Below are 70,335 nucleotides of genomic sequence, written 5' to 3'. Positions count from 1 at the left end.
TTTTGATTTATCTAAAACGAAAATTTTGTTAAAAAGCTTTGTTATTTGTTTAAATTTAATTATAAAACATTTCAATATAATTTAATTTATTGTAAACAATAAATTAAATTTTCGGATAAAAATGTTAGCAAACAATTAAAGTCCAAAATTAAAATACCCAAAGCAGGATAATTTGGTAAACTCAATTTTGTAGACACTACTCTCAATACACTACACCTACCATATCACTGGACCAATAAAGTACAATGCAGCCTTTACCTAACGCCAAAAGCTTAGCTAATAAATAAATACAACTAGTTAATAAACTTACTTTATAATAAAAAATTAATATTTAGTATTTTATTGAGGTTATTTTATACATTAATTAATTATAAAAATATTTTTACAAAATAAAATTAAATATTTATTATATATCTTATTTTCTCTGCAAATATAAAAATTTTAATCAAAACTCAAATATAGTTTATACTGATACGGTTGTGTGATATATATATAAAGGTTATTAAAATTTTAACCGTTTAAATTATATCATGTGTTTTATTTTTAAATATTTTTAATTTTTATTACATCCTAAAAATAGATGCCACCCTTAAATCATGCAAAATAAAAAAGAATTAAACGAATAATATATTAAATAAATTTTTGTAAAAATTTTAAATATGATTTAACTAGAAATTTTATTTATATATTTTTACCTGTAAACTCTTAATTCTTAAATTGGAGAGTTTTATATGAATTTAAACTCACATCTTCCACTTAAATGTTACAATAATAATAGACTAAAATTCAATTAGCTCAATTTCTTTAAAAATTATAAAATATATGAAAATATTTTATAATTACAGGTGAAATTTTAGGCTCTACATTAAAGGTTAGGATAGGGTGTTCAAACGGTTAATTGAACTGAATTAGTATTAATCTAATTAATCAAACCTTTTAACCCTTTAACCGTTAGCCGAACTGAATTTATTTTCAAAAAAAAAAATTACCTGAACTAAAATATTTCGATTAATCCAGCTAGTTAACCGAAATTCATATGTTTTTTTTTTGTTAAAACAAGTATAAAACATATAAAAAAATAAATTGATAATGTTCATTTAACTGAATGAAAACTACATATAATTCATATTTTTAATTATTAAATTCGGTCAATTTGATTAATTATCCGATTTCGAACCGAATTAACCAATAACTTAACTTCTAAAAAATCATTAACCGACCGATTAATCAAATTAGATCAATTCGATCGATTAATTCGCTTTTAACCAAAATTTGAACACCTCTATATTAGAGTGATGACAAATATCCAATAAGATATATTTAAATGATAAATGACAATTTTAAATTCCACGTTAAAATAAACATATTATTAATGTACCTAATATTAATCAATTTATAATTATACAAATTTAAATCAAAATTAAAAAACCTTAATTCAATTAACAAGCCTTCAAACTATATTTTTTGTAATAAGATACTTAAAACTTTATTTTGGTGAATTATTTACCTAAATTATAATTAGGCAATCATTAATGGCTCCCAATTTAGAAAAACCTTTTATTTTATTCAATCAAAAGTTGAATAAAAAAATTCTAAATTCAATATTAGATAATAAAAAATTTGGAAAGCGCAACACCAAGCTGGGTACCGAACTTCTAAGCTCCCCTACTCCACCAAACCCCGACTGCAAACAACCAAAAACAAAGAAAGCTAGTTAACTTATTTGCTTTCTTTCGCCTTTGTCTCCTCAAAATCCCAAAGCAAATGGCTCTCGAAAGCTTTCAGGTAATTCATTCTTCTTTCTGTTTTATTGTTGTCATTACAATGTTAAGGTTAAAAAGACCAAACAATGTTTTGTTTTGTTTTTTGGACTGATCTTTTGTCTTCGTTGATGATCATCTGTTTGGTTGTTGAGAAAAAAAGTCAAAACAATGAAGAGAACTGAAACAGAATAAGATTTTAAGTTCTGGGTTGTTCTTGTATATTGGTCTAATGTTTCAAAGCTTCTTGCTTTTTCTTTTTTCAGTTGACTTCAAAAGTTGTAATTTGTTTCCCATTTTTTTGGGGAATGAAGGAGAAGTACCCTTGATGCTTTGATTTGTGTTATAAATTGTTTTTTAATGTTTTCTTTTGATTGGTTTTGAGTGATTTGAAACTGCATTGGATTGAAGATATAAACTTTAACTACTTTTTATTTGCTGCTCATTGTTAGATCAGTGGATGCTAGTTTGATGAAAATAGCTTGATTGGCTTTAGTGTTTTTTTCCTTTTGATTTTGATATGCCTTTTGCTTGATTTCATTTTGGATTACTGGGTTTAGTTTCCTTAGATGCTAGATAAAGCATTTCATTCTTGTTTTTTTATTCATATTTCTTATTCCTAGACATATATATATATATATATGCAAGCTTCAAAATGATTTCTTTTTGTTCAGTTTCTAGTATTTGATCTGAGCTCGGTTAATTTGTACAAGAATCTAACTGATTCCATTGGCTATGGTGACCGCTTTTTGGTGTTCTTTTAGTTGCCAATCACAGATTTCCAAATCGGCAATGAAACTCGAAGGAATTCGATGTTAATTTGTGTGCCAATAATGGCAGAATCAGTTGATCAAATGCTGGTTCAGATGCAAAAGGCAAAGGACTTTGGTGGCGATCTTGTTGAGCTTCGGGTGGATTTCTTGAAGAACTTTGTTCCTAGACAAGATCTTGCTATCTTGATCAAACAAGCTCCATTGCCAACTCTTGTCACCTACAGGTAATGATTTATAACCTTTGGAGGAAATAAAAATGGTTGCATCTGTTATCTATGATATTCAGAGAAATTGCTCTGTATATGATCCGGTTGTTGGAGAAATATCTTCCCGTATTAACAACCCGTCTTATGGATAATACATTTTAGACCAAGATGGGAAGGTGGTCAATATGATGGTGATGAAAGCAAGCGGCGAGAAGCATTACGTCTGGCCATGGAATTGGGAGCCGATTACATTGATATAGAACTCAAGGTTGGTCACAATTGCTTTGAAATATATTTTTTTTTTTAGTTCCAGGAACATGTTAATAAAATTCCATTTTGACTCTTTGAAGGTTGCTCATGACTTCTTCAATTCACTTCCAGGGGAGAGGCCTGAAAAAGTCAGGATTATAGTTTCTTCACACAACTATGAAAGAACTCCATCGGTCGAGGAATTAAGTGACCTTGTTGCGAGGATACAGGCTACCGGAGCTGACATAGTGAAGATCGCAACAACTGCCGTAGACATCATAGACAATGCTAGAATATTTCAAGTACTTGTACACTCCCAAGTAAGTAATCTACCAGAGCTCCCGTTTGCAATTACTTTAATGATGCTTCCTGTTTTACGGAACAACCGGAACTGTTTCTCATTTTGAACATATCGTTTTTCATTATTACTCCTAAGAATTTGTGTTCTTACAATCTTTCCTACGTTGTGAATGACAATGTCAGCTGAATCTGTAGGTTCCAATGATAGGACTCGTTATGGGAGAGAGGGGTTTGATGTCGAGGATCCTTGCTGCTAAATTTGGGGGATTTCTCACTTTTGGTTCACTCGAGGCAGGACTAGCATCGGCCCCCGGGCAACCAACTGTGAAGGAATTATTAGATTTATACAATATGAGGCTTATAGGACCTGATACCAAAGTCTATGGTATTATCGGAAATCCTATCAGTCACAGCAAAAGTCCTCACCTCTACAATGCATCATTTAAATCCTCTAGTTTTAATGGAATATATCTACCTCTATTGGTTGACGATGTCTCAACTTTTATCACCACTTATTCAGCCCCCGATTTTGCTGGATACAGGTAAAGAAAAATCTGCTTAAGCGTCTACTGTAAGTATAGTATCATTTTTTTCTTAAAAAATAGTTTTTCCTTCCGAAATGCAGTTATACCATTCCTCACAAGGAGGCTGGACTTAAATGCTGTGATGAGGTTGATCCCATTGCCAAGGTACTTTGTCCTTGTTTGGATTCAGGTTGTTACGTATTATGTTCCTCGTGTCATCAAGTTTCATCTTAACATGTTGAGCAAGGTGTTGCATATTGTGTCAGAATAGTACATTTGACTATTTTTTTTTTATTCATCAAATTCCTTACAGGCAATAGGAGCGATTAGTTGTATGATCAAAAGATCAACTGAAGGAAAACTGATTGGTTATAACATCGACTACCTTGGTGGCATTGCAGCTATTGAAGAGGAACTAAGAGGTTAATGCATTTACAATATTCGGTTTCTTCCATCCTTTCCGAACACAATGATTTAACCCGCACTTCTTTTCCCCCTTCTTTGCAGTATCAAATGGTGCAACCCTTGCATCCGGTTCTCCATTTGCTGGTAAAACATTTGTCGTAATTGGAGCCGGTGGTGCTGGAAAAGCGCTGGCTTATGGAGCATATAAAAAAGGAGCTCGAATTGTTGTTGCGAATCGCACATATGGTAAGGGTCTCAAAATAGGTATATCATTCATTTCATGATATGATGGCTTTTTTATATGGTAAGAATCTTCAACACTGATATATCATTATGTTCTATGACATATTCTCAGATTCGGGTGTAAGTGTCATATGTGTATCTCAATCCGGTTTTGTCATTTTTAATTCAGTGGCATTAGTGATTTGTTTCTCATTGACTACTAAGGATGATCGTGTTTTCTTCTGAATTCCAGACAAAGCTAAAGAACTCGCTAGCAAAGTCCGAGGACAAGCACTTACTCTTGCTGAGTTAAATGATTTCTGTCCTGAAGAAGGGATGATCCTCGTTAACACGACACCTGTTGGAATGGAACCAAGAATTGAGGAGACACCAGTGTCCAAGGTTTGCCTCTTTAATTTTTGTTCCCAAACACAGTTCTTACAAATGCCTCACAAATGGATAAACTGGTTCACCGGGATTGAAGCATATCCATTACGTAGTAATAATGTCCTCCAATGTATAGATTAGGCTGAAACTGAAATGCACTGAATCAACAATACCATATTCAATTAATATGAGGTATTATTTGCCTATGATACTCAGACTTTGGTGCAAGTATCGGACACAGTCTAAGTTTTTCCATGTAGTCAGAGGATATAACTTGCATCAAAGCCATTTTAGTCTTTCGCGGTTCAGACTCTTCGGAATTCAGATCCATAAAAGCATATTTTCCGACATCTATGGTAAAAATAGCCAAGTTTGACAAAGTCACTTTTTTCCATGGCAGGAAGCTTTGAAACACTACTCATTGGTGTTCGATTCTGTTTACACACCAAAGTTAACCAGACTCCTAAGAGAAGCAAAGCAATCTGGTGCTACTATTGTGTTTGGAACAGAGATGTTTATCAACCAAGCATTTATACAATTTGAGATGTTCACCGGTTTGCCTGGTAAGACAATGCCCTATATTGACCCGATTCGAGAATTATCTGATATATACCCCCAATGCCCTATGATTGATCGGATTCGAGAATTCTCTATCCCTATTGTTTTTTAGTACTAATCTATGCATATCCTTTGTTCTTCTAACAATATTTTTCCATTAATCACAACTCAAGATGATCACTGGTTTGTCTGGTAAGATGAATCAGCTGATTGATCGGATTCATGAATTCACTATCCTACATACCATTTGCCTCTTCTAATGATTTTTTTTTTTTTTCAATTTATCTGTTGCAGCACCAAAGCAACTCATTAGGGATGTATTGGCAAGAACTACATAAAAAGAAGGAATATTTGCTGAGTGAAAGTCTTATTGCAGCTCAGCCGAAGTTTGTCAAGGGATTTTCATGTGATCAAGCTCAACCCCTTATTCTTTGACAATTTTTTTTTATTTAATAAATATATTTGGTCATTAATTTTGAGAGAAAATGTAAGCATTTTCTTCTTTTGTCTCAGTTTGTAATTGTATCATGAAAATTAACTTCCAAAGATATTACTTATGCATTTGTATTTAATCCATCTATTGAACCGATTGAATGTCTAATTTTAATCCCGTGTTAGGGAAAACAATTAGTAAATTTCGAGTTTAAGGCTAAGCTCATGTAATGTTTTATAATACTTTTGGTATCTTTTATGTCCGTTTTATGGTTCATGTTCGAAGTTCGTGGTTATCCTTTTCAATAATGTTATCTTCAATATTCGATTATGTGTCTCCCCTTGAAAAGTGAAATGTATCTTACCACTACAATCAAGTATTAAATTGTTTTCTTTTTTATGTTAAGTAAGGTAAAAGCTATTATATAACAATCAATCTAGGAAAAGATAAATCCCCTCATGCAGCACATTCAAAGCAAAATCAAGAGGTTGGGATCAAGAGTAAAAGTCAATAACCATTCTTTTTGCAGCCTTTGCCAAGTAAACATCTTATCACATTCTCGATGCACATGCCTAATACTAATATCTCAATCTCGACGCAACATCTCTCGAATGGCATGACATGAATTCAGTTGTTGTATCATTAGAGTATCCTAGACATGATGCAACGCTTCCAAATAGTCTGTTTCTAGTAACACACAACAACAATGGATTATCACGAAACATTATCAGGACATTCCACACTTTAAACCCACGATTGGTTATCTCATGCATAAACGTATCAACCCTCCTCATTGCATGCATGTTGAAGAAGAAGCAATAGAGTGGCTCACTTGATAGGCATGACCCACTAAGATGTTGTCATCCTCAATGATCACAGTTGTGTGATTCGATTTTGGTAAGGTAGTAGCATTAATATTAACCGGATTGAAATCAAGTGAGATCCAAGGCACACTTCCCTTACTTTCTCCTAAGTCCACCTCCTTGGACTGGTCTTTCTCAAAGGTAGAGTGGAGCTCTTTTCTATTAGCCTTCATGATTGGTCCACCATTAATTTTTCCTCCACATGAATCATTGACCAACCCCTCAAAATTTGATCAGTAACACCTCCTAACCCCAAACCGTTGCCGAAACAGGGTTACGGAGCATTACCGGACCTATCGAACAATTTTCAATTTAATTCAAAATAAATGACATACATATTTTGATTTAATTATAAAGTCCCTATAATGGACCCTCGAGGTCCAAATCACACGTTAGAATCGAATCGGGACTTGTTCGGGTACTCCAATTTTTTTTTTTTTGCGAACTCAATATAACCCCTTTATAAATATCTAACATTCCCTGCAAATTCAAATCGAGACCAATCAAAACAAATCAATTCATGAATTTATACATCTTTAATTATAAGAAACTAATAATAGAAAGTTCTAACATTTTTATGTTTATAACAATCTAACATAAAATGTCTAATTGATTCATTTAAATTATTATTCAACAAAATTGCCCAAAGCTATGACATAGACTATGTTTAAGACATGTAATTGTATGGAACAACCATTACCATCATTTATCATTAATATTTATGTATCAAAATAACAACAAATTACAACCTAGGTACATGCCATTTTCAAAAGAGAAAATACATTACCACGTATTTGAGTTCAGGATCGGCTTGGATGCTAAGTCGTTAATCACTTTTGTACCTAACCTGCGCACGAAAACAAACCGTACGCTGAGTATGCACTCTATGGTATTTCTATAAACCAACACTTAAATAATTATAAAATACATATATAACACTACTCAAATTCAATAACTATTCAAATATTCACCTTTCAATCCAAAGGCTCTATTTTATTTCAAACTCAAGATCAATCATTATTTTTCAATAACAATTATTTGTTTATTGTTATTCAATAATAATCGTTATTCAAGATCAAACAATCAATAACAATCAGTTATTCAGTCCAATAATACAGTCATTCAGTTATTTACTGCAATAGTTTACCTCTATTAACATAGCTCGGACTTAGACGGATACCCGAATCCAACCAATACACTAGTACGACACTTAGTACCTCATCCGCTTTGCCGAAGTAAACAGTAGTAGTAGAGTACTTAGTACCTTATCGGATTAAACCGAAGTAACAGTAACAGTACGACACATAAGGTGCCTCATCGACTCGAAGTCGAAGTAACAGTACAACACTTATAGTGCCTCATTGACTCAAGGTCGAAGTATCCTGAACACTTCCAATCCTATGGTATGCCAATTATATCCGACTCAGCCCGATACAGTTAATAGGGTATTCAATTCATTTCTCAATTCACAGTAATTAATTATTTTAATATCCATTTCACAATAATCACAAATTCACATACATTCAATTCAATATCAAAACACTAATACTTACCTTAATATCTTTGCATACACATCAAATAATAAAAACAACAATTTAAATGTTAAGTTCAGTTTATAAAAATACAAACCGTAATTTTCGGATTACTCTTCGTCAACCTTCTCTTTTCCTTTCTTTGTCGATGTCTCGGGTTCTTTGTTAGCTATGAAAATAAAAATAAAAATAATTTATACGATTAATACAACACTAATTTATATTGATTAATTTAATTTTTATTCAATTTCTACCTTACTTTCAGTTAGGTCCTTACTAATTCATTCACTTTACTAACTCAATTTATACTTCATTCTTATTCAAATTCCTTCCATATTCTACTTAACTATCTGATGTTCATAATAAAACTCTAATTTAAACTTCTTTCAATTTAATCCCTACAACACAAAACTTAGAGCCTATTTTACAATTTAATCCTTTAATCAATTCTAACTTAAAATTCATTCAATTAAACCCCTAAATTATTATTTTGTTCAACATGAACTATGTTCAAAAACCTAAAAACTTTCAAAACCTCAACTTAATTTCAACAAAACTTTGTTCTAAAACTTCTAAAATATCAAATTTAAGTAAAAAGGAGTTAATTGACTTACCAATTAAAGTTAAAGCTCCCAAATCTTAATTTCTCCTTTTATTTTCTTTTGTTCTTTTCTTTCCTCTGTTTCGAAATGCTTCTGCTGTTCTTTCTTTCTTTTGTTTTCTTTATTTATTTCATTTCTTTTATTCTTTTACTTTATTAACTTAATAATAATATTATAATAAATATCTTATTTATTAACAAATATATATATTACAATTGGACACACATATATTTTACAGTTACCTATTATCATCACCATCCAATTGCCCTTATTTTATTTATTTTATATAATTTAATATTTTAATATAATAAAATCTTTTTACTCTTTTTACTTAATTAAAAGTAATTAAATAAATATATTACAAATGTATAAATATATGCATTACACTTGTACAATTTAATCACCATACATATATCTTTATTTTAATTTATTTTTAATAATAATCATAATTTAATAATATAAATTATAATAATAATGAAATAATAAATATCTATTTAATAACAATATATGTATCACAAATGTAAACATATGTATTTTACATTTGTGCATTATCATCACCATCCACTTGTCATAATTTCAATTTATTTATCATATAAAAATCTTATAATATAATTATTTTAAGTTATATTATAAGATTTTGATATTGTCCCATATACTATCCTAATTGATGGGTTGTGCAAAGCTGTGCATATTGAAGTTCCCAAGAAATTATTTCGTCAACTCTCAAACAGTGGTTTAAAACTGAATGTTTACAAATATGGTGTAATAATTAATGGACTGTGTAAAGAGGGATTGCCAGATGAAGCATACAAGTTTTTTGGGAGCATGGGAGATAATGATTGCTCGCCTAATAGTTGTTATAATGTAATGATCCGAAGGTTACTTCGAAACAGCTATACCTCAAAGGCAATGCAACTTCTTATGAAAATGGTTGGTAAGGGCTTTTTTGCAGATGTATTCACTACCAACTTATTTATGGATCTCATTGTACATTCTAATAAATCAATCTTGCTTTAAAATGTTTCGCAAATTGTGTAAAGATCATCACTTGTACATGTGAATCAGTTTTTACATAACCATTATACAATTATAAAAGATTCTAAAAACTAGAATGAATTTTAGTGTCTATTTTTAATATTGTTGATTTTGTTCTGACTTGTGTAGTAAGTGAGAGTGGTAATGTTAAGAAATGAGGGGAAAACCAATATTGCTTGTGGCTTTTTTTTTTTTTTGCAGTAAAAAATTTTTATTGGCGGAAAACATACGGACCGTTGACATTGAAATCAGTAGGAGTATTGTCTCCGAAGTGCTAATTCAACAATTCAACAAAAGTTAGAAGTGACCATTCAGGAAAGTGCTCTAAAATTATAACCAACATTAGAACGTTTAACTGAGGATGAGCGCTATTGCGCATTGAACAAAATTCCAGATCATCCAATGCAAACGCAAATTTCAAATCATCTAAAATTATATCCAACATTAAATTATTTGTTTCACTAATGATATTTCAGCACATTAAATATGTATTACAGTTTAAAAATAATAAAATAGATTATATATTAATTTTATAGTATTATATATTATGATTTTTAATTCATATAATAATTATATTAAGAATTTTATTAAATTATATATTATTTTATTAAATTATATTTAATAATAATTATGTTAAAATCGTTAAACTATTTATTATTTTTATTAAATTATTTTAATAATAATCTTATTAAAATTTAATAACAATAACAATAATCATCTACCTAAAAAATTCTACTAAGGGAATTCGGTCATTTTAGTTTTTTCCTTATGCTATTACAAACTCTATTCAATTACAAATTCTATTCCATTACAAATGAACCAAACGTACCCTAAAGTTTTAAGTATACATTTGAATCACAATTAGAGTTTCATGTATATAATTATACCATATTAAAATTCATGTATACAATTATACATTAAATCAATGTTTAAGTATAATTTTAAGATTCATCCCTAATTTTATTTGCTATTATGATTCAGAATTTTTCTTTTTTCTTTGAAGTGTGATAAAGTGGCTTATTTATTACTATTAGAATACAGATAAGCAATTGACTAGTAATTTATTAAATTGTGTTGTGAAAGATAGAGAGTAAAAAGTTCATTTAATGTTTATTACTTATTTTTTTTGAATCTTTTAGATTTATATATTTAAACCAGTTAGGTTGGGATTGAAAGGAGAATTTGACTAATTCAATCATCGACCTAATTTTAAAATCATTAATTTTGATTGAGTATACCTCATAGAGAAAGAGGATTGATGGTAGATAATCAGTGTAGGTCTACAATAGAATGATTTTTTGAATTTCGCAACTTCAAATTCCTATCGGCTAGTATTCCACCAAACATTTTGGTCATCCGTCAATGATTCTAAGAAACAAGAGGAACGTCCTCGACATGATATGAAAACTGCATCAAAACCGAAACTTCACCCATTGAATAACCCCAGCGCATCCTCTGTCGGTAATGACCAGTACAAGCCTACAAGCAATAACCAAAATGGTTTTTCGAATTCCTATGAGCCGGCATGGCAGTGATTCTAAGAAATAAGAGAAAGTAAACGAGTTCTCAAACGTGAGAGGCGAAAAGAAAGGTAATGAAATGCTGAAGTCAGAGGTGAAAGACTTGCGAGAAGGCATTGAAATGCTTAAATCAGAAGTTAGAGACATCGAGAGAGGTGTCGAGATACTTAAGTCCTATGGATGGGGGATTCCGAAACACGCCGATAAGAAAAGAGGGAGGGAGTATGTGGGCAAGGTGCAGTTTTAGGCGTTAATGCTTGAACCTTTTGTCTGTTGTTTAAGAGCTTTCCTTTTGAGTTTGTTTTAGCACATATTTGAATATTTGCAGATATATAATTTGCCTTTTTACGAATTCAGATATTACAAATTCAGATCATATTTAAATTCAGATACGTAGAAATTAAAACAACCTCCAGACAACACTTGCAAGAAAGAACAGTCAAGTAAAGCTTACATTCCATTGATGTATAAAAGTGATGATGTTCCTCCAAAAAACAAAGTAATATACACAAAAAGGGGCAAAAATAAAAAAAGATGTTCTCAAATTTACATTCTAGTCAGTTTCCTCCATGAAAAAACACGAAAACCTGGGCTCGAACAAGGTCAACAGCTTTTAGTATATCAGGACTAGCAAAAGAAATTTTAACATAGAAGAGAGAGCAGATTACATATCCGAAAGCATTGTCATGGTTTGTAATACACTACCTGATTAGTATCTTCGTTTTCTACGATTGAGCTTAGTTCCGTAAAGCTCCGACCTAGGATGATGCTGAAGAGGATGATCTAGCTGAAGAAGATTCTCCCAAAGCGACGGATGCTAGCGAAGAAGCCCAAACACGGGCACTCTTCGCACCTTGCTGAAAATTCTGGGTCTTGCATAGCCTCAGTTTGGTCCAAACCCTCCGAACATCGACCATGTGAAGGGCTCGAGCAAACAATTGACTTGTCTCACCGAATATTTCCAAGTTAAATTGTGGAGCATATGAAACCCAAACAGCCTTGAGACGAGACAATACTTTCGGAAATACAAGTAAAATTCCTCTTAGACAAAGATACAACAAAGCAAATACTAAGTAGGGCTCCTGTTTTACTATCTCCATCGGAGACGATTCCTTCCACGACTTTATCATGTATTTATTGTGGTCACCAGATACATCAGGTTCCTTTTGAGTAACGAATTGAACAGGTTCAAATCCTGAAATCCAGGCACTAATGTTAAGAAAAATGTGATAATGTTCAACTCGCAAACTCAGGTTCCTTTTCGAGCTAAAACTCCATTATGCTTTTAAAAGGAAAAAGTGGAAGAGGTTAGACCTTTGGCATCGGAGAGTAAATACCTGTTGTTTTCTCATAAAATTGTACAATCGAGAGGAGATCTTTTGGTCCATTATATCGTACCCTTGATGTCCGGTTCACAATTAAAATTGAAGGCAAGCTATGGATTCCGTACCTTGATAATATACTGTGATGCAACACGAATCAAAGATATTAGTTAAGGAAGTTGTCATTAGATTTCTAGAGGTAGCAAAATAACAATTTATTGGAACAACTGTCTAGCATGTATAAATCACAAACCATATCTAACACTCACACCCGAGTCCGAGTAACATTGATTTGTAAACTGGTAATACAATTGAATATGTGCAGACACATAATTTTTAAGAGAAGCTTTCGAGTAAATTTGATCCTGGTGCACCAAACCAACACTGTAAAACTGACTTGATCTTAAGGATTCAAACATAAAAGAGACCAATTTGTAGCATGTTCAATGTTGTGTCAAACACAAAAAGCAGCACAATTCTAACACCTAATTTTTTGTTCTCCTTATAGCATTTATCCAAAAACATGCCCCCATTAACGTGAAAAAGTTATTTTAGTCGAGAACAAATAAATAAAAAAGGAAAAAACAATTCAATAATTCATGAACAAACAATAATGATGAAAGCCGGATAAAGTAGCCACACACCTTGGTGAAGTTGAAGACTGTTCAACTGCCAGATGCTCTATTTGAGGAAACATGGAACTGAGAATGTCGAATTTCGGATGCAAACCATGTGAAAACGGGCACCACGAAGCGTAAAAGAGCACAGAAGTATAACCATTTTGCTGTTTGGAGGTCAATTGTCTGTCAAGGAAGTCTCCATTAACCTGCAAACAGACATAAGATGTTATCAGAATGTTTGTCCATGAGATATTGCAAGTCATGCAAAATTCGTAATCCTCAAAGCATATCTTACAATCAGATGGAACAATTAGCTAAGCTAAATTATGGGAAAGATGGAAATTTTTTACTAACATAAATGTGATGATTAGAAGAGACTTGGCAAGGAAACCGCATGAACCCTAAACGGATAAGTAGAAAGTAAACAATGCCCTCGAAGAAAGAAAGTAATGGGTATGGAATGAAGAGGGAGATATATCCTATCCCTTGTTCAACTTTTGAGTTTCTAGCCACATCACAGTTGAGAACATCTTTGTCTCATAAAATCAGCCCCATTTGAAAATGCACAACTTATTTTTGCAAATCAATGGAAGTTTAGGGAGTAAATTACGGTTTTAAACAATACGAATTTTTGAAATAGCTAACTGGAAAGTTTTCCATACTTTCAATAGTGCAGAAAATTTAACTAACTATAGCATCACATGGTAGACAAGCTTATGACCAACAAGTGTAGGGTGAAATGGTAAGACACGCTATACTCTCAGGGAGAGAACTCAAGTTCCAATTCTGAAGAAGACATTGTTGGGAGGGCTAGCCACGAACTCCGAAAGGATTAGTCTCCATGGACTGTAAAACGGACATGGAGGATAATTTGGTTACACCAAAAGAAACATAATGCTACAAATTGGAGCATGCATTACTCAAATGGTTAAACACCGGTTGTATCACATACAAAGGTTTAGCATAAGGTTCTTGGATAAGATACATGCTTGCCGGGGCATTGTTCTCATGGATAATACATGCTCCTATACCATCCTAGAAAAGTACTCCTGAAAGAAGAAATGGTCGGAGAGAGGAAAAACGCGGATATATACAATATGAGCCTATGTAAATCTCCCTTTCAAACCAGTATTTGGAGAACAAAGAAGCCTAAGGATTCTTATGATTCTTACACCAACCGATATGAGAATCGCCTACGAACACATTCGATGTTTAATATCTCCAATCAAAGCTTTGCAATACAGACAAAAATACATTTCACTAATCCACCTCATACTGCTAACGAATTGCGTAAAGCTTAAATCCTAGAGCATAAGACTTAAGCAGTGTCTTAATCGTACAACATAGCCCAAAAAGCCTACGTTGCTATGACTCTTTGTTTTGCTTGAAGTACGCGTATTAGACACATATAGGTACATGGATATATGAAAATGATCTTTAAGGACCCTCCAAATAAATTTAAAAATATAGAAAATGAAAATGAATATACCCGTATCAGACACATAACTGAGTCCAACTAACTTGGCTAATAGCCATGAAATTACTAGGTACTATTGGTTTCAACTACATATATTCAATTCAAATCTTCTAGAAGATACTAAATATATTCAAAGTCTTCAAACAAGATTAGATTATATAATGAAATTTTCATAAAATTTGCAGCTTCCTTTCTATTTTCTCTGCTTTATTTGATTTTTACATATTAAATAATACCATTAAAACCCAATACCCTCCAACCATTTAAAAAGTCAACCATAAACCTTTCTTCTGATGCTTCAAATTTTTACAGCTATGAAAAATTCCAGAATGACACCCTAATAATTCAGGCTGAAAATTCAAGTTTTCATACAAATTTCTCTTCTTTTAGCAGAATTAGGCCAAATCATAAATAACTAGAATCAAATTTTTAAAATAAAGAAATAAAAACAATCATCCAATGAAAAATTAAAATTAATGGCAAGAACCCATTTTTCTAAACCAATTCACAAATCAATATATATATAAACAAAAAAAAAATCAACTAAATCAAGCTAAAAAAAATACCTTGAGAGGGGGAATTGGAGAGACCGAAGGAGAGCATTGAAAGTGAATATTTTTAATGAACACATCAGCTTCATGGGAGCAAATAGAAGAACCCAAAACACAGCGTATTGAGCAAAAGGCTGTTATATAGAAGAACAGAAGAAGAGAGGAAGATGATGATGATGATGATGAAGAAGAAAAACCCATTTTGAATTTCGTTTATAAAATAAATAAAAAAAAAGAGAAAGAAAAAAAACACAGAAAATTCACAATAACAAGAAGATGAAGCAGAAGAAAATGGGAAAACTGAAACCCAGAAAAAAAAAGTGAAAATTAAAAGAAAATTAATATAAATTTTGGGAGAAAGAGAGGGAAGGTGGTAGCTGTGTGCTATTTTTCTGGTAGTGGGTAAAAAGAAAAAATCTAATCTTTGGCCAAGCTTGGTTGGCTGTTAATTTTATTAGAAGAAAAAGAAAAAAAAATGGTTTAAAATTTGGACTTTGGGGATTATGAATTTGGAGCAGATAAAATTAAAGATTATTTATGATTACATTTGATGAGTGATGACGAATTTGATGATGGTGGATGGGTTGGTGGTGGGTGTAAAGACTACTACAGAGGTTTTGCTTAGGTAAACAAATATTAAGGAAAAAAGTGTAGAATATTTCCTGTTTTGTTTAACTGTAGAAATAATAATAATTAATAATAACGGTCAAAATATTAGGGAAGGCCCTCTATTTAGGGGTGAATTAAATTTCAGCCTCTATACTGAGAAAATATAAACCTAGTCATTATATATTTCGAAATGAGTTAATTTGCACATTTCTAGATATACTAAGGTTAATCTATCACTTTTTTTTTTTTTAATAAAAGAGTCAAAAATACATTTCACTCAAGTATAGGGCTTCCTAATATTTTCAGCTGGATAGAATTTTTCTTTAAAAATATGAAACTGAGTAATAACGTATTAATCACTTAATACCCAATATGTTTCTTTGTTTTTATTTTATTTTATTAAGATTATATTATTTTTATCAAATTATTTAATTATATTTCATATTTAATTTTAAATAATATACTAAACAGGTTTATAAATAAAATTTAACACTTAATTTTGTAGTTTTTTTTTTTGCACTTAATTTTCCATCTATCCAACTAAGAAAAGTATTTTATGTGGTGGACTGGATTATTATTTATTTAATTCATCTTAGTTGGGTTAAAAAGTTTATTTTTATTGTTTTGAAAAATAATTAAAATATTAATTTTTATATTAAATAGAGAAATGTATATTTTAGACTCTCAACTTGATAACTTGTACATAATTACTATTTTTTCAATTTAACTGATATCTAATTTTAAAAATCGTTAATTAAGTTGATATTTTGAATTTGCAAAAGAGTGTTGATTTGTTTTCTTTTGGGTTTAAAAGTTTTTCTATTTTCTTTAATTATAATTATTTTACTTTTACAAAGTAACAAAAATTAATGTGTAAAATTTTTTATATTTTTAATAAAATATTATTATAATAAAGTTTGAATTTAAAATATTCTTTTAACTTAATCATTCTAAAATTTTAATTTTTTTTATAAATATAATTTTTACCTAAGTATTCGCATTTACAATGTAACTGTGTTATAATTTAATTTTATTCATAATAATTTTTAAAATTTATGTTTGGTATTTATCTCGTATAAATATTAAAATGTCCCATCTTTGAAATAAAAGAAAATTAAAAAAAAGGCACAAATTTTCATATCTAATATTTACTTTTGAATGCAAATAACATAAAATTATATATTTTTATAATATAACTGCTACCTAAAAGTAATGTTTTTTTAATAAATTAAATTAGAATTATGAGTAAAATTTTATTTTAAATCATATGTCAAGTCATTCACCCAAATAAAAGATTCGAGCAAAATTATAGACCCAAAAAATAGGTTTAGATAAAAAAAGTTTGGATAAAATTTTTTGGCCTAGACTTGGCCTAAATTTGTCTAAAATTTTTTTTACCTTCTGTTGTTTTGTTATTATATTGTTATTATTTTGTTGTTATTGTTTGGATATTGTGTAATTCTTATTTTATTGTTAATTTTGTTACTATTTTTGAGACATTTGGTTATTAAGTTGCAACTATCTTGTTTTATTTAAGTATAATTTTTTAATATATTATCAGTTTGTTGAGAGCAGTTATTTTAATATTTTTAGTGTATTTGATATATTATATTTTTTAAATTTATTTTTATATAAAAAAATTTAATATGGATGGACCATGCCGGGCTCAAGTTTAGCATTTTTTATCTGGATCGGACTTCAACAAGATTTTAAACTCATTTTTCGGGTCGGGCCTAAAATTTTACATCTACCTGACCCATAGTAAAGCCTAGTTTCTGACTGTCAAGTAAAATGCATCGATTTGAACCTGTCTGTTGGCTTGATGGTTAGGGTATTCATTGTCCCAAGTATGGACTGAGTTCGAGTCGTGCTAGTCGGGTTGCTATTAGGGCTTTGCCCTCCACTTATAATTAAAAAAAATGCACTGAATTAAGGATAAATATTAAAAAATTATAAATTTATATTTAATTCTTTTTATTTCAACCGATATATTTATATCATATAAAATTTTATAATATTTATATTTAAAAGCAAACTGTTAGGGTTCCCTAACATCTGATAGAAAAAAAAGTGATCACAAAATAATATTTAAAAGGTACCTGATTAATTTTTAAAAAATTTAAATGAGTAAAATTTTCAAAATATATAAAATATGAAAGGTGTAGATATTGATATCATATTACTAATATTTAACTTATAAATTATTAATTAATTTTATATTTTTATTGATGCATTTACCTCATAACATCAATTACTAATATAGATTCATAACAAATCATGATTAGGTTCCAAGTTTTCTTTCAAACTTGATTTATTTACAACACAAAATTATGTATGTCTTTAAATTGGAAAATTAAACCTTTCACTTTCAAGAAAAATATAAAACCATGACCAAAATTCCAATTTCTTGTAATTAATTCAAACAAAAACATATTTGTAAAATCTCTCATTTGCTTGAACAGTATAAGTATTTTATTTTGGTTTAGGTTATTTCTAACACTTTTAAAAATATTTATATTTGATTATGTGTTAAAAATTCGGTTTAAATTTATTGTACAGTAAAAGTTAATTTCTTTCAAGTAAAGCAGTTGTGATATTTATAATAATAATTTTTTTATCAAATTCGTCCATTTATTTTGAAATAAGCTGTAAAAAATATTCCCAACTTTCAACCTACTTAATTATATCTACCAACACTCCATAGCCTTAGTGCCATCTTTATACAATGGGAAACTTGTCCAAAGGAGCTTATACCAAGCTCTTCCTCTATATAAACTCATTCCATCATCAAGAAAATTCTAAACTTACACTTCACTAGTCTTTCTTTACACAAACACTATTATAACTCTCCTAATACTCCTAAATCACTACGGACAACTTTTGACATTTCATATGAATCGCTTCTAACTTCTAACACTACGATGTATATATTTTATCATATATATTGTGTATCATATACAAACAATTATTTTTAATTATTTGAAATAATTGAATGAAATTATTTTTTATTTTTAATAATTAAAAAAAAAGTTTTTTAAGTTTTCATTTCCTTATCCAAGATGTTGACATTTCTTTCACTTGCAACTTCATATTGTTTTGCAGAGAAAATCATGCAAAAGTGGTCAAAATCTTTATATTTAATTTCAAAATCTTAAATTTGTGGTTTGAAAATTGCAGAAAAGTACACATGCAAGCACATGTTTTGAAAATAAGCCTCCTTCATAGATAGATAGATAGATATTTCTTTGAATGGTACATCAACGTTTTTTCTTTTCATTCTTTTCATTCTTTTCAACCATTAATAACCTTTTTGTTTTCTTTACTCGACTAACCATCAGAGTAATGATAAATGATTTGGGTTCGAATTTGAACAACTATCTCTTTTACCATTGGTCAATTTTCTTTTTAAAAAAATTATCATTTTAAATACTAATATTCGTAAGTATAAATAAGAGAGCCAATTTCAAGTGATAAAATATACGAGTTCAAACTTGACTTAAAATTCAAAGTTAAAAGCTTCAGTAGAGCTCTATCTATTTTTATTTATAAAATCTGAATTTGTTTGGCTTCAATATTTGAGTATGAGTTCAAATTTAATTTTTTAAATTCTAGTTAAAAATTGATTAAAGAAAAACATGTGAGTTACTTAAAGTGAGTATTAAGATACTCAAATTCGATTCACTTAATAATTTAAGGTGCTCAAAGCTTGATTTTGACGATTACCACATCAATTTTCAAATTTTTTTACAAGCACAAATATCTTAAGTTAAAATATGTTATTAATCCCTTTAATTTGACAAAAAATTGAGATTTAGTCCTTGTACTTAAAAAGTTACAAATTAAGTTTTTTTACTTTTTCGATGTAATAAGTTTAGTCCAGTCATTTAAATCATAAATATTTCTTGTTAAAATTTGTCAATTTAAAATTTTAATTAAACTGTAATCATATGACATGACAGAAAATAAAAATGTTAAATTGATAGATTTTGACAAAAACTACCAATAGCGATAATGATCAGAATAAAATTTTTAAATTAAAAAAATAGGAGTAATAAAATTTTAACCAAATCTCAAAGTCTATACAAATACAGCATGAACCATGAGATAAAACTATAAAAAGCATGCAAAAAATTATTCATCTGCTTCATTTTTTGCTGTTCAAATGATCAAACATTTTTTTTTGTCTAAACCCAAATTACCTTCGTTAAAGCCATGGGGAAATCTTCAGTTTACAATGCCTCAAAGCAACAATATCCCCCAACTTTCAAACTGTTTTTCTTCTTCTTGCCCATAAGCTTAGCCATCACTAGTTTTCTTCTCATTTTCATTTACATTTACACCACTTCAAAGCTCTCCACCGATCCCCAATCCAGCCCTTTCTTAGAACCTGCGACGAATTATTCTTTATTTGATCTGATAATCCCGGGTTCGACTGATTATGAGACGATTCAGTTTTCGATCGACAATACAGCTGAAGATTTGTTCTTTGATCTGCCCAGAACTTCAAGTTATGCGAAGCAGAATCAATGGTCCCTTGAAGATCTCTTTGGCTTTACTGGTATGTTTGTACGCATGTATTTGTTTAGCTTTTGAATATTATTTTTTTAATTACGAGAAAAAGAAAATAAAACTCTAACAGCAACGCGTCTTAATCTTAGGTGACACTCTTTACTTTCGTTTTCGATGTCCGTGTTTTGAGCATGAAAGTATGCAAAAACCAAGAGTTAACAAATTTTGTTTAGAGAAGTGAAGATAAAATATTATAAAATTTGGGTAATAAAACTAAATATCTTATATTAAAAATGCTTTAAATTAAATTATAAATTTTTCAAAAGGGTTAAAATTATAAATTTTTATTTAATTAAAATTTTAAAAATTAATTTTAAAATTTTAAGGAGGGGACTATAAAATAAATTTTCCATTTAATTAAGGGTCAAACCTCTATTTACCTTTTCTGACTATGTATTAAACATTTATTGATAATAATTTTTGAAATTTGTCTATCGATTTTAATTCAATTGATACTACTGATATTGCAACAACAAAAAAGTAAATTTAAAATTATTTAAATATATTTTTCCTCTAAATTAAAGATGTGAAAATTACGAGTAGAAGTAAGATTTTATAACAAAAATTGGAAGTTTTTAGACCCATCAAAATTAATGGAAATTTTAGTTAATTTTTGCAAAAGTTTTAAAAATTATAATTAAACTCCTTAATTTTTAAAAAATTCTCTTTAAACCTCCAAAATTTTAAAATTTTAATTAAACTTCTCAAATTTCTTTTAAATTTTAGTTAGACTTAAAACTTAATGTCCAATTCAGCCACTTTACTAAGATTTCGGTATGAAGTATGTAAAAATCTTAATCACAGCTATTTGATTCAAGTAGAAAGCAGTTTGATACTCATTTAAGATTTCAATCCGACTCAACGTTAGATTTTAATCAAATCCAATGGGAGCTAACCTGTTTGGTTTTTTTTTTTTGTCAGGAAACACTCTGAATAACACACAGATCTATCATGATACAGATGTATTTCTTGAAGATTACAAGGAAATGAATAAGAGCTTTAAGATATTTGTTTATCCCCATAAACCTGATGATCCCTTTGCAAATGTGCTATTGCCTGAGGATTATAATCCCGAAGGTCCCTATACCAGTGAACTTTACTTCAAAAAAGCTCTTTTCAACAGCCATTTCATCACCAAAGATCCCAATGAAGCTCATCTTTTCTACATGCCTTTTTCCATTCTTCATCTGCGCCACGATCCGAGAATCGGCCCCGAAAAACTCCGAGATTTCGTCAAAGATTACATCTTCAACATCAGTCATAAGTACCCTTTTTGGAACCGAACCGGCGGAGCCGATCATTTCTACACCGCGTGCCATTCGATCAGCGAGATCGCGATGGATAAAACCGTCGAAGCTAAAGAAAACTCCATTCAACTAGTTTGTACGTTGACGTATTTTGTGACGGGCTATTTCCCTCACAAAGATGTCTCATTGCCTCAAATTTGGGTTAAAAAGCATGACCCCGAAACACTTGTTTCATCCAAAAGGTGAACCTTTTCGAACTTTTCAATTCCGGTAGTACTTGCGGATGTAACAGATGCTATTTTGGATTACAGGAACCGACTAGCTTTCTTTGCAGGGCGAGTAAATTCCCCTGTAAGAGCAGCTCTATTTAAACACTGGGTCAACGACACTGAAATATTCGCACATTTCGGTGGACTCGAGACCAATGACGGCAAAGAACAACTCCGTAGCAAGTTCTGTCTTCATGTCAAAGGGTTCGAAATAAACACGGCGAGAGTGACCGACGCATTGCACTACGGGTGCGTCCCGGTGATACTTGCTAACCATCATGATCTCCCTTTCACTGATATACTCAATTGGAAAACCTTCGCGGTTGTAGTGCATTACATGGATATACCAATGTTGAGAAAAATACTACAAGGGATAAGCTTTGAAGAGCTTTCATGGCTACAAAGCAATGTGATGAAAGTGAGGAAACATTTCGAATGGAATGTTCCAGCACTTGATTATGATGCCTTTTATATGACCATGTATGAATTGTGGCTCAGAAAAAGTTCAGTCAGGGTTTGATTAAGTGCTTCCAGGGAATTTATATGAAGATTCTTATCAGCTTTTCTGAAAATATTTTATTTTTTTACCCATTTTTTTATGATTTCGGTATCCGATTGTAATATTGGTATTGGATTATTTCGGATTGTGAAGATCAATTATGATGGTTTCATTCAACTCCATGAAAATAATTTTTTAATAATAAATTCAACTGTTGAACCAACACGGCACACACTGTCAAAAGAAAACCCGACACAGATGACAGACCTGACCTAATTCAAGCTATAATTTCTTAATTTTATTTTGGGTAAATTACAATAAAAGTTACTCAAGTAAATTTTTTTATAATTTAACTATTTAATTTTATATTTTTTGTCACTAACTAACTACCTGTAATCATTTTATAATTTTTATAATTAAGCAACTAATATTTGTTTTACTAATAATTGAGTGACTATTGATGTAATTTACCCAATTAAATAAAACAATTAGTTTCAATTTAAAGAGAATTTACATTTAGGATTAAACCTAAAAATAACTAAAATAATTTTAAATAGGTTTTTATTTGGCCATTTTACCCAAAAGGCTCTTTTCTAAATTTAATTACGGAAATAGCTCGTTTATAGGATTATTTATCGGATTAGGCCGTTTTCCACGAGAACGCATCCACGTTAGCAAAACGCTTCCCTGGGGGAGCGTTTTGCCCGTGTAACGATTAAAAATCCAAAAAAACTATAAAAAGGCCCCCAAATCATTTTTTCACACAAATCTCTCACAATTTCTATAATTCTCTCAAAATTACTTTCCGTTCATTTATTTTTCACATAATTCTCTCATAATTCTCAACATTCTTTCAATATTCCCTTCAAAAATCTATCAAATTTCATTGAAATTTTCTCAAAATTCAATCAAATTTCTATCAAATTTCTTTGTTTAAAATTTTTTAGAATTTAATTTTTTAAATTAAAAAAATCTGATCGTATTAGCAATGGCTGGAGAATTAATCCGTCTCGATAATAAGCACATCTCCGTTGATCAAATGACAATGGTAAGTGATAATTTTAAATTTTCAATACTATTCGATATTTTTTTAATTTATGCAAATTTAATTAAATTTGCAATACTATTTGATACTTTATTCATTTACGCAATTATAATTAAAATTTCAATACTGCTTGATTTTTTTTTCATTTATGATGTTTGCATTAATTAATTTATGCAATTTTAATTAATTTTTGTTTTATAAATTTTTATAATAGTTTGTAGATCGGGTGTTGCAATGCTATATCTGTAATATGTTTAGTCCTCCATCGCCGTTGATCGAGAATTACTTGCAAGAAGCGGGATTTTGGCACGTGGCCACGATAGGCCGAGGGTGCAAGTTGGACCCAAAACTAATCAATGCATTGATAGAGAGGTGGAGACCCGAGACGCACACTTTTCATCTTCCATGCGGAGAGTGTACTATCACTCTAGAAGATATGCATTTGCAATTGGGATTGCCGGTGGATGGGTACGCAATCACCGGGTCCACGTCATCTACTGATTAGGGAGTCATATGCTACGAGGTTTTAGGTGCTATACCAGATAATATTAACGAAGGTCGGATCGAGATGGGCTGGTTACAAGACACATTCCCGGAGCCGGATAATGATTCGACTGAACTCGAAAGAATACAATATGATCGGGCATACATTCTTGAGATGATTGGAGGTTATCTAATGTCGAACTTGACACGAAACCTCGTACATTTAAGATGGCTGCTGAAACTCGTAGATTTTAGAGCAGCCGGCGAATTGAATTGCGGGTCTACCTTGTTGGCAACATTGTACAAGGAAATGTGCGGGGCAACGCAACCGAACAAAGCCAAAATAGGAGGTTGTCTATCACTACTGCAATCATGGGTACGGTTTCGCTTTTCATTTTTACATCCTCAAGTGGATCACCCATATACATTTTCACTTATAATGAGGTAAATTTTATATTAGATTTTACAAATATTGCGTAGATTTAGAATATAATTGTATGTTAAAAATTTGTTCAATTAGGTGGAACCATTCGGCGAGTTATGTCAGAATACCTACCTCTCTCGAAGATATATGGCTTCTATTAGACTAACGATCGGAAGCAGAAGTAATATTAAATAAAATATATATACATAATAAAATAGTCGTTTCGTATTTAGTATTATGTATTATGCATATAAGTAATATTTTTATCATGTTCATATAGTTTCAATAGACACCATACGAGGATCTAGCAATTCGGGTAGTAATTTCGAATGAATTCCTTCAAAATCCAAATATTTGGCATGTGAAGATCCCATTGGTGAACTATGCTACTGTGAAGATGCACCAGTCAGATAGAGTATTGCGGCAATTTGGATTCTGACAATCGATTGTCGTGGCACCCGAGGTGTTTGATGATGAGCATAAAGTCGACTTACGACAACTGCATACGGATTGGTCAAGATTCTGGTCACACTATATCGAAATGTGAGAAAATCGATATGATTATATACCTACTCGGGAACCGATCATTGTTCCAGAGTTAGCGTACGTACTGGAATACATGCCATGGTTTAGGATCCATGACAAACCATATTTATTGTCGGAAGAGGAGAGACGACGACAAATTCGTACCCAAAGGGAACGACGGGGCCTTTTAAATCCAAAAAGAAAGGACGACGACGCTTGCCCATCAACAGTACCCACACAATCACTAGGCCCAACAGTTCAACCAACGACACCCACATCACAGCCTTTTTAGATTATGCCAGATGCGTATCCTAGCCCTTATATGTTTCCTTTTCCTAGTCCTATGGCAGGTTGGAATCCATAGGCCGGTTCATTTTCGTTTTCGATTATCAGAGTCAACCGCTGATCTATAAGCCACCGTCGCATGAGGAATCGCACGAGGCACCATCGATGAGCTCTTCTTTCTACCAATCCCCATCACCTTACGGGATTCAAACACCTCTGCCATTGGTGATGCAAATACCGCCGTAGTCATTATTCTATCAAGGTAGGTCACCCTCCCAACACCCACAACCAGATCCCCTGTCGGAAGAACTACAACCCACGCTGGAAGCTGATCCAAGAATGAATCCAACACGGACCCATCGACGACCCCCATGTGGCACTGATTCTGACAGCCACGGACATTGATTTTTTTAAATATATTTGTACAAAATTTTTTTATATTGTTTTATTTAATAAAATAAAAGTTTTTTTGAATAAGACAATTGTAATACAACATAGTTCCATTTAATAAAATATAAATAATACAACATAGTTTTTTACGACAACTATCAACTATTTCGATTTGAACATGATCTACTTGTATGGCTGGGTTCCTACACCATCCGCACAATTTCTGTTGATTGGTTGTTTCTCAGATATCCATATTGATACGTATTCTAGTCGAGTAAGGTCGACCCTTTGGTTTACGACGCAATTCTCTATCCGGTAACAGCTTAAACGGAGCAAGCGATACAAGCAGCCACTTTCGTTCATCTGGGACAGGTGGAAATACGTGTCTCCACACGTTTTACATGGTTTTTAGTTTGTACATTTCGTCGACGTAGCTCATGGGATCTAGACGGAGATTCTGAAAAGCTGTAATTATATAAGCGCATGGATAACGAAGTGCGTCAAACCTCTCACAATCGCAAGTCCTATTTCTCAAGTGTACACGATATTGCCCGCCAATAATACCTTCGTGCGGTTTGTCAAACTCCGCCACAAGAAACTATAGGTTGTCTCGATCATGACAGACTGTGTGCATGATGTTTGCCCGCACCTTCGCCTTGTTAATTTCTTGTAATACCTTTGCGCACCATACACGGCCTCATTGCATTTGGCCTTTATAACTTACTGCTCGCTTCGAAAATAGTGCCGTTAAAGAAAAATATGTCTCTCGAACAGCTAATGTTATCGGCAAATGACGTGTTCTTTTTAGAACAGAATTTATGTATTCAGCCAGGTTTGAGGTCATATGACCATATCGTAGGCCACCGTCGTAAGCTTGTGTCCACTATTCGAAAGGTATGTTACAGAGGTAGTTTGCACCTTCTTCGTTAACTGAACGTAAAACTGCCAACATCTCATGAAAACGGTCATTACTTATCTCATACCATGTCAATATAAGTTGATAGCGAAAATCACATACCACTTTTCCATTTAAAATAAATTCAATATTACAAACAAAATTATATTAATAGATATTAGATACCCATGTTGGACACTTGTCGTTTTTCACTTCTAAATCGAAATTGCTCGTAGTAGTTGGACGTAACGTGCCTTAGGCAATACCGATGGTGTGTGCGATGCCACAGGCTTCCCTGTCACTTAATTGCAGCTAGTATTATGGTGCCCCGATCCGATATGACACAGATATTAGGTTGGGGACAGACATGCCTCTTTAACCTAGAAAGAAAGAACTCTCAGTCATCAGCTGACTCCCTCGGTGTTATTACAAACGCAATTGGAAGGATTTTCCCACTGTCATCCTGTGTCACAGCTAGCAATAGCCGATGGGTATATCTACCGTACATAAATGTATCATCAATTTGTACCAACGGCTTGCAATATAAAAATGTAACGACCCAAATTTTAAGGGTATCAGAAAAATATATTTTCAGGTCTCCGTTTCTGAAAAATGGATTAGTAAATAATTATTAAAAATATTTATGAAGTTAGTCGAGTGGTTAATTAGAGTTTAATTTAGTGAATTTAGCTTAATTAAGAGTAACTAAGAAAAAAGACTAAATTGAATAAGGGTAAAAGTTGAATTATAAATTAATAGAAAATAAAAGGACCAAATAGACTCATTAGATGAGGCGACATAGCATGATAAAATCCTAGATTTTTTTAGATTATATTATTATTTTATTGTAAATTATGTTAATTATATTATAATATTATTTTGACAATTGCATGATAAATAAAATAAATGAAATAAATAAAAGAAAGACAAGTGTATGAAAATGATTTGATATAAGTGTATAAATAAAATATACACATTTGTAATACAAGTATTTGATAATAAATAGATATTTATTTAAATATTAAATTATTGTTATAATTATTAATTAATATTAATATTATATTATATTATGAAATAAATTAAAATAGTGACAAATGTGTAGTAATTATAAAATACATGTGTAATAAATTGAATACATATATTTGTAATATGTATATTTAATTATTAGTAGATATTTGTTATTTATAAAAGATATTTATTAATTAAATAATTATATTGCAATATTTTTATGAAATAAATAAATAAAGGTATGACAAATGTATGGTGATAAGTGAAACATATGTACTAATAATATACACATGTGTAATTAATAAATAAATAATATTTATTATTTAAGTATAAATAATGTTATATTATATATAGATATAAAACAAAACAAAAGAAAGAGAAGAAACAGAATAGGCAAACGTGAAGCAGGGGAAGGAAAGAAAGAAAGGAGAAAAGAAAAAAAAAAGGGAAAATTGAAGATTTGAAGTTTTAAAGTTTAATAGGTAAGTCAATTTAGCCATTTTTACTTAATTTTGATGTTTTAGAAACTTTGGAACAAGATTTTGATGGAATTAAGTTGGTAGTTTAAAAGTTCTTAGGTTTTTGAGCAAAGTTCATGTTTAATAAAATGATGAAACAGGGGTTTAATTGAATAAAATTAAGTTAGAATAGATAAAGGGATTGAAATGTAAAGTAAGCTATAAGTTTTGTGTTTTAGGGGCTAAATTGAGGAAAATTCAAAATTAGGAAAATATGTTGAAAATTTAATATTTAAATTTGAGTTTGAATGAAATTTGAATAGAAATAAAGTGTGAATTGGTGTTGTAAATTTGGTTATTAACATTTTACACCAAAATAGTTTTGCGCAGTAGTAGTGTTTTAACTTTAAAAATTCACCAAAAATTGTAGAAATCGAACTAGAGAATGAAAAAAAAAATATATGAAATTAAAGCTTATTGAGTCTAGTTTTAGGAAAAATTAGCGGATCTTAATTTGGAGTTTCTTAGCTCAAGATATAAATGATTTAGTCACAATGACTCAAGTAGACAACTTTGAATGAATATATAAGTAAATAGTGGAATTATATGTAAAAAAAAAAAAAGAGGTTAAATTTGCATGTTTAGGCACATAGATTAAATTGAATTGAATTGTTTTGTATTGATGATTATAAATTATTATTATTTTCGTAGTTAACAAAGAACCCAAGACATCGGCGAACAAAGGAAAGGAGAAAGCTATCGAGGATTAAAACGAGAAATTCACGGTTTGTATTACTATAATTCAAATTAGTTTTTATTAAATGTTTTATATAAATTCTATATTTAATAAGTGAGTTATAAGGTAAGTATTGATATTTGAGTTGAATGAGAATTGAGTTGAATGGAGAATGTGTGTGTATAATTGAATTGTAAATTGATTTGAATGTGAAATTGTAATTGAAAAGTGACCTTGGATTGGAAATGAAAGTGAATTGAGAATTGAAATACCCTATTAACTAGTCGGGCTGAGTCGGATATAATTGGCATGCTATAGGATTTGGAAGTGTACAGGACTTGTAACGCCCCCTTACCTGAGACCGTCGCCGGAGTCAAGCATGAGACATTACAAAACTTATTTTAGCATTTAAACAATTCTCGTAGTAAACTATTCATCTGCGTCACAGTCGCTAAAAAATTCATATCTCAAGTTACAAAACTTGAAATCCAATTCCGTAAATTTTCCCTGAAACTAGACTCGTATACCTACTTACTAATTTTTTTCTAGAATTTTTGGTCAGGCCAATTAGTACAGTTTATTAGTAAAATTCTCCTATGTTTCAGGGTTTGGCTATTCTGACCCCTGTGCACTACGAATCAAATTTCTTCCTGTACAGAAATCCAATGACTATGCTGTTTATTTCAATTAAAAAATAAGTTTTATAATGTCTCATGCTCGGCTCCGGCGACAGTTTCGGGTAAATAACCCAAAAAATGGCCTATTTCCGTAATTAAATTTAGAAAATGGCCTTTTTAGGTAAAATGACCTTTTTATTTGCTCTCATAATTTGATTATCTTATCAAAATTTACATTAAATTATTAATGAATTTATATTTTGATCACAATTTTGAAAATGTACAAAATAATCATTGAATTATTAAAAATTTTTATTTAAGTCACTGAACTGTTAAAATCACTCTCAATGACATTTTCTGTTCATACCACCTATGCCGATTGAAAGCTTTTTTTCCTTTTCTCTTTTATAGTTTTAGTTTTTTCTTCATGAGATAACTTTAAATATCATGTATTTACGAATCAAAATCTAAAAAAACTTTTTCACTAATCTCCAATAATGACTATCAAATTATCTTGGATTTAAGATATGTTCTTTTATTCATCAATATGTATTTAATCTACCATATCAAAAGTTAATTGTCGCTTGAAACTCAGTAGTCGAGCTTAAAAAATAAACTAAACAACCAATAACTTAAATAAAAATTTTCGAATAGTTCCGTGACTTAAATGAAAACTTGAGAATACTTCAATAATTATTTTATAATTTTTAAAGTTAAATAACTAAAATATAAACTTATTAATAATTTAGTGATATTTAATACAATTTATTTATTTATTTTATTAAAATTAAAGAGCAAAATCAAAAGAAAAAGGACAAAAATGAAAATCTGTTGGCTTTAGATTTGGTATGTACTTTACTTCCTTTTTTTCTAGTTTGAATCACTTCTATAGTATTCTTCGTTCAAGCTTGGTTTAAACCAATATATATAAATGATCTTTTGTTTCAGATTTAAGCTTCCTTATATACCAATTAACAGTCTTTGGGGCTCTTTTCTTTCTTTCTGGCTGTTTAGCAGAAAAAACTTTTTCAAATTCCTAATACAAAGAGACAAATCTGGGTTTTTACGGATTTGTCTTAAATCTTTTGCTTCTTATTCAGATTTGAACTTTACCCATTCCCCAATCCTTGTTTGCCAGCCAAGAAAATCGAGGGAAAATGAAATTGAAGGTTCAAATCTTTGATTCAAATCTGGGTTCTTTACGTTCCTAATAATTGGATTTTCTGAAACTATGTTCTCTTCTCTGGGAGTTTAGATTACGTTCCAGGTAACACAAAGAAAGTCCTTTTTTTCTTTTAATTATATTTGTCTTACTTTAATTTGTTTTTAAATGTGATTTTGGCTTTGTATTTTGTGATATATATTTGGATTTTTTGGAATGTAGGGAGAATTGGGTGTTAAATTCAACATCCAAGAACTAACTATTTTGATGAGCTAAGGATGGCGTTCAAATCTAAGATAAAATGGGTTGCATTATTTGTGTTGACTTTATCTTTGGGATCATTGACCGTTCATCTTTCTTTAACAAAGTTTTCAAGTATGAGTTTAGTCCAGTATAGCGCAAAAGAAGCTTTAAGCCATGATTTTCCATATATTGGATCCCCTGTAAGTTCTTTTCGGAGTTCAGTTTATGAATGCTTTATGTTCATATGTTTCCATTTATGAGATGTTGATTTCATCATCACTGGTTTCTTCTTGTATGTTGAAGGTTGGCAGAAATAAGAGGCTATGGGGTGCTGTGAGGTCTTTAGAGTCTTTGCAGCCATATGCAAACCCGAGAAACTTATATCCAGGTAAATGATTTCGGTTAGACTACCTAATTATGTATTTATGCTTCTATAATACCAAGTTTACATTAGGTTGCCATGCATTTCATTAGTAGATGTGTCGAATTGGCACTATTTTTAAATAAAGTAATGCAAGGATTTATATCGTTGTATGGGTGATGATAACAGTCTAATTAGAATTGCCTTGAATTATAAGAGATGTGTCAAAACATTAAGATTTTAAAATGAAATAAGGAGGATTTATATTGTTGTATAGGTGATGGTAGCTGTCTAATTAGAATTGCCCTGCATATATCTGAATGACATTTCATGCTCGATAGAAGCTAGAAAGATGATGATCTGTGCAATTTCAAAAAATGTTATAGAACTATTAATCTTTGAAATAGTGTCATGTCTTATAGTTCCCGAGTTAAAGTTGGTAGATTCTCATTTGGCTTGTGAAGGACACATAAGTATGCCCACACTCAGTTTAGATTTGTGGCAAAAGCGGCAAATTAATAGGCGTAAGTGATCTTAAGTATTTGCTGAGATCACAGCTTGTTTTGTAATTTTTAAGATAACTGTTATAGGTTTTCTATAAGAAAAACGAAAGCTTGAGATCTCTATGATACGTGAGAAATAGAAAAGAACTATTTGGGTAAAAACCGGTGTATTCTTGATTTTTGCTAATGAAGTTTACCAGAACTGTAATCTTCTGTTTACTTTCCGATTAAACAAAACCGGTACTTGTTGTTTGGTTTTGTCCTTGTTGCTTGATAATTCTTTTAGCCTGTTGCTAAGTAATTGATCATCTCTCTTTGAACAGTTCCGGGTAAAACTAGTAATGGTTTCATCTATGCAAAAATCTTTGGTGGATTCGAGAAGATAAGATCTTCGGTACGACTATTAGATGCTTTAAAGTTGTTTTTACTACTATTCTTTGTTGGTTGTTCATGACCTTTTCTGTTAAATTTCTAGATATGTGATCTTGTCACCATATCCAGGCTTCTAAATGCTACTCTCGTAATTCCAGAGATACAAGAAAGTACTCGTTCAAAAGGCATAAGGTATAGTTGCCTAATGTATTTCTTATAGATTCAATTTCAGGCCATATATGATATTATATCTTATGCCTGTCATTGCTATACAGTTATAAATTCAAGAGTTTTTCCTATCTTTACGATGAGGAACAGTTCATTGCTTCACTTAAAAATGATGTGAATATCATAAAAAGCTTGCCTGAGCATTTTAAGTCTGCGAGAAGAAGGAGTGAGTTCCCTACTTTCAAGCCCAAAAGTTCTGCTTCTCCAAATTATTATGTCAAAGAAATTTTGCCTAGCTTAAAGAAAGCCAAGGTTGTTGGGTTGATTATTATGGACGGAGGGTGTCTGCAGGTAGATTGAAGTCTTATAATTGTACATAATATATTTATCATAACTGCAAAAGAAAAAAGTTTGATCATGTGTAAATATTCTCTTGAAGTCCAAAAATTGCTTTTGGAAACGCATGTCCTGTTCAGATATACATAATTCCTATAAATATATATATGTTCTTGCTAAATTTAACGAATATCTCTATTCTTGTTTACGTTGTTTATCTCTTTCTCTCTCTCTATTCAAGCATGTTAAGACACGTTCAATGTGTCATTATTTTCATGAGGGCTCATAGGAACTGAGGAATGATGTTTTCTAGGAGAAAGAAAGATCACTTTTTTTTTTTTTTTTTGAGAAAACATTTGTTAATTTTGGTTAGAAGTTGCCTGTTCATATTGGATTCCGGACCATAATTTTACGTTGCAAAATGATTTTAATTGACAGTCCAATAATCAATTTTTTGTTTCATGCGATTTCCATGTTTAAGAGTCTTAGCAGTGATTGCATCACTGTCTCTAGTACAAAAAATTCCTCTACTTTATATCTATTGTTTGAATCAGTTTCATATTCATTTGACCACCCTCATCGGGATTTTTCTCATCATTCCAAGTTAGTGTGTACTTAGCTCAGCGGGAACTTGATTGCTTCTTGTTTAAAGCAACTTTCTAGCTCTCAGGTCTAATTTATTCTAGCCCTCTTGTGGCTGCGAGAGCAATTTTGCATGATGATGTTTATGTGTTAATATTCATTTATCAAATATATTTACTGTTTCTTGCAATTTAAGTTCTTTCTAAATTAATGACTAACTATAAGATTAACATTGAAGTACTAACTGTACACCTTTCAGCCGATTCTTCCACCTATCCTGTCTGAGTTTCAGAGGCTTAGATGCAGAGTTGCCTTTCACACACTCCAGTTTCGTCCTGAAATTCAGATCCTTGGCCTCCGGATGGTGGAAAGGTATAATTTCCATTTGCCTTTCTGCTGAAGTCTTAAGACGCAGGAGTGCGATTGTAAAATATATGAAGTTATCCATTGCTTGATCAAGATTTATCTGAGTCCTTATGCCACTTATCTTCTGTCTGTTTTTATTGAATCCGAACTTTCTAATCTACCTGCAGACTACGAGCATGGGGACAACCTTTCCTAGCATATCATCCAGGTTTGGTGAGGGACACCTTGGCATATCACGGATGTGCTGAGCTTTTCCAGGTCAGCTGTTTATGCTGTTTTTTTTTACGTGCACCACTGTAATATAGCATAAGTTGCATGTTTTCTTTTTCCCCCCTTAACGTTTATAACATATTCAACATTTGACATTCTTTCTTTTGAAGTATTTGCAACTTTTAACCAAAAAAAATAAAGAATTCAATTAACATGTTTTTCCGACTTTATATAGTTTTCTTTACTTCATCTTGGTACTTTTTGCTGGTTTTAGGATGTTCATACAGAACTTATACAATATCGAAGGGAACAGATGATCAAGCAAGGAATCGTTAATGACGAACTAAGTGTTGAATCGCATATCCGCAGAGAAAATGGTTCATGTCCTCTCATGCCTGAAGAGGTATGTTATGTATAGAATTCACTGTTGCGCTTGAGAGTTTTGTTTTGCCTTTCATGTATTTAGTTTTGTATAATTCCTTGATAGTCCAATTAAATTCCTTGTTTCTTTCCTTGTTGCAAGCTTTTCGGATTGAAATTTATTACATCAAAGTTTACTTGTCCAAATTGTTGAGCTTTTATAAATTTTCGAACCCTGATAACAGGAGCAGACAATGGCATGAAGTGAACTCTCAAGCATACTTTTCTTGGTTCTCGTTAATTTGTTTGGAAAGAAAGCTCAGTGATCCCTTAAGAAAGCAATCTTTCCAAGATCTGATTATTGATCTAAGCTAGAAATATTGGAAATGAGGGAAATTGCTTTTAAAACGAGAAACGCTAATTGCTCGCAATTTTATGATTTATTAATGTATTTTGCAACAGGCCATGGAATCACATACCTATTTAGTACAGAGGGAGAAATGGAAACAGAAAATCTGAATTTATTCCAGTGATCAAATGCCGTTAAGAGTGTCTATGGTTACTGGGAATTTCATTGATGTTGTAGGGATGTTTTCAATGACAATGTTATTGGATTTTTGTGCTTCACTTACATTTGTTTATTTGTATTTTTGCAGGTCGGACTTCTTCTTCGTGCAATGGGCTATCCTTCTAACACAATTATATACGTGGCAGGTTCTCAAACTTTTGGCGGTCAACGTCTTCTGATCCCTCTACGTGCTATGTTTGCAAATGTAGTCGATCGCACTTCGTTGTGCAGCAAAACGGAGTTGTCAGATTTGGTTGGTCCTGAAACACCTCTTCCACCTGATGTTTTTAAGATGCCTAATCCAAAAAGTGAAGAACAACTCAAAGAAGAGTGGAATAGAGCTGGTCCACGGCCTCGACCCCTTCCTCCACCTCCTGATAGGCCTGTATATCAACATGAAAAAGAAGGCTGGTATGCTTGGATTACCGAGAATGACAAAGAACCCAATCCTTCCCCAATGGATCTTAGGATGCAAGCTCACAGGTTACTTTGGGATGCCCTTGATTATATAGTCTCTGTGGAAGCAGATGCATTCTTTCCCGGTTTTCACAGTGATGGCAGCAGATGGCCTGATTTCTCAGGCTTGGTTATTGGACAGAGGTTGTACGAAAGGGCTTCTTCTCGGACATATCGACCAGACAGGTTTGATTAAAAATGCACGTGTTTTTGAATAGTCCACATTTACTGTGTGAATATATTTGTGTCTAACACCATCTATCTTATTTTCTTCAAACAGGAAAAAAATTACTGAACTTTTCAATATAATCCGTGACGACATGTACCATCCGAAGCGTAATTGGATACTATCAGCTAGAGAACATCTCAATAGAAGTTTGAGTGAAGAGGGCCTTATCAGACAGTCACTGTTGTCAAAGCCAACTTCTTTTCTGTCCCATCCGATTCCCGAATGCTCTTGTAGAATTTCTTCTGTTGAGATCACAAAACCTATAAAAGGCAAAGATGGCAGAATTTTATTCGGAGGTGAACCGGAATGCCCCAAATGGATGCAATCAGCTAGGGCTGAAAAGGCTAGAACCGATGAAACTGAACCAGCAGAAGACGAGAACGACGAGCCTGAACAGCTAGAACCAGATGTCATAAGTAGCTTAACTTCACTGATTGATCATGACGAAGAATGGGATCCAAACGACTAACTGGATTTATAGACAGTACGTTTCTATCTTCATATATATCATCAACGGGTGGGAATTCATTTGCCGGAGAACTTTTGACACGGAGGGTAACAAGTAAACATCATTCTTTGATTTCCATAGTTACAGTCTCTAATGTTTTTGAGGTGAATAAAGTAGTCAATTTATTTCTTTTTCTTTTATTTTATTTTTAGTAGATTCATAGAAAACCAAAAGAATTATTCCAATGTCTTTATACATCAAATAGTTGTTCTAACACGAGAAGGGTGAAAAGATTCAAGTCATAGATTTTGTCATTGGAGAAGCTGAAAGTCATTGCTGTAATTTTTCTTTAAGTATTTCTCACTTTGCTTCTTCAACTGGGTTCTTTTATCCTATTATTATTGTTATTCTTTTTGGGGGTTAAAAGGATGTAAATTTGCAGAGGTTGTTAATGAGATAGTTTTGTTATGACAATCTTTTATAATGTGATTAGTTGGATTTTTTTTTTGTCGTCGTCGTCGTGGTCTTTTTTAGTTTGGGTGATTTAAGGCAAATTTAAAAGCTAGTTTTAATGAAAATTTTCATTTGTGTTCTGAGAGACATGGAATTAAATTTTCAAGTCAAATTTTATGTGTAAGAGGTGATTTTTTTTTTCAAGTCAAATACAGACATTTTTTAAAGAAAAATATGTGACATTCTTGCCACCATTTTAATCTTGCTTGAGAAATTTTAATCACCGATTTACTTTGTGGGATTCTTAAACTACACTAGTATATGAAATAGTTTTCTTTCAAAATATATATTTAAATTGACATTTTAATAAAATTTTCAAAATTTCAGTTTTTATCTTTTTTAGGTATTAATATATATTTATATCGTGTACCATTATCAAGTTTTTTAGGGTAAAAAGAAAATTCGATTAAGCCATTGGAGTAATGATAAAAAGTTTGCAAAAAATGCGTACAAAAGACCAGCACTACTGGCTTGATATCAAGTCCAGGTGTGCATGGATTTATGGCTTGGCTCATGCTTGATTTGAAGTATTTTGTAGCGAATTTGGTTTTATGGTTTGACTATAGATAGAGATGGTATCAGTTTGTAATTTGACAAAATCACAAATACGTACAACACAATTTAATAAACACACCCAAGTTAAATTTTAATATATGATTAAAAAGGCAAACTTAATATTTTACCATAAAAATGAAAAATTCAAAACACATCTATATTGCAAATCAACCACGAACCATGATATCAAAAGAACATAATATTTTTCAAACTTCCATCATCACAGTAATCAAACCAAACAAAGACGATCGGAGTTCGTAATATAGACCTCAAATTATTCACACCAACGGCCGATATAACAATAATTGATGGAATTCCTATAATGTGTGTATGTATATAAAGATTATATATAACATATTGAAGACACAATCTAAGCACCTTTGTTACTGCTCCAGGGCTTGATCACCGCAACGACGATAATTACAACAATTAGGAGAAGGATGATAATAGCAATGCACATCCACTTCCTAGAGTTCTTCTGCAAGCTCTTGGCTCTTTGGAGAGCGGTATTCCCTGACTGCACGTGATCTACTGCACTTGAGACCTGAGAATTTGAAATGATGAGCAGAACAGTTTAATTGCGCAGTTTATGGGTCACCGAGGACAACTTTACTGCTAGTCAGATACAGAATTAATGAAGAGTTCAATTACCTGAGATTCTATGTTGTCAAGCATGTCTCCTTGTGCATCAACCAGAACCGCCATGTCCAAAAATATCTGCATAAGATACGTTGTTAATTATTGATTCCAAAATTATAGCATAAATGCACTTAAGTGAGATAATTCTTTGTTCAAAACATTTCTGAACGAGACTCCATCCAAAAGCATTCAAGATTCGACGAGTAAGTGCTCCTGACTCATAATAAATTGGTGTATTGACAAAGGACAAAGATCTCAAAAGAAAATGATCATTAAATAAAGTTCTTATGGGTAGTATATGTGCTTTTCAACATGACATACAAAAGCAATGAAGCTTAGGAATAAGCTTCAAGAAGTTTTGAAAACATAGGCATAGCCCTGAATTTAATTTTGATATTTTGATCATCTTGATCAAATTGGTGCAACCTCAAGGCGACAAACTAATTACCTGTTGTAGATCAAGAAGCTTTTTCTCCAAATCTCTAACTGCTTCATGGCGCTCGTGAATTTCAGATACGGTGTCCATTATCTGCAAACATGCCAAACATTAGTTTAACCATAGCCAATTTCTAATAACTTATCGTCCATGAAATCAGTCCCACTACCAACAAGGTCAGTATCACTATAGCTTGAGATAAGGGAAAAGAGAATACTGAAATCCAAAACTCAAGCTATCAAATGAAAGTTTATTTTTGAAAATCAAAAATGGTTTTAGGGATGAAAGAAAAATATTAGCTTCCTGAAATTGCTTAAGAAAAATACTATTATTATGAAGGAAGAAAAAGGAAATTTAAGACAAACCCGGCCTCGTCCCTGCTCCTGAATTGCTTTCTGGAATATTTGTTCGCTATCTCCAGTATCAATCAATTTTTCAATTGTCTGTACATTGTTGAACAGTCAGATACGTACCAAACATGATAGAGAATAATTCATAATGTCAGGAGAGAAGTAAATCATACCTCTTCATCAGGCCTAGTGCCCGTCACTGGAAATCATTATAACCAGAGAAGATGAATATTAGCTCCTTATCAGTACCATATTATAGCAATTAATAAAGAGTACCAGGTAAGATCTTAACCTGTGAAAACACGTCTCTCAACAACATCCCGATACTCTTGATGGATGGTTTCCCTCAGAGTCTGCAATTAGTTAATACAAAGAACAGGGAGGTTAAGAATAAAGGAGACATAGATGGAGCAATTAAATAACATCTTAAAATATCTATATCTGACCTACCTGAAATTCAGCCATTTTGTCCCTCAACTTCTTTTTCACAGCACTGCAACAAAAAAGATGGTTGTCATTAGAAGACATAAAATATGATAAAATTCTACAAGCCCCAAAGCTAGAAATAGGTTTTCATTAGACGGGTGGTGCATCGCAATTATGAACAAATTGGATAAGACAACACTATACTATGGTTAAGAATTAAATACAGCTCTAATCATGAACCAAAATCACAACAAATGTATTTTCCAAGAAACATAGTACAAAAGCAAGATTTATTAACTCATAGCCAGCATTTGCTCCATATGCCCATTGAAGCAAGGAGATAAATATGCTTTAGATATAATATGCTAACAACACATGCTCCAATATTTGCAGAAAGCCACATATATAACTTCTTTTTAAGTATCAAGAAAATATGGTAATGGCCCTGAATCCTTAAAACCTGCCAGATTTTGTCAAACTAAACATAGCAAGGAAAATACAATATACCTGACTTCTGTTAAGCTTAATTTAGTTCCACATTAATCGAAATTAACTAAAACAGCTTTAATTGTATATTTAAAAGGAATATGGAGCAATAGAAAAAGGATGGTATATTACAGAGTTGTTGACGTCCTTGACCGGTCTACACCTGTTCCTTTTCCGCATCCAGGCTTTTGCCTATTGGCTAAATTCTACCCAACATCAAGAAAAGAAATAAGCAACCTGTGAGATACGGATGGACAAAATAAAAGCAGTCAGTAACTTACCTCTCGGTCCAATTCGTCAATTTTCCCCTTTACAAAACGAGATATTTTTCCAACTTCATCAACATCTTTTTCCATTCGCTGCTTAATAGCTACAGATGATAATAGCATCCGTCATAAGCAATGTCATTAAAGGAATAGATACAAATGCAAGTCTCATCATGGTTTTTCTTTTCCTGCATCTTTAGTGAAGCTAGGAATGTAAGAAAACATGCAACAAACTATTGCTTACATTTCATGGCAGGAGCCTTAGTCACTGCTTTTGATTCCTCATGTGCATCCTACATAGAAATGCATCATAAGAATATCTTAATCGGTACTCAATATTGTTACTTACAAGATTTCATCATTAACAAATCATCTAACAAATTATGTTAAGCAAGTTTGAACAGATAAGCTTGGGGATGAATTCATTAAACAAGAAAAGAAAATATTAAACAAAATTACACTGGAATTTAACAAGCATAGACTCCTTCAAAATCTCACGTTTTAGATCTTACAGCTAGAGAGAGAGATAGTAGGATCTTAATGCTTTCCCAATGCAGACTTAGAAAATCATGGGACCAATACAAATATGAACAACTTTAAAATCTAGAGGGCGAAAGACCAACTACATTCAAGATGTTGAAAAGATGCTAGCTCTTCTTTAATCTAGTCTAGTGGTTCCATAAGGAGGACTAAAAAAGAGTAAGAAATCCTCAAATTTTCAGTCATTTTGAGAAGAATTATATTGAAAATTTCCTAAAATTCATAGTTGTGAACAAAACAGTAAAGACAGATTGTGAAGCTTTGGTATCATACAAGGATAGGAAAAGGTATTAAATCAGATACCTGAAGCTTTTTGAGTAGCTTGTCCAGCTTCTCATATTGTTTATCTATCTCTTGAACCTGGCAAAGACAAAGAATTGTATGAGAACAAAGATTCAAGCTACTTTATACCAATACGATGAACTTAAGTCTTATAGAATAAATGTTATGAGAAGAAACACAAAAGGGACAAATAAAGTTGAAACTACGTTTTATATACTTCTTAGCTTTCAATGAACAATTACACCAAGAAGTCCAGAGCACCTTTTTAAAGAAATTTTGAAGGCCTAGTTCATCTGCATTTGCTTGAGCTCCTAATTCGATATCCCCACCATGAGATCCTTGACCTTGACCTCTAGGGATCTCAAATGAATCCTGCAACAAATACAAAACAAGTAAGCAAAACTAAATTCAATCAAGCTACTGTAATAATTACTAAGCATAAATCAAGAAAGATAAAATCATCTGATCATTCTAAACAAACCAAGAATTTACAGAGATAGCCATCTAAGAAACCCTAATTATAACGAAAAAAAAATTTTACAGACAGCAAAGCAAAATTACAAAAAAAAAAAAACAGTGATTTTTTTTACAAGGTTAAGCCATAATTCCAGTGATCTAGTCTTCCAATTTTCTAAAAGAAATTTCTAAATAGATCTGAATTCTGCTTGATTAAATTATTACAGCATTAAGCTCACTAGTGTCCTAAATAATAAGATTCAGCATTCAAAATTCTCAATTCACTTATGTTTCCTCCATTTTCGCAGAATCCAAGCAGAAGAAACCAAGTTAAATCCCCGAAATATAATCTTGTTTTCCACTTCAATCACGATCAATTTTAATTTTTTTTACAAAATGCAGCTATCTTAGTAACAATAATAAAAAAGAAAGAAAAAATTAGATCCAAACAAAAACCAATACAGCCAAAAACAAACAAATCTGTATAAAAAAAATTCGAAAACAAAAACGTTACCGATAGAAGGTCGTTCATTGTGGAAAGATGAATAAAAGGCTCGACGAAGCTTCAAAGATAAAAAACCAAAAACTGAAAAGAAAAAAGAAACCTAAAGAAAGCAAATTATCAAGAGATCTAAAAAAAACACTAAACGAAAATGTGATTAATTTTAATACTAAACATTCACTATAAGTCTATGACCTGGTTTCAAATTTAAAACCAGGTCTATTTCTAGGGTTCCAAGGGTTTTTTTTCTTCAGTGATTTTCCAGAGAGAAAAGGAAGAGAAAATAAGGGGAGAGAGAGAGAGAGATCTGTTTGGGAGTTGGGAAAGTGTGTGAAGCAGCTAATACTCAGAAAACGTGAAGGGAATGATTGAGTGCGATGAGTTGTAGAGGAATTATTTAAATCAAAGGACGGTGGGAGTTGGTGGGTCCCGTTTGATTAACGGCAACCAATTGTCAGGTTTGAAGGAGTGTTTGATTTTTTAAATTCGGTTTTTCGAAGGGAAAACGTTGTATTCTGCTGTATTGTTCTTTGTTTACACTGTTTTTCCTTTTCTTTTTTTTGGCTTTCCTTCGGGTGGCGGAAACTGGAAACCTTTGTCTTTCTTTGTCTGAAATTTTGTCAATTGACTCATTTACCCTTGTTCAGTCACGTCCAAGGTTTTATTCTTATTTTTTTTTATCTATATATTTAGAATTTTTAAGTCTCAGTTAGAGGCATACATGGGTAGAGTCTTATATTGAAGCTTGATTTTAAAAAATTTCAAAGTCCAAGTTTAGTCTACTCCAAATTGCTTAAAAACTTATATTATTGTTTAAAAATAAAAAAATATTTTTATTAATATTTATATATTTTATAATTAATTTTAAATAAAAATATTTTAAAAATAATTTTATTTACATTTAAATTGACTTATAGATTAAAACCTTTATTCAAATTCAATTCAAATTGAATCAGATTAATTGACAATTTCAATGGAAAATTTCATTCGACATAAATTAACAACTCATCCGTGTTACTCACATCAGTGCGCAACCTTGCAATATCATTCTTCAAGTTCTTTATTTGTGACTTACAGTTACTCCCCAATGAGTTTTTCCATTGTAAGTGTTGATCTGCACAATTAGATAATTTAGTGTCCTGAGGAACATTTAATCCATTTGATCAAGCACCAGTAACAACATCATAGAAACCTCCCTCACTTCGCCATGTGTTTTCGAACCTGAACTGATAGGTCTAGGGCTGTAAAATACTCGTACGCACAACTAATTTAACAGGTGAATGGTCCGACGTAGCACTAACAAGATTATAGAACCTCTAAGTCCAAGCCATATTAACAAAAGCTCTATTCAGACATTCCATAACAAACGAGTCAAACCCTCTCCCTCGCTCCCAAGTAAATGCAGAGCCAGTGAGAGTGAACAGCTCTTCAGAACTAAAGCTGCACGAGGATTACCTAACCCTTGACAGTTCCAAGCCTACATTTCATTGTTTTTGGCGGCTCTCCTCTACAAGATCGACCGATACAGTAGAATGGGCTAAAAAAGAGTCACCCGAGGCAGCACTACGCTGGACAACAGTAAGATGACCTTGGACCGCGACAGATTTGCTACTCTCCTCTGTGGGCCTTTTTTTCTGTTCTTCAATCTCCATAATGGAGTTATTGCTGGCCTGGCTCCCACTCTCCTCAGGCCTGACACCAGCACCCACAACAGGCCCACTTGCAAAAGACCTGCTAGACCCTACATTATTCTCCTTTTGCATCGTTACTGCTAGCTGTCTTGTATAATTAACACAGCGATTATCTATGGGAGATTTGCTCCCAGACCCATCAGGTTGCTGAGTTTTTGCCGAAAAATCCTCCCCAAAATTACTTCCGAAATCATGCCTCTATTAAGTAGTTTGCAGTTGATTCCTCCGTCGGATTTCAGCTCTTATTTCCTCCAGCCAATACCAAACAAACACCCCATCCGGAGCATCCAATAATTTGCAACAAATGGAATCACTATGGCCAATTATGCCATACAAAGAGCATGTAAGGGAACCTCTCGTAACTAAAAGTCACTTCATAAAACGATGAACCCTACTTTCGTAACTTATTTTTCCTCATCAAAAGTTGTCCAATATCCAATCAGACTTGGATTCACATAAAATTGTTTAGGATGTTCCATCTACTAGTATCACAGTCTAAAAAACTCCCGATAATATTATCTAAATTTTTAAGGAGTGTTTCCAAGGCAAACCCCGAGAGAAGATCATAGACTTGGACTAAAAAATCTGCATAGAAAAAATTAACTGCCAATTTATGAACAAGCAAAAGGCAATTGTTAAATGACCAAGGACCTTTAAAAATATTCTTTTCCCACATCAACCACATGAAAGAATTGCATCAGATGCAAACCGTTACCAATTGGCTTTCTGCTACCACCAATTGATCTCCACAAAGACAACAACATTCTCTCCATGGCCGGAAAATTGATCATCCTTTCCCCAATAACCTTTCCAACAAGATATAACTCATAATCAATATCGACATTGTTAAGATCCTTTGGGTCAACTATCAGCTCCACATCTTCATTCTCTTTAAGTGAAAGATTCTCCATCTCTCTCTCCATTCAAACAAAGAGGAACAACCTGAAAAGAAAAAAAAAGAAAAAGATGAGAAGATCTTTGACTAAGCAAGACCAATCATGCACTGGCGCAGAAAAACCTTGCACTCATAGAAAGAGAGGCAAGACTAGTATGTTTAATTCACTCCTTTTTAAAAGGGAACTCAGTTTTAATTTCAGAGACCATTCTGGAAGAAGAGTTGGAAGTATTGAGGTTCTCATAGAGTCAAAATTTTCCTTTGGTTAGCATCATCTAAGCAAAAGTTGCTAACTAATGCAAAGCTTGTTCGACGGGAAATTGGTTAGTATAGCTCCTACTCTATTTGTGGCGAAGAAACATAAGATAATGTTCCTTAGAGACTGCTCAGCAGCAAATGAAGTTTGGAGGCATATTATTCCAGATAATCAACATTCCAGATTTTTTTGGGGACTCTGGATAACTGGTTTAGTACTAATCTTTGATTGACATGTGAATTCTGTCTACAACAGGAGTAATTTGGTCTTGCCTGTTTGGTCTCATTGTTTGGAGGATCTGGAAAAAGAAAAAAGAAATTTATTTATTTTTCAAGGAATAATTTGGTCGGCATCAGAGATCATCAAAATTTCTTGTACTTGGGCTCAACAAATAAAGCCATTGTCGCTACCAACATACTTCTCACTCTTCTGAGTCCTGCATAACTTTAGCGGGAATTTGGGTGCATTTATTCACTAATGGAGCAATGGCGAATGATAATGGGCATGCCTCTGCTGGTGGCGTGTAGCATGATGATCATAGGAATTGGATCTTGGGGTTTACTTGTTATCTAGGGCGATGCACTATATTTGAGGCTGAATTATGAGACATTTTAAATGGTCTTTTAGTCCTACTCAGTAAAATATTCAGAATGTAATAATCCAAAAAGATAATTTGAAAGTGATCAGAGCCTTGCAAGATGAGGCAATAATAAACTTAAAAATCATAGTACTCAAAAAGATATAACGAATTATGAGAATTAAAGGACAATGACAGATTAAATACGTTATTAGAAAGAGCAATTTAGTAGCGGATTACTTGGTTAAATTGAGTTTAGCATGTAGGTCAAGTTTACTGATTTTTGACGATGCGTCAAATAAAATTTTAAAAATTTTGTAACAAGACAAAGCTAATGGAACTTTACTCAATTTAATTTGATGTAATTATTCAAGAATACCCATTCTTTTAAAAATTTCGAAATCAAATTAACAAAATTCGTTGAAACAGATAAAAGAAATTAACAACATTTATGTTTCTTTACTAAAAAATATTCTACTTTTTATTCAAAAAGTAGGACTTTTTGTTGGATGAAAGCAAACAAATTATCATCTGTGGTCCTATCACTTTAGAAAATAGTAACTTACTAGCTTTTAGCTTTAAAACTACTGTGTAGCAAGATAGTAAAAATAAGTAAATCATTGAATTAGTATTATCGATTTGATGAGATTAATCAATAAAATTGTTGATTCAGCAATAATTTTAAATTAGACTAAAATAATAGATAAAATTAATTGAATTGAAAATTAATTTAATAATAAATTTAGATAAACAATACTTGGTTAATATAAAATAATAATAATAATAAAATTAAATAATATAATAATACTATTACATGATATAAAAAATAAATTAAATGTATCGCACTAAATTCAATCCTTTATCTAAATTCATTTTAAATTGAAACAAGGCAACATATTAATTAAATCTTGCTGATTTGATTAATTTTTCATTTTAAATATTTTTATATTATTTTACTAATTCGTGTGTCAGAATCTGGTTGATTAATTATGATGCCGATAGCGTGTATTTTACAGTTAAACAATCAAGGTGACAGATAGTCAGTGCTGATTGCGTGTCACACCATACCGACTTTGAATCTTTGCGGTTAATACAATTTAAACCCTAAACCAAACTTCTCTCCCTATATACCAGTGTCTACATCTCCACACACCAAAACAAACATCTTGCGATATCTAGTGACCTCCAAGCTTTTCTTATTCAAAAACATTAAAAAAATAAAATCAAAACTTGAGAAACAGAGCCCTGCTTTTGCCTATCTTAGCAAATTCGAAGGTACAAAACATGCCTAAATTTCTTTTATATGTATATATGTTTGGTTTTGAATAGTTTAAGATTGTTCTTTTTCTTTATGGTTGTTCATATATATATATGTTTGATTTTATTGATTTATTTTTATATGTATTCTTTTCCAACTTTTTAATGGGGAATGGAGTCTGCGTTTTGCTTGGTTTACAAAATGATGTAGAGAAGAACCTCCACGAAAGAAAAATGAAGATCATCAAATTTAGATATTCTTTTCTTAGTAAGCAAAGCATTTATTCTTTTTTCTTCTTCTTTGTATTTCTCTGTCTCCTATTTGTTCAAATATTTATGTCTTATTCATATTTGAATATATGGATGGATAGATGATTTTGGCGACAAGAAAATATTAAAAATTAAACATACTTTTTAAATTTTTTTACATTGAAAATAAGAAAAAATAGGGAGTTTATTGGTAGGCAAAAATGGAACTGGTATCTGTCAAAGGTAAGTTGGATAATTTGTATTTTCTTACATGTTGAGTAGTATGATAAGACTTGTGTTTCTTTAAGACTATCTTCGTGTTGATTAATATATTAATTAAGATATATGAACCGTTTAATATCAGATTAGGTTATGTTTTTTTGAATAATTGATTCTTGATTTGTTGAATATAGTTCATCAACTTTGTTGTGTGGATATTAATTTTGCTTGTATGTTGTTTGTTTATTCATATGTTATGTTTCTTTTAGGGAATTTGAAGAAAAATCGAGAAAAGTTTAAGTTGGAGCTTGAATTTGTGACAAGGTCTTGGTCTCTAATGATGCAAGATGCATATGAACCCGTGGTTCATGGAGAAGAAAAGATCAAGAAGGAAGAACTGCATTTCAAAGTCAAGTCGAAGAGTATGGAGCCAGATCATGACAAGGAAGAGAGGATCAAGGTCGAGCTTGAATTGAAGACTAAATCTGTCGAGAAGGTGAAACCAAAGCATATGGAGGAGGATGAGAAACATAAAGAGAAGGATGAGGAGAAATCGAAAGAGACGATGGAAGACGAAAAGAAGAAGAAGGAAGAGGTTGAGGGGAAGAATAAGGACGAAGAGTGTAAAAATGATGTAGCGGAAAAGCTCGAGGTTAGTGAAGTTGGTGAGACAACGAATAAAGAAGAGAAAAAGAAAAACAAGGATCCAGAGGTGGTAGAAGAAGGTGACAATGTTGAGACGGAAGAGAAGAAAAACAAAAAGAAGGATAAGAAAAAAGATGAGGTAGAAAAATTTGAAAAGAAGAAGAAAAAGAAAGACAAGGAAAAGGAAAAGGAGCACGAGGTTGAAGAAGATGAAGGGGCGGGAAAGAAGAAAAAGGATAAAGAGAAAAAGAAGGAAAAGAAGAAAGATAACGAGGATGAACAAAAGAAGGACAAGAAGAAGAAGGATAAGGAGAAAAAGGAAGAAGAGAAGTCAGATAAAGAGGATGATGTAGAAAATGCCAAAGAGAAGGAGAAGAAGAAGAAGAAGAAAGATAATAAGGATAAGGAGAAAAAGAAAGACCAGAAGTGTGATAAAGAGGATGAGGAAGAAAATGTCGAAGAGGAGGAGAAGAAGAAGAAGAAAGATAAGAAGGATAAGGAGAAAAAGAAAGAAAAGAAGTCGGACGAAGAGGATGATGTAGAAGATGCCAAAGAGGCGAAGGAGAAGAAGAAGAAAGATAACAAGGATAAGGAGAAAAAGAAAGATAAGAAGTGCGATAAAGAGGATGACGTAGAAGATGCCAAAGAGGAGAAGAAGAAAGATAAGAAGGATAAGGAGAAGAAGAAAGATAAGAAGTCGGATGAAGAGGATGGAGTAGAAGATGACAAAGAGGAGAAAAAGAAGAAAAAGAAAGAGAAGAAGGATAAGGAGAAAAAGAAAGAACAGAAGTCCAATAAAGAGGATGATGTAAAAGATGACGAAGAGAAGAAGAAAGATAAGAAGGATAAGGAGAAAAAGAAAGAGAAGAAACACGAGGATGAAGAGGAAAGGGAAGAAGTAAGTGAAGAGTTAGAAGAGATGAACAATAAGAATAAAAACAGAGAGAGGAAGTCGAAATGGAAGGAAGAAGAAGAAGAAGAGAAGAGCAAGAAGAAAGAAACCGATGAGAATGAGGAGAAGAAACATGGAGACAGGGCAAACAATGTGAAACCCGAGACCGCTATAGGCTCTAGGGATCTTCAACTAGAAGATATCGAGAAAGAATCAGATGGTGGAGAGAAGGAAGAAAACAAGCAGAAGGGTAAATCAAAAGAAGGAAAAGAGAAAAACAAGAAATGTGAGAAGAAAACAAAAGGGAAGGCCAAAAGCAAAGATCTAAGCAAACTGAAACAGAAGTTAGAGAAAATCAATAGCAAAATTGATGCTCTGCTTGAGAAAAAAGCAGATATTTTGATGGAGATTAAAGAAGCTGAGGAGAAGGATAGTGAAGCTGCTGACAAATGATGAATAATACACACACATATACATATATGCATGTATGAAACACTCTGTCTAAGGTTCATACACTCTGATATGAATAAGATAGCTGCAAATTTACATTATAGTATTTGTAGAGTTAAATATGATAATAATGAAAAGTTCCAGTTAGTATTGATGGTATTGTTGCTATGACTATCTATATTTATACACACATATATATAATAAGTTAGCATGTTTTACCATTGTTATACAAGATCTATGCATGGTTGACATTGAAGGCATAACAGGAGCTTAACTACTTGTGCAAAACCTTGCAGACTTTTGGGTTTGGTCATTACTATGTGTCATTTTATTTTTATAATTCAATGAAGAGTAGGTTTTTGAATAGTTTCTAATATTCGAATTCCGAGTTTGAATAATTATCTTTGAATGTTAAATAGATAAGGAAGAAATTTGGATGTCATGTAAACTATAATTGAATTTGAAAAATAAAGATTGTTTTGACGTAAGGATGAAAATTTCGTCAATAAATAATCGAACTCGATTATTTAAAAATAAAATTAGAGCAGTCTTTAAGTATGTTCATGATTGAGTATAAAATTAAAAAACTATTGTTAAATTTTCACTAACTAAATAAAACTCATCACATTCAAGTTTAGAATGTAAATGTGGGATATGGATATATATACTAAAATTTAAAAATAATGTTAGATATGAGCGTGTACAAGTAGGTTTATTTAAATTTGTATTCGGTTATTTAAAACAAGATTATAACGTAGTTTTAAGAAGGTTTAATAATTATGTGTATAATTGTAAATAAATTGTTAAAATCAACTAACTAAATAGAACTTATAATACTCATATTCGGGATGTGATTGTCAGATATGAACATGTGATTGAAGAGTATGTTTATATATTTGTACAGTTTTCGAAGATTTCATATCCCGTATGTTTATATATAGATCAAACATAAGTGTTGAATAAAATTAATTTATCTTCATAGAATTTATGGAATTGGAACACTTAATTCTCCACTTAAATTAAATAATAAAAAGAAGCTGGATTAGATTTACAAGCATCTCAAGTCAAATATTATGATACTCAAATTCATTTTGGTTGATAACTAGAGTTGGCACGAGTAGTCACATGCCAAAGTCAAACAAAGGAAACCTATAAAAACAGAGAAGGGATGACTTACAAAGGGAGGACAGCATATGTATGCTACCAAACTAAAACATAAATCAATGCTTAGATTTTAAAAAAGGAATATATTCTCTTTAATTTCCATAAGAAACCAAAAAAGAAACCTTTTTATTTTCAATATAAGCTTCTTAGCCTAGCATATACATATACATATATATATATATATATATATATACACACGCAGATTAGTGAAAGAGTCTTGCTCTCATTATTTTAATTCATAAACCAAATAGTCCTATATCGATTCCTTCCAAAAATGTCCCATTCCTACCAAGATGTTGAGCCTGAGTTCCAATACCACAAAGGAGAAACTCATGACATCATTGAGTTTCAAGTGAAAGGTGATAATATATTCATTTATAAAATTTGGATTTTAATTCGATTGTTATATTGACCTTTTAATATGTAGTATTGAATTTCAATATTTACAATACATTTTCTGTTTCATTCGATTATGTTGATTTATATGTAAATTGTTTTGGTTTTAAATTTGCTAGATTTTAGAAAGGACCAGCTCAGAGTTCATTTTAGCAGTAAAGGGGTCTTAACGGTTTCCGGTGAACGCCCTCAAGAAGGAGGTAAAAAGATTCGATTCCGCAAAGATATTAACCCTCCTAAAGATTGTGAACCGAATGAGATTTACGTGAAATTACGTTCCGGTGTTCTTTTCATCACGATACCAAAGAAAGACGCCCCGCAACCTCCTCAACAGGATTCACTTAAGCAAGTGCAACAAGACAATGGAAAACTCAAACAAGGGGGAAGTTCAAGTGAAGAGGCTAAAGGAGCAATGGCTACACCAAATGAAAATGCTGCAATGCCTAAGACTGAATCCAAATCTTTTATTTCGGGGCTTAAAATGGAGAAAAAGACAGCAATAAAGGTTGTCGCCAATGTTGCAGTTGTGTCATTGGTGTTTGTTGTGTTGTTTTATGTGTATAAAATTTATGCACCTGTGATTATGCATGTTTAGAAACACCAAATCCTTGTCCATTTGTTTCCCAGAAATTTAATTATCAAATAATTTTCAATTCAACATTGTCTTTTGATATTTGAGTTAATATTTAACTACCATGTATCAATAAGTTGCTTTGTATAAATATAATGAAATAAGTACTTAGGTGTTTGTTAGGGGTGGGTAAAATTCGATTCAAATCGAAATACTCAATAAAAAATTCAAAATTTGGATTAAATAATTCAAGTTATTAGAGTTCATCGAATTATTCGGATCAACCAATTGAGTTCAATTGCTAAAGTAAGATTCATCAACTCGATTAACTCGAAATTTTTTTATTCGATTCAACTCGACTCGATCTAATGCTCACCATTAATGCTTGTATTATAAAGTTGGAATTAATTTAATTTGTTCAAAATAAATGAAGCAATATAGTTAATGTGGTATTAAAAATGCGTAAAAAATAGTAATCTCCTTAACTATTTCCATTAATAAACTTTTGTGAAAGATAATGTGATGAAAAGAATAATATATAAATAAAATTATGGAAAACATCTATATGTATCCATCATCAACTTATTCAATTTCAAAACCAAAATATTTAAAAGCATTAGGTACTATTTTAACAAATAAACATTATTAATTATCAAAAAAATTAAAATAAATATGTCCAAAATTAAAAAAACATAAAAAATTCTAAAAGGATCTAAACATCTTTTTTGAATGTTAAATTTTTGAAAAATTTAAATATTAATAAGGTTTAAAAGAACTTATTTCTTTCTAAATTTGGAATTTTTTATTTTATATAATTTTTCAAATTTTAAAATATTTTATAATTTTTTGATATGAAATATATATTTTAATTTTGTCAATTTTTGAATTCCAAAATTTGTATTTACACATGACTATAAATGTGTTTATTTTCTTTTTTTGGCAACATTAGTTTATAGTAACTATGGCTTCAATTGTATTTATTTGTTCAATTTTAAATACTATAGAAATTATATTATTTCGCTTATTTTGATAGCGATTAAATTATTCATTAACTGTTGTCCAAAAAATTGTTACTTACCCTATTTATTTATTAATAGAAATAGTTAAATATATTATTTGTTACGTTTATTTGTTCATTTTTAATAGTATATGGGCTAAATTATTTTATTTATTTTCAGAGGGACTAAATTGTTTTTTATTTTATAGTATAGGGTCTCTTAGATATTTTGTTCCAAATATAATTAGACCTATTTAGTGGTTGGGTTATCCACCCAAGCTCGAATGTATGAAAATTAGGAAGATTTGATAAAAATATTAAACTTGAAAAATAAATTTAGGTAAAGAAGTTAATCTCATTTGAAATATAAGTCAGACTCGGACTTAACATTCAAGGTCCCAACTCAGCCCAGTTCAACAGACTCATTTTCTAATTTTGTAATATGTTAGATTATATTATTTTATATACTATGTAATTTATAACACATAAAAATAAATTTATCAAAAATGTTAAGTCGACAATAAAAAAATTTATTAAGCGAAAAAGGTATAAAAATATTAAATATTAAAAATAAAAAATAATATGATTGAACTTAAAATAAATTTGAATTAATAGTATATAATACAGACAAATTTAAATAAAAATTTAAATTTAGTGTTTTAAAATTAAATTTAAATAAATATAAAATATGCATGATTAATTTCGGATTTCTTTCCACCCGAACCGAGCACTTGTAAATATAATCAATAATGACATAGAGAATCTATCTTGGTAATTAAGAGGATTAAGAATATCTCAAAAACGAAAAAAGCCAAAAGGTTTAAGAAAAGTTAGGAATAAGAAGCAAAACAGTTCCTTCATCCATGGAGTACTGAAAAACTAAAATAAACCCAATCTTCTAAAGCTAATAAGGAATCAATTTCACACGCCCTTATATTTATATATATATATATATATCCTCTGAGTAACCCTGGAAAAAGAACATAAGGAGAAGAACCAATAAGATGCAGGCTTCCAAGGAAACATCTTATGAAGATTTTGAGCCTTTGTGCAAATGGAGAAGGGATCAAAACTGTGACAAGCTTGAAGTCCATCTTCAAGGTATATTTACACAATACATACATATATATATTATATCCATTAGTGATCTTAAAATGAGAAAAATTTACTGATTACTATAGGATTCAAAAGGCAGCAATTGAAAATTCAGATTCACAGTTCTGGGATCTTGGAAATTTCTGGAGAACGTCTAATGGAAGAAGGTAAATCGAAAAGAACAATAAGCAGATTCAGGAAAGAATTCCCAATTTCAGAAGATTATCAACGAACCCAAATTCATGCAAAGTTCTATAACGGCATTCTTCATCTCGTAATGCCTAAACAAATTCCCACCATTTCTGCTGCCGCTGATGAGAATAATGATGGTAAAGCTTCAAGTAGTGGCACATCATATCTAACTTGTTTAATGAAGAATAAAAATATGGCTTTGGAAATCATGGTATTAGCAATTTCTTTGGCAATTGTTGGGGCTTATGTAAAGAAATATTGTCAATGTTCTTTGCAATAAAAGTTGTACTTAATTTGAAATTTCAACATCACATATATGTATCCAAACAGTGTGGTTAATTTACCTTGTCAAGAATAGAAACAATTAGGAAGCACTTTTAAGTACCACCGGGTGGCTTTAGACATGATTAAGGAGCTGAATGTGTTTAGCCAGCTCCTTGCTTTTATGAGATTAGCAATTTGTCATCTGTTTTACACACACGTTTCTTGCTTTTATGCTAAATATGAATAAAACATTTTATTATTCTAGAAAAACACTCGAAGATGATCAGCTGTGAAGATGATGACGATGGATTAATCCGAGTCGTTGAGATCAACACTTTTATAAATTTCGACAACCCAAGCTCAAACAAGTGCTTCTCAAATGCATTCTTTAGATGAAAACCTACCTTTCAGTGTCACATCTTTCAAGAATTTCCTACAATAAACAATATATTTATATTTGAAAATATGATATTTAGATGAAAAATTAAATAAAGACTTCAATTACCAGCATTCGATTACGTATTTTTCGAGATGGAGACGAAGCAAAGCAGCAAAGGGGACTCCATCTTCATTTTGAAGGAATATTTACCGACTGATGCAAGGCCGTAAGATCTTTGGGTGAGACCATCTTGGTCGGTGATTTGGTTATTCGATCAACAATGGAAGGGGGTGTCTGGGTTATTGGTGGGGAGCTTAGAGACGGTCTCGGAAACCGACAGCGTACCAGGAGTATCGGCGGCTTTGGCTATGATCTCTAACAAGCCGAGATAAACGGCGACTTTCAAAGTGAAAGGGAGTGATGAAATGGAAGCTAAATGCATGGCTTGCAAAACATCAGCTTCTTCTTCATGATTTGATGAACTGCAGAACAGTGAAGAATCATCCGTGGCGGTTGAATATGTTAGAGAAAGAAGATGAATATATTCAAAACAGCTGATCCGGTGTAAAAGAGAGGATCAAATAAGAAGAACAAGCAATTTTCGTTGCGTTTGGGAAGAGAACTTCGGGAAATTTGATTGATTTTATAAAAAAAACCCGATATTTTATGGTGTTTGAATGATCAAATTTTCTTCAAATAAATTTTAATTAAAGAATTGTTTTAAAACTAAGTTAGAAAAATGTAGGAATTAAATTTTTAGGTTGTTACTTAAAATAAATTTATTGTATTTAGATATGACTGAGGATATATGGACGAGGATGAAGTTCTGGAAGTTCAGTAGGTAGAAGGTCACACAACTTCATAATCAATTTTTAGTTCGATAGTACGATGATGAAGGATGTGGAAATCAAGAAATTTGAAATAAGAGTTATTAATGTCAAAGGTTGTAGGTGAAAGCGATACTTATCACTTAACAAATTTGACGAGAATTAATGAGTAAGGCCATATGTTAAATAAAATTTATTGTTTATAAAATAAACTAAAAATGAAAAGTTTAAATATGGGTTAATAAAATAAAATGTCAAAAATGGATATTTATTTATTTATAATTTTGTATATATTTTTACCAAAATAAAATTTTAAATATTTTTGGTTTTAAATTTTAAGAAGTAAAATTAAATTGATAAAATGTATAAAATTAAATATTATATTTATTAATTTTTAGAATTAAGATTAAATTAATAGAATTTATAAATATCGGAGAGCTAAACTTATCATTATATCAATTAAAAAATCACTATTAATAAATTAACGTGAAAAGTGACCATAATATTAAATTTTAATAACATTAATAATTAAAATAAAAATTTATAAATATGATAGAAACCACTATCTATAAAATATTCGAAAGAGGCAAGTTATGAAAGGAGTGACTCGGTTCAACGATTTGCAAAATCTCTTAAATTATTGTTTAAAAAAATAATATAATAAAATATTAATATTGTAACAGGTCTGCTGTAACACCCCCTACCCGTATTCATTGCTGGAATAGGGTACGAGGCATTGCCAGAGTTTACGAATTAATTTAAATTTTTTTTAAACTAAATATAACCCCTTTATAGATATCTAACCTTCCCTGCAATTTTAAACCGAAACTCATCCAAATCAAACAATCCAATTCAACATATTTTCAAGATAGATTCATGCATATTTATAAGATAGCCTCATCACACAACAAAACCAAGATTTGTTAGTCATACCATTGGCTAACCTTATATTCATTTCACAGAATCATTTACTTAATTAGCTTATACATGCCATTGATTTCCAAAATAAAGTTTCTTTATATATCGAAGTCCTGAGGTTGATAGTGTGATGTATCTCTGACCAAATCCGACCTCCGAGCTCTTAACACTACAAAACAGGGGAAAATGAAACAGGGTAAGCACTTTGTGCTTAGTAAGCTCATGTAACAAGAATTATACTTACCTAATATTTTCAATACAATACAATAAACATTCATATATCCATTCAATGCATTATTACCCTAACATGCACAAACTCAACATTCAAGTTAGTACAATAATTTCCATGTATCAATAATATATATATGATGATTGATGTGTTCATCAATACCATGATTTCCATTTCCTTGTTATTTTTTCATATTTATCCCGTTGAATTTCTCGGAATTTCGATGGATTTTCAGAGGTACACTTTTAGTGTACATTTTCGGGTCCGCCAATTCATATTTATGTGCACACATTTCCATTTCAGAGAGCACACTCCTGCGAACCTCATCCTTACAGTGGGACTACCAGTCTAGGCTCAATCCCCTGTAATATAAACTCATAGAGTATTGTCGGGATTACCATTCCAGGCTAAATCCCCTGCAACGACAATTACTCTAATGAGCTTGGATCTGAATTACCAGTCCAGGCTAAATTCAGACCCTAATTCGGATTACCCATCCGGGCTAAATCCCTTTTATACATATTCTTCGGGAGGGCTATTTCAGGATAGGATCACCCGTTTGGGCTAGATCCTTTTTACCGTCAATTCCTTTTCAGAGATCTATCGAATTTTCCTTTTATTCAACCGGGATTCCTTCCCATTTTTATCAAATATATCAATGTTTCGTCAATTTTCATATAATGAACATTTAAATCATATTCACCTCAATAACATACATTTTAAGCATTTAAGAATATAATTCAAGTTACATGAACTTACCTTGATACTTGTTCATGTACAAAAATCTACTAATCCTGAACTTTTTCCTTTCCTCGATCTAGCTTCGTATTTGAATCTTCTGGGTCTAAATAAATAAATTTAATTATCAATTTAATACATTTCATGTTCATATGCAACACTCTCTATAATTTCATTATTATTTATAGTTCATTCAAAGCTGTTTATTTGAGTCATAGTCACTAAATTATTTATAACTTGAGCTACAGAGCTCCAAATTAAGATCCGTTAATTTTCCATGAAACTAGACTCATATATATTCTTACCATAAAATTTTCAGAATTTTTTGGTTTAGCTAATAAGTACAATTTATTCTTTAATGTCACCCATTTTCTACTATCTAACAGTTCTGACCGTTCTTCACTAAAAATTAATTATCTCTTCATAATGAATTCGGATGATATTTCTGTTTGTTTCTATTGAAAATAGACTCATTCAGGATTCTAGACATATAAATTTAAGCCCCTAATTATTTTTATTCAATTGTTTATGATTTTTCAAATTCAGAACAGGGGAACTCGAATTCATTCTAACCTTGTCTCACAAAATTTATTATATCTCAAAATTTACAAATCCATTGCTTACACCGTTTCTTCTATGAAAAACTAGACTCAATAACCTTTAATTATATATTTTTTTTCATCTTCTAGTTCGATTCCTACAATTTATGGTGATTTTTCAAAGTTAGTCTACGGCTGCTGTCCAAACTGTTTTAGTGCAAGCTGTTTATTACCATTTTTCCCTTAAGCTTTTAATAAATAACAATTTCGTCCCTACTCAATTAGCCTCTCAATTGAGCTGATTTTTCTTAATTAACACTTTATTCTATCACCTTAAACTAGTTTACAACCTTTAGGAATCATAATTTCAGCAATAGACTTTAATTCCAAACATTTTCACAATTAGGTCCTAAAAATCAATTTCTATTGAAATTACCTAATAAAATCATCTCATAAACAAATTAAAGCTTTAATTTCATTCTATTTCATCATAAACTTACAGCACTCAACCATGGTGACTTTCAATTTCATCCATGAAATCAAAAACTAATGAATTTAATAGTAGGACCTAGTTGTAAAAGTCTTAGAAACACGAAAATTACAAGAAAAAGGCAAGGCTTAACTCACTTGGTGCAAAGATTATGTAATATCAGCTTAGAGAACCCTTCTATGGCGTTTTTAGCTGCTGGAATTGAAGAGAAATGAAGAGAAATTTAGATATTTCCTATTTAGTCCTAGCTTTATTTAGTTAATTTTGCAATATTCCAATTTTATCCTTAATTTATTAATTTTTATGTTGATTTCATGCCCTTGCCGTCCAGCCCAAATAAATTTTAGGTCTAATTCCTTTTAAATCCTCTCTCATTAGATACTTAAGCTATTTAATCATCTCATCCACTTTTACACCTTTTACAATTTAGTCCTTTTTATTTAATTAACTACCCAAACGTTAAAATTTCCTAACGAAATTTTAATACCACATTACTAACATTTCATAAATATTTATAAAATTATTTTTGACTCAGTTTTACGAGATAGAGGTATCGATACTTTGTTTTGACCCAATTTTTTCAATAATTTCTTTTTCTAACTAACCACTAAATCGGTAAATTTTTTCTATCAATATTTTCATACGATTTTCCTATCATATCAATTTTCATGCAAAAATATTGAAATAAATTTCTCTTTAAATCGGATTTGTAATTACGAAACCACTATTCCGATAACCTTAAATTTAGGCCATTACATCTGCAATCACTATCAACTTGCTTCTAAAATTTTTAACAGGTGGCTTTAAGCATGATATCTCTAAAATTATTTCGAATATTAAGAACAACAAGCAAATGCGTACAACAATTAAGTCTTCAATATAAATAAAACATTATATTATTAAGAAAAGAAATTCAGAGATGATCCACTGCAGAGATGATGAGGATTGATTAACCCAAGTCATTGAAACCAATAAATCAGCTTTGCAAATTTCCATAACCCACATGTTATAAACAGGACAAACGATTTTTAAAGAAAAGAAACTAGCTTGTTTGGCCAATGCCTCCAACTCTTGTTTGGTCCTCTCTTTAGCACCTGGAAGAATGTGAAACAAAGCTACGTCTCGTTGGAAGATTGTTTTCGTTATAACGTCTGTCTCTGGTATTTCCGGTATAATGGATTCCACCGATACAATTTTACCCTTTTCAGGCAATGCATCATAACATACTTTGAGTAACTTCATGTTGTTCCAATAGGGTCGGAAGCGTGTAAATTATTGTACTAAAAAATCACAGAAAGTTCAATTCCCAGAGAAGAGAGGTAGATCACAAGGATCTCTTAAATACCAAGTCTTTCCTTAGTCAGAATATCCCTTCTATAGAAATTTAATAGCACGGTTAAATACTACTATTATACCCTCAAATATTGAAAGAAAAATAGGACAAGAAAGAACACAAGAGTTTTAACGAGGTTCGGTAAATTATACCTACGCCCCGGCACTAACACCGGATGATAACTTTACTATCTCCAAAATATTACAAACAAATAGAATTCCTTAAGAATTCTCAAATGGGAGAAGAGAGAAAACTAAGAGAGAAAGATTGGTTGGGATAGTTGAAATGAAAAATGAGAAGGTCTATTTATAGTTGAAGTTCAGGGACTAACTTGCAAATGGCCTAAAAAGTTAGGAACCAAAATTGCAATTATCCCATTCAACTTTTCAACATTCGGTGCAACTTGCTTCACCTTTTTAACAAGTTGCTTCCTACCTTTGTTGACTTTTCAACAATCTCCACCTTGAAGATTTGATTAGGATAATCACATCTTCACACACTTCCTTCAACTCCCCAAATTCGATAAAGCTATCTTTTGTAGTGCCTACAAATGCGCTCTCGAGCGCTATACACCTGAAGGTGCTCAAATTATCAGGATGTTAATCAAGTTCAAACAATGATTAAACTTGACTGTTGTTACCACCTTGGTCATCATATCTGCGGGATTATCTGCTGTCGGAATCTTCTGAAGTAGAATTTTTCTTTTTTCAAAGACTTCCCGCACAAAGTGATATCTTACGTCGATATGCTTGGTTCTTGAATGATAGACTTGATTTTCGCTAAATGAATAGCGCTCTGACTGTCACAATATAGACTAATGTGACTTTGAACAACTCCCAAGTCTTTCAACAATCCATTAAGCCAAATAGCCTCCTTAACAGCTTCTGTAACTGCCATATATTCTGCCTTTGTAGTAGACACAGCTACTGTAGACAGATACCCCGTAGTTGAACAACGTTTATCTAAATCACCAGTAAAGTCGGAATCAACATATCCAACTACAAACTGACCAAGTGTTTCATCCTTCTCAAAAAACTAAACCAATGTCTACGGTTTTTTGAAGATACCGTAGAATCCATTTCACAGCTTGCTAATGTCCTTTTCCAGGATCATGCAAATACCTGCTCACAACTCCAACAGCTTGTGAAATGTCAGGCCGCGTATACACCATCGCATACATCAAACTCCCAACTGCATTAGCATATGGGACTTTTGCCATATATTCTCTTTCTTCTTCAGTTTTCGGAGATAATTGAGAACTAAGTTTCAAATGAGAAGCAAGTGGGGTACTTACATGTTTTGTGTTTTCATTTAGACCAAAACATTGTAATACCTTTTTCAGATATTGCTTCTGATTCAAACAAAGCTTGCCTCTCTGTCTATCTCTACTTATCTCCATACCGAGAATCTTCTTGGCCTCACCTAGATCTTTCATCTCGAACTCTTGATTCAACCGAGCCTTCACTTATCTATCTCTTTTGGCTCTTGAGCGATTAACATATCATCAACATACAAGAGTAGATAAATGAAAGATCCGTCATACAGCTTCTGTAAATACACACAATTGTCATATTTGCTTCTTGTGTACTTCTGCCTTCTCATAAAGCTATCAAATTGCTTGTACCACTGCCTCGGGGATTGCTTCAATCCATATAGCGATTTGTTCAGCTTACAAACCCAATTTCTACCACCAGCATCTTTGTATCCTTCGGGCTGAGTCATATAGATCTCCTCTTCTAACTCACCATGCAAGAAAGCCGTCTTAACATCAAGTTGAGCTAGCTCCAAATTCAACTGTGCTACCAAGGCTAACAAAATTCTAATGGAGGAATGCTTCACAATAGGGGAAAATACATCATTGTAGTCAATTCCCTCTTTCTGAGCGTAGCCTTTAGCTACCAATCTTGCCTTGTAGCGAACATCTTTCTTGCTAGAAGATCCATCTTTCTTTACGAATACCCATTTGCATCTGATTGCCCTTTTACCTTTCGGTAATTGCGCCAACTCCCAAGTATTATTCTTCCGGAGAGACTGCATTTCTTCATCCATGGCGCTTTTCCATTTATCACTTTCTAAGCTTTGGATTGCTTCTTGATAAGTGACAGGAATATCATCATCAACAACGGGAAGGGCGTAGGCCACCATATCAATAAATCGAGCAGGTCTACGAATTTCTCTCCGTGGCCTTGCAACTGCAACTGGTTTTGGTGTACTTAACGATTCTTGGGTCAGAACCTCTTCAACCTCTAATTCCTCTATTGTGGCTGGAGAATTAGACTTATTAACTGGGCAAATCCCCATCTGCTCAAACTCCACCTGTTTTGGAGTACACTCCACCTGCTGTGGAGTATCGCTTGTCTGAATATCTTCATCTGCTACCTTTTTTAATGTGGTAGATTCTTCAAAGGTAACATCTCTGCTACAGATTATTTTCTTTGTGCTTAAGCACCAAAGACGAAATCTCTTCACTCCAGAAGTGATTCTCATAAAGAGACCTTTCTTTGCCCTCGGATCTAACTTTGACTCCTTCACATGGTAATATGTAGTGGATCCAAACACATGTAAGGAATCATAATCTGTAGTCGGTTTTCCAGACCATACCTCCATAGGAGTTTTCCTTTCTAATGTAGATGATGGCAAACGATTAACAAGATGGCCAGCGTATGTCACAGCCTCAGCCCAAAATTGCTTGCCCAACCCAGCATTGGACAACATACATCGAACTTTCTCCAGCAATGTTCGATTCATACGCTCTGCCACTCCATTCTGCTGTGGTGTATCCCTAACTGTGAAGTGTCGAACAATACCATACTCTTGGCACACATCGAAGAACAGATCACTTTTATATTCCCCTCCATTGTCCGTCCTAAGCCGCTTGATTTTCTTGGCAGTCTGGTTTTCGATCATAGTTTTCCATTTAAGAAAAACTCCAAGCACTTCATCCTTAGTTTTCATGGTATACACCCAAACTCTTCTGGAAAAGTCATCAACAAAAGTAACAAAGTAGTGTTTTCCTCCCAACGAAAGTGTTTTGGAAGGCCCCCACACATCTAAGTGAACATATTCCAAAATACCTTTTGTATTATGGATAGCAGTGCCGAATTTCACTCTCTTTTGCTTTCCCAGAACACAATGCTCGTAAAATTTTAATTTGCAAGCCTTTGCACCTTTCAACAATCCTTGCTTTGCCAGAATTTGCAAGGATTTTTCGCTGGCATGTCCCAACTTCATATGCCACAACTGCATTGAGTCCAATTCTTTGTTACCGGAAGCTGCAGCGACTGCTCCAATAACTGTACTACCTTGGTAGTAATATAAGTTATTTTTGTAATACCCCTACCCGTATTCATTGCCGGAATAGGGTACGAGGCATTACCGGAGTTTACGAATTAAAATTTTTTTTTATATTCAATATAGCCCTTTTATAAATATCTAACCTTCCCTGTAATATTAAATCGAGACCAATCCACATCAACCAAATCAATTCAACATATGTTCATGATAGATTCATGCATTTATATAAGATAACGTCATCACATATCTATAACCAGTTTTATTAACCATACTAATGGCTAACTTTACCTTTATTTCACGTTAACATTTACTTTGTTAGCTTATACATGCCATTGATTTCCAAAATAAAGTTTCTTTATATACCGAAATCCTGAGGTTGACAGTGTGATGTGTCTCCGACCAAATCTGACCTCCGAGCTCTTAACACTACAAAACAGGGAAAAAGGAAACGGGGTAATCACTTTGTGCTTAGTAAGCTCATGTAACAAGAATTATACTTACCTAATATTTTCAATACAATACAATAAACATCCATATATCCATTCAATGCATTATTACCCTAATATGCACAAACTCAACATTCAAGTTAGTACAATAATTTCCATGTACCAATAATATATACTATGATTGATGAGCTCATCAATACCATGATTTTCATTTCCTTGTTATTTTTCCATATTTATCCCTTTGAATTTATCAGAATTTCGATGGATTTTCAGAGGCACACTTTTAGTGTACAATTCCGAGTCCGTCAATTCATATTCATGTGCGCACATATCCATTTCAAAGAGCACACTCTCGCGAACCTCAACCTTGCAGCGGGATTACCAGTCCAGGCTAAACCCCCTGCAATATAAACTCATAGAGTATTGTCGGGATTACCATCCAGGCTAAATCCTGCAACAACAATTACTCTAATGAGCTTGGATCCAATTACCAGTCCGAGCTAAATTCAGACCCTAATTCGGATTACCCGTCCGGCTAAATCCATTTTACACATATTCTTCGGAGGGCTATATCAGATAGGATCACCCGTCCGGCTAGATCCTTTTACCGTCAATTCCTTTTCAGCGATCCATCGATTTTTCCTTTCATTCAAACGGGATTTCTTCCCATTTTATCAAATATTTCAATGTTTCATTAATTTCCATATAATGAACATTCAAATCATATTGATATCAAAAACATGCATTTCAAGCATTTAAGAATATAATTCAAGTTACACGAACTTACCTTGATACTTGTTTGTAAACAATAAAATCTACTAATCCCGAACTTTTTCCTTTCCTCGATCTAGCTTCAGATTTGAATCTTCCGGATCTAAATAAATAAATTTAATTATCAATTTAATACATTTCATGTTCATATGCAACATTCTCTATAATTCAACTATTATTTATAGTTCATTCAAAGCTGTCTACTTGAGTCATAGTCACTAAATTATTTATAACTTGAGATACGGAACTCCAAATTAAGATCCGTTAATTTTACCTGAAATTAGACTCATATATCTTTTTACCATAAAATTTTCAGAATTTTTGGTTTATCCAATAAGTACAGTTTATTCTTTAAAGTCACCCCTGTTCTGCTGTCGATAGTTCTGACCCTTCTTCACTAAAAATTAATTATCTCTTCATACAGAATTCAAATAATGTTCTCATTTGTTTATCTTAAAAATAGACTCATTAAGGATTCTATAAATATAAATTTAAGCCCATAATTGTTTTTATTCAATTATTTATGATATTTCAAAGTCAGAACAGGGGAACCCGAATTCATTCTGACCTTGTCTCACAAAATTTATTATATCTCAAAATTTACAAATCCATTGCTTACACTATTTCTTCTATGAGAAACTAGACTCAATAAGATTTAATTCTATATTTTTTTCATCTTCTAATTCGATTTCTACAATTTATAGTGATTTTTCAAAATTAGTCTACTGTTGCTGTCCAAACTGTTTTTGTGCAAGCTGTTTATTACCATTTTTCCCCTAAGCTTTTAATAAATGATAATTTCGTCCCTACTCAATTAGCCTCTCAATTGAGCTGATTTTTCTTAATTAATATTTTATTCTAGCACCTTAAACTAGTTTACAACCTTTAGGAATCAGAATTTCAGCAATAGACTTTAATTCCAAGCATTTTCATAATTAGGTCCTAAAAATCAATTTCTATTGAAATTACCTAATAAAATCATCTCATAAACAAATTAAAGCTTTAATTTCATTCTATTTCATCATAAAATTACAGCACTCAACCATGGTGACTTTCAATTTCATCCATGAAATCAAAAACTAATGAATTTAATAGTAGGACCTAGTTGTAAAAGTCTTAGAAACACAAAAATTACAAGAAAAAGGCAAGGATTAACTCACTTGGTGCAAAAATTATGAAATACCATCTTAGGGAACCCTCCTATGGCGTTTTTGGCTGCTGGAATTGAAGAGAAATGAAAAGAAATCTAGATATTTCCTATTTAGTCCTAGTTTTATTTTGTTAATTTTGTAATATTCTAATTTTACCCTTAATTTATCAAATTTTCTGCTGATTTCATACCCTTGCCGTCCAGCCCAAATAAATTTTGGGTCTAATTGCCTTTTAAATCCTTTCTCATTAGACTCTTAAGCTATTTAATCACTCTAGCAACTTTTACACCTATTACAATTTAGTCTTTTTCATTTAATTGACTACCCAAACATTAAAATTTCCTAACGAAATTTTAATACCACATTAATAACATTTCATAAATATTTATAAAATTATTTTCGACTCAGTTTTACGAGATAGAGGTCCCGATACCTTATTTTACCCAATTTCTTCAATAATTTCTTTTTCTAACTAATCACTAAATCGATAAAATTTACCTATCAATATTTTCATACGATTTTCCTATCATATCAATTTTCAAGCAAAAATATTGAAATAAATTTCTCTTTAAATCGGATCTATGGTTACGAAACCATTGTTCCGATAACCTTGAATTTACGCCATTACAATTTTTCCTGATGCCCTTCAATATCACAAGTGCGCCAGATGTCACTTTCAAAACCCCATCTCTCATAGTAACAACTGAACCATTGGATTCCAAGGCTCCCAATGAGATGAGATTTTTCTTCAAACTGGGCACGTACCGAACATCAGTCAGAACTCTAGTTGATCCATCTTGATTCTTTAATTGGATTGAACCTATCCCAACAGTTTTACAGGCATTGTCATTGCCCATATAAACAACTCCTCCATTTAGTTCTACTAAATTAGAGAACCACTCCCGGTTAGGAGACATATGATAGGTACAACCCGAATCCAAAATCCACTCATCTGAATGGAACGACGATGATGATGCAACCGGTGATAGTTCAGAGTCACTGGTATCATGCTTTACAACACAAGCATCTACAGCAGCTTTTCCCTTATTCTTCAGCTTTGGACAATTTTTCTTCCAGTGGCCTTTCTCATGACAAAAGGCACATTCATCTTTCCCAAGTCTGGACTTTGACTTTGATCTCCCCTTCTGAGTTTTCTTCCGAGTGTATGAACGACCTCGGACTACTAAAGCTTCTGTATCTCTGATTGAGTTTTTCTGTTTGTCATTCTTTCTCTGTTCATAACTGTATAAGGCCGCACAGACTTCGCTCAGAGATATATCACTCCTGCCATGAAGTAGAGTAGTTTCTAGGAACTCAAACTCCTCAGGAAGTGACCCCAACAGCATCAAAGCCAAATCTTCATCTTTGAATGTCTCATCCATATTTAGCAAATCAGTGACTAACTGATTAAATTTGGTGATGTGATCATTCATTGTGGTACTTGGGACGTAAGTGAAGCGAAACAGTCTTTTCTTCAAGTGGAGCTTATTTTGACTGTTTTTCTTCAAAAATTTTTCTTCAAGTACCACCCAAAACTTATTTGCAGAAGTCTCCTTTGAAAAAGCATACCTCTGCTCTCGAGAAAGGCATGATCGAATTGTGCCACATGCCAACCGATTGATCGCCTTCCAATCTTTCTCCTATACATCATCTGGTTTCTCTTCATCAATGGCAATGTCTAGACCCTGCTGAAAAAGGGCCTCTAAAACTTCACTTTGCCACATACCAAAATGGTCCGTGCCATCAAAGATCTCCACGGCCAATCTTGCATTTGCAACTGTCGGTCTTGTCCACATGGACAATGTTGAAGCTCCTAAACCGACCGTTTTCTCCATAATCTTTCAATATACCTAAGGGAATCTTTTCTGATGTGGAAGATCAGTTTAAACTGCAACCACAGAGCATACTACGATTAACCTTCGGCTCTTGATACCACTTGTTGTTCCAATAGGGTCGGAAGCGTGTAAATTATTGTACTAAAAAATCACACAAAGTTCAATTCCCAAGGAAGAGAGGTGGATCACAAGGATCTCTTAAATACCAAGTCTTTCCTTAGTCAGAATATCCCTTCTATAGTAATTTAATAGCACAATTAAATACTACTATTATACCCTCAAATATTGAAAGAAAAATAGGACAAGAAAGAACACAAGAGTTTTAACGAGGTTCGGTAAATTATACCTACGTCATCGGGCACTAACACCAGATGATAACTTTACTATCTCCAAAATATTACAAACAAATAGAATTCCTTAAGAATTCTCAAATGGGAGAAGAGAGAAAACTAAGAGAGAAAGATTGGTTGGGATAGTTGAAATGAAAAATGAGAAGGTCTATTTATAGTTGAAGTTCAGGGACTAACTTGCAAATGGCCTAAAAAATTAGGGACCAAAATTGCAATTATCCCATTCAACTTTTCAACATTCGGTGCAACTTGCTTCACCTTTTTAACAAGTTGCTTCCTACCTTTGTTGACTTTTCAACACTTCATGCATCTATCATCGCCCCAATCATGAAGCATCGACTGAAGAAAAAAACACAACATCAAACATTAACCTTCAAAATGAAACTAAGGTATCATTTATGTCGGTTCATAGGAACTAATCATCAAACATTAACCTTCATTAAAAATTTAGTGTGGATTTGTGTATTTCTAAATACAAACCTTCATGAAAATAACTTCAGCTTTAGGAATTTCCGTAAACATATCTCCTGCTACATGCTCCACCCCTAAAATGTAACAAAGAAAATGACAGAAAATTATTAATTTCGGTGTTGGAAAAGCAAATTAAGAAATAATACAATAGGTTAAAATTTGTTATTAGCCTTCGTATATTATGTGTAAGTTGTGGATTTAATCCTTATATTTTTCAAAATTTGAAATTTCAGCTTTGATCAAACACTAATTATTAAATTAATTAAGTTATGCTATTTCTAAAATCATTTGTAACAAATATATTATATCTGTAATGCCATGTCAACTTTATATTTTCACATATTACTTACAAAAAGCCAGTTAATGGATTTAAATTCTATCATTTATGTCAAAACTGAAATTTCTAAATTTGAAAATTTTGGGTACTAAAATGATTAAATTGGAGAACATAGATTAAATCTACAACTTTACGCATAGTATATAATTAATTGAAAATTTTAGCCAAACGGATTTTTCAGGATTAAAATTTAAAATTATTAAAAAGTATAAAGACTAAATTAGATCAATATGAAAAGTACTAATATTGAAATTGATCAAATTAAAATATACGGACTAAATTCAAAACTTACACATAGTATATGGACTACTAGTAGAATTTGACCAATATAATATTACCTGGGCAAGGAACTGCATCTTTAATAACTTGGGGTAGGTCAAAATTAATACCCCTAATCTGTGGATGCTTTGAAACAATGAGCTTAAGGTTGGTACCAATTCCACCTCCCACATCGACCACTTGGCTCACACCCTCAAATCCTTTGTAAGTTTCAAGAACTTGGTTCATTATTAAAGTGGTGTAAATTGACATTGCTTGATTGAAAGATTTCGACATATCATCATCATCCGCCAGCAGCTCAAACAAATGCTTCCCAAATGCTCTGTTGCATGAGAATCCTCCCTCCAATGTCACATCCTTCAAGAATTTCCTGTAACAAAGAAATATATATATTTATATGAAAACACAACATATAGATTGTTGACACCAAGATAAGATCACAATGGTTGATGATAGTTCATCCAAAAGATGGTGAGTCATAGGTGTTGTGAGTATTTAGGAGGGAGAAAGGTAGCTGAGAGAGAGACAATCCTTATTCTTGGCCCTAGGGGTCTTACATAAAACACCATCAGTCTTTTCGAAGGTGCAACGAATTGCTCTCTTATTTGTTCTATATTTCCTGGAGTTTAGCCGACTTATTGATGGTGTTTCCTTTTTAGCATGAGTTGTCATATCAGAATAATGGATAAATGTGAGAAAAGGAAAGACCTAATTACCAGCATTCGAGGATGTATTTTTCGAGAAACATACGTAGCAAAGGAGCAAAGGAGACTCCATCTTCATTTTGAAAGAAGTATTTGCCGACTGATGCAAGACCATATGATCTTTGGGTCAGGCCATATTGGCCAGTGATTTGGTCACAGGTCAAGATGGAGTGAGCGGCCAAAAGCCTGAGCATTCGATCAACAATGGAAGTGGCGTTTGGATTATTGGTGGGAAGCTTAGAGACGATCTCAGCAACCGACACCGTACCAGGAGGAGTGTCGGCGGCTTTGGCTATAATATCTAACAAGCCGAGATCGACGGCGACTTTCAAAGTGAAAGGAAGTGATGAAATGGTAGCTAAATGCATGGCTTGCAAAACGTCAGCTTTTTCTTCGTGATTTGATGAACTGCAGAACAATGAAGAATCATTCATGGTGGTTGAATATATTAGAGAAAGAAGATGAAGCTTTAATTACCAAGTATATATTCAAAACAACTGATCCTCAATTTATATAGGTAAAAGAAACATCCAGTTGCAAGTAGCTATAGCAAGCCAGTCAAGAATGGAAGGTTGAAGGCATGCAATAATGGATGAGTTGAATCTAGAACCACTCACCCATATGCCAAAAATCATTTGTTTATATTAATAAAATAGGTTAATATGTTTCATACAATATTTTCTTATTATTTAAATATATAATTGTGAAGATAAGAATATAATCAAGAAAAACCACGCTAAATCGAGATATTTGAATACTTAATGAAATGTAAGTAAGAACAACGGGTTATTTAAATGGAATTGAATCTTACTTTTTATTTAATTTATATTTAGTTTTAATTTTTAATGAGGTAAATTAAATAAAATAGTAAAAATAAGTTTTTAATTTTTTAAATAATTTATAAAATTTAATGTTTATTTTATTTACTTGAAAAATTAAAATTTATAAAATTTATGATTTTTAAAACTTTATCAAATAATTTTTAGAAATGATAAAATAAAACTTATTTTTATAAACATCACTACAACTAACGCTTATTAGTTAAAGGTAATTTTATTTTATTTTTTAAAATTCCCATTATCTTAAAGTAATTAGTGTAATTAATGTACACGTATAAATATATGTTCGAGTAATTATTCAGTATAAAATCAAATTATTACAATATAAACTAAAACAAACTGATGCTTCGTTTGTTTCATTACAAGTTGCTTCGAAAAATTATTTACTTTTTAGAAATGTTAGTATTTTCGGTGTTTTGATGGATCTGTAAAATATTTTCTATTGTTTGGCAAATTTCTAACAATATTTCATAAAAGATGTTTCAATGAAACAACCATACATTTGAGATTTTCTTATCTTTTCATTGTTTAATTGAGTTTATTTTATATCTATAAATTTATATTTTATATTGTTCTTTGTAAAACAAACATGACATAAATATATTTGTTATAAAATATTATAGTGCAATTTCCTTTTAATAAACAAAATTTTATTTTATATTAAGAAAACATTTTGTAATAATCAATATCATATATAAACTTAATAATAAATAATGTTTAATTAAAATTTAATTTAAATTACATATATTACATATATGACAAAGACATATTGACACATTAGAATTGTAAGGATAAATCAAGCTAAGCATTATTTAAACAAATTCTCATATTTATATAATTAAAATATTCATATTTTTATACTAGGTTAAAATATGTCATAAGTCCTTGTACTCTTCAGAAATTTAAAATTTAGTCCATGTACTTTTATTTTTGTGTTAGTCCTACTTTTTCAATATCAAAATTCAGGTTCAATTGTTAGCATTATTAAAAATATTTTGTTAAATTCATATTCATTATAATGTCATTTTTAGTTACATGAATACCAAATATTTTTATTTCAAAATGTGAAATCAATAAAATTGATTAAAAATTTAACAATGTTAACAATTAGACTTAATTTTCAAATCTTAAAAGTAGAGGAACTAAATTCTTAAAAATAAAAATATAGAGACTAAATTCTAAATTTGTGAAGAGTACATAGACTTATGGCATATTTTAACTTGTATACTACAAAACATTTATTATTAGTATATTTATAATTTTAATAAATATTTATTATTTAAATATTAATATTAAATATTTTTCAATAACATATGAAGAATATTATTTAAAATTATTATTAAAATGAAATTGAAATATTAAATAATATATTAAAATAATAA

General features: G+C 31.7%; 9 protein-coding genes across 13 annotated transcripts; 6 read left to right on the top strand and 3 right to left on the bottom strand.

Moving 5' to 3' along the window:
* The first annotated feature begins 1,585 nt into the window (after positions 1-1,585).
* LOC108468109 (bifunctional 3-dehydroquinate dehydratase/shikimate dehydrogenase, chloroplastic-like) lies at positions 1,586-6,057 on the top strand. Its single transcript, XM_017768966.2, has 11 exons — positions 1,586-1,785; positions 2,525-2,757; positions 2,902-3,007; positions 3,090-3,308; positions 3,484-3,830; positions 3,914-3,977; positions 4,126-4,234; positions 4,320-4,463; positions 4,693-4,841; positions 5,227-5,389; positions 5,679-6,057. The coding sequence occupies exons 1-11, from the start codon at positions 1,765-1,767 to the stop codon at positions 5,720-5,722; spliced, it is 1,599 nt and encodes a 532-aa protein (XP_017624455.1). The 5' UTR covers positions 1,586-1,764; the 3' UTR covers positions 5,723-6,057.
* Positions 6,058-11,792: 5,735 nt separating this feature from the next.
* LOC108467862 (5'-adenylylsulfate reductase-like 5) lies at positions 11,793-15,984 on the bottom strand. 2 transcript variants are annotated; one of them, XR_001868922.2, is made up of 5 exons: positions 15,355-15,971; positions 13,336-13,517; positions 12,707-12,831; positions 12,075-12,564; positions 11,793-11,956 (listed from the first exon to the last, which is right to left on the bottom strand). XR_001868922.2 is itself a non-coding variant. In XM_017768674.2 (4 exons), exons 1-4 carry the CDS (start codon positions 15,538-15,540, stop codon positions 12,128-12,130), a joined length of 930 nt encoding a protein of 309 aa, XP_017624163.1. In that variant the 5' UTR covers positions 15,541-15,984; the 3' UTR covers positions 11,793-12,127. The 2 variants fall into 2 exon arrangements, 1 of the variants encoding a protein (XP_017624163.1); XM_017768674.2 differs by having other exon boundaries at positions 11,793-12,564; positions 15,355-15,984.
* A 4,042-nt stretch (positions 15,985-20,026) lies between these two features.
* Positions 20,027-22,723, top strand: LOC108469351 (probable glycosyltransferase At5g25310). The gene is made up of 3 exons (XM_017770242.2): positions 20,027-20,506; positions 21,439-22,006; positions 22,076-22,723. Exons 1-3 carry the CDS (start codon positions 20,161-20,163, stop codon positions 22,551-22,553), a joined length of 1,392 nt encoding a protein of 463 aa, XP_017625731.1. The 5' UTR covers positions 20,027-20,160; the 3' UTR covers positions 22,554-22,723.
* A 5,222-nt stretch (positions 22,724-27,945) lies between these two features.
* Positions 27,946-36,236, top strand: LOC108467553 (protein EMBRYO SAC DEVELOPMENT ARREST 30-like). 2 transcript variants are annotated; one of them, XM_053031847.1, is made up of 13 exons: positions 27,946-28,069; positions 28,757-28,830; positions 30,499-30,665; positions 30,783-31,003; positions 31,107-31,191; positions 31,991-32,061; positions 32,143-32,231; positions 32,315-32,558; positions 33,385-33,497; positions 33,659-33,749; positions 33,976-34,104; positions 34,718-35,271; positions 35,366-36,236. In XM_053031847.1, exons 4-13 carry the CDS (start codon positions 30,839-30,841, stop codon positions 35,781-35,783), a joined length of 1,959 nt encoding a protein of 652 aa, XP_052887807.1. In that variant the 5' UTR covers positions 27,946-28,069; positions 28,757-28,830; positions 30,499-30,665; positions 30,783-30,838; the 3' UTR covers positions 35,784-36,236. The 2 variants fall into 2 exon arrangements, with proteins under 2 accessions (XP_052887807.1, XP_017623704.1); XM_017768215.2 differs by lacking the exons at positions 27,946-28,069; positions 28,757-28,830 and having other exon boundaries at positions 30,218-30,665.
* A 796-nt stretch (positions 36,237-37,032) lies between these two features.
* On the bottom strand, positions 37,033-41,805 carry LOC108467488 (syntaxin-132-like). The gene is made up of 13 exons (XM_017768114.2): positions 41,226-41,805; positions 40,517-40,627; positions 40,277-40,333; positions 39,678-39,726; positions 39,449-39,537; positions 39,300-39,373; positions 38,706-38,748; positions 38,548-38,608; positions 38,429-38,454; positions 38,271-38,348; positions 37,918-37,998; positions 37,482-37,547; positions 37,033-37,374 (listed from the first exon to the last, which is right to left on the bottom strand). The coding sequence occupies exons 1-13, from the start codon at positions 41,241-41,243 to the stop codon at positions 37,201-37,203; spliced, it is 927 nt and encodes a 308-aa protein (XP_017623603.1). The 5' UTR covers positions 41,244-41,805; the 3' UTR covers positions 37,033-37,200.
* A 3,878-nt stretch (positions 41,806-45,683) lies between these two features.
* Positions 45,684-48,576, top strand: LOC108467782 (uncharacterized). 3 transcript variants are annotated; one of them, XM_017768548.2, is made up of 3 exons: positions 45,684-45,907; positions 46,068-46,157; positions 46,627-48,576. In XM_017768548.2, exons 2-3 carry the CDS (start codon positions 46,124-46,126, stop codon positions 48,345-48,347), a joined length of 1,755 nt encoding a protein of 584 aa, XP_017624037.1. In that variant the 5' UTR covers positions 45,684-45,907; positions 46,068-46,123; the 3' UTR covers positions 48,348-48,576. The 3 variants fall into 3 exon arrangements, with proteins under 3 accessions (XP_017624037.1, XP_017624038.1, XP_052873989.1); XM_017768549.2 differs by lacking the exon at positions 46,068-46,157 and having other exon boundaries at positions 45,686-45,907; XM_053018029.1 differs by lacking the exons at positions 45,684-45,907; positions 46,068-46,157 and adding an exon at positions 46,230-46,381.
* Positions 48,577-49,681: 1,105 nt separating this feature from the next.
* LOC108468577 (uncharacterized) lies at positions 49,682-50,562 on the top strand. The gene is made up of 2 exons (XM_017769460.2): positions 49,682-49,867; positions 50,024-50,562. Exons 1-2 carry the CDS (start codon positions 49,783-49,785, stop codon positions 50,497-50,499), a joined length of 561 nt encoding a protein of 186 aa, XP_017624949.1. The 5' UTR covers positions 49,682-49,782; the 3' UTR covers positions 50,500-50,562.
* A 1,858-nt stretch (positions 50,563-52,420) lies between these two features.
* On the top strand, positions 52,421-53,293 carry LOC128279506 (inactive protein RESTRICTED TEV MOVEMENT 2-like). The gene is made up of 2 exons (XM_053018464.1): positions 52,421-52,573; positions 52,654-53,293. The coding sequence occupies exons 1-2, from the start codon at positions 52,477-52,479 to the stop codon at positions 53,037-53,039; spliced, it is 483 nt and encodes a 160-aa protein (XP_052874424.1). The 5' UTR covers positions 52,421-52,476; the 3' UTR covers positions 53,040-53,293.
* A 383-nt stretch (positions 53,294-53,676) lies between these two features.
* On the bottom strand, positions 53,677-68,548 carry LOC108468576 (caffeic acid 3-O-methyltransferase-like). The gene is made up of 6 exons (XM_053031683.1): positions 68,127-68,548; positions 67,470-67,780; positions 66,804-66,868; positions 66,630-66,662; positions 58,147-58,385; positions 53,677-53,956 (listed from the first exon to the last, which is right to left on the bottom strand). Exons 1-6 carry the CDS (start codon positions 68,546-68,548, stop codon positions 53,677-53,679), a joined length of 1,350 nt encoding a protein of 449 aa, XP_052887643.1.
* Positions 68,549-70,335: the final 1,787 nt, after the last annotated feature.

The sequence above is a fragment of the Gossypium arboreum genome, chromosome 8 (assembly GCF_025698485.1).
Source record: "Gossypium arboreum isolate Shixiya-1 chromosome 8, ASM2569848v2, whole genome shotgun sequence".
NCBI classification, from domain to species: Eukaryota; Viridiplantae; Streptophyta; class Magnoliopsida; order Malvales; family Malvaceae; genus Gossypium; species Gossypium arboreum.
The sequence above is the reverse complement of the archived record's forward strand: the minus strand, read 5'-3'. Positions and strand labels throughout refer to the sequence as shown.

Excerpts from the sequence above, each read along its gene's own strand:
- LOC108467782 (XM_017768548.2), top strand. The coding sequence starts at position 46,124 with ATGAAGATCATCAAATTTAGATATTCTTTTCTTA. Across the intron at positions 46,158-46,626 it reads ATTTAGATATTCTTTTCTTA|GGAATTTGAAGAAAAATCGA; the intron begins GTAAGCAAAGCA and ends TGTTTCTTTTAG.
- LOC108468109 (XM_017768966.2), top strand. The coding sequence starts at position 1,765 with ATGGCTCTCGAAAGCTTTCAG. Across the intron at positions 1,786-2,524 it reads TGGCTCTCGAAAGCTTTCAG|TTGCCAATCACAGATTTCCA; the intron begins GTAATTCATTCT and ends GTGTTCTTTTAG. Across the intron at positions 5,390-5,678 it reads GATGTTCACCGGTTTGCCTG|CACCAAAGCAACTCATTAGG; the intron begins GTAAGACAATGC and ends TATCTGTTGCAG.
- LOC108467553 (XM_053031847.1), top strand. The coding sequence starts at position 30,839 with ATGGCGTTCAAATCTAAGATAAAATGGGTTGCATTATTTGTGTTGACT. Across the intron at positions 31,192-31,990 it reads CCCGAGAAACTTATATCCAG|TTCCGGGTAAAACTAGTAAT; the intron begins GTAAATGATTTC and ends CTCTTTGAACAG. Across the intron at positions 35,272-35,365 it reads CGGACATATCGACCAGACAG|GAAAAAAATTACTGAACTTT; the intron begins GTTTGATTAAAA and ends TTCTTCAAACAG.
- LOC108468576 (XM_053031683.1), bottom strand. The coding sequence starts at position 68,548 with ATGAATGATTCTTCATTGTTCTGCAGTTCATCAAATCACGAAGAAAAA. Across the intron at positions 58,386-66,629 it reads ATTGGGGCGATGATAGATGC|ATGAAGTTACTCAAAGTATG; the intron begins ATGAAGTGTTGA and ends TATTGGAACAAC. Across the intron at positions 53,957-58,146 it reads GTTTGTCCTGTTTATAACAT|CTGTTTTGAATATATTCATC; the intron begins GTGGGTTATGGA and ends ACACCGGATCAG.
- LOC108467488 (XM_017768114.2), bottom strand. Across the intron at positions 38,349-38,428 it reads GCACTAGGCCTGATGAAGAG|ACAATTGAAAAATTGATTGA; the intron begins GTATGATTTACT and ends AACAATGTACAG. Across the intron at positions 37,375-37,481 it reads TTGACAACATAGAATCTCAG|GTCTCAAGTGCAGTAGATCA; the intron begins GTAATTGAACTC and ends TCAAATTCTCAG.
- LOC128279506 (XM_053018464.1), top strand. The coding sequence starts at position 52,477 with ATGCAGGCTTCCAAGGAAACATCTTATGAAGATTTTGAGCCTTTGTGC. Across the intron at positions 52,574-52,653 it reads GCTTGAAGTCCATCTTCAAG|GATTCAAAAGGCAGCAATTG; the intron begins GTATATTTACAC and ends TGATTACTATAG.
- LOC108469351 (XM_017770242.2), top strand. The coding sequence starts at position 20,161 with ATGGGGAAATCTTCAGTTTACAATGCCTCAAAGCAACAATATCCCCCA. Across the intron at positions 20,507-21,438 it reads AGATCTCTTTGGCTTTACTG|GAAACACTCTGAATAACACA; the intron begins GTATGTTTGTAC and ends TTTTTTTGTCAG. Across the intron at positions 22,007-22,075 it reads ACACTTGTTTCATCCAAAAG|GAACCGACTAGCTTTCTTTG; the intron begins GTGAACCTTTTC and ends TTTGGATTACAG.
- LOC108468577 (XM_017769460.2), top strand. The coding sequence starts at position 49,783 with ATGTCCCATTCCTACCAAGATGTTGAGCCTGAGTTCCAATACCACAAA. Across the intron at positions 49,868-50,023 it reads CATTGAGTTTCAAGTGAAAG|ATTTTAGAAAGGACCAGCTC; the intron begins GTGATAATATAT and ends TAAATTTGCTAG.
- LOC108467862 (XM_017768674.2), bottom strand. The coding sequence starts at position 15,540 with ATGGGTTTTTCTTCTTCATCATCATCATCATCATCTTCCTCTCTTCTT. Across the intron at positions 13,518-15,354 it reads CTCCAATTCCCCCTCTCAAG|GTTAATGGAGACTTCCTTGA; the intron begins GTATTTTTTTTA and ends GTCTGTTTGCAG. Across the intron at positions 12,832-13,335 it reads CAGTCTTCAACTTCACCAAG|TATATTATCAAGGTACGGAA; the intron begins GTGTGTGGCTAC and ends GTTGCATCACAG.